This window comes from Phragmites australis, chromosome 6 (assembly GCF_958298935.1).
Source record: "Phragmites australis chromosome 6, lpPhrAust1.1, whole genome shotgun sequence".
Taxonomy (NCBI): Eukaryota; Viridiplantae; Streptophyta; class Magnoliopsida; order Poales; family Poaceae; genus Phragmites; species Phragmites australis.
The window spans coordinates 14539358-14609922 of record NC_084926.1 but is presented as its reverse complement, the minus strand read 5'-3'; the positions used below and the strand labels follow the sequence as shown (position 1 = coordinate 14609922).

Genomic DNA, 70565 nt, shown 5'->3' with positions numbered 1-70565 from the left:
GTCATCGTTTGCCTTGATTCCACCCAAGAGTCCAGAAGACTGTCAACTGATGAGGCCGCTCTGCGTAAGCACCTCAAGCTTACATGCTTAGGTCTAGCCTCCTTAGAGCGCACGATTGCGCGTAGTCGATCCAGGCTGGCATGGCTTCGTGCGGGCGATGCCAATTCGAGGCTTTTCCACTCGTTCACAAACTTCATTGCGCGCAAGAACATCATATCCTCGCTTCACACGCAAGAGGGTCCGGTTTCCTCCCATCAAGCCATGGAGGCGATGTTGTTCGGCCATTTCAAAGACGTCCTGGGCATCTCCTCTCCCAGATCGCTTTCGATGGACTTGCTTGGCCTCGTCATCAACCCCATCGACCTACACCAACTCGATGCCCCTTTCTGCGAGGAGGAGATCCTCGGGGCGATTAAGCGTCTTCCTCTCAATAAGGCCCCCGGGCCCGACGGCTTCACTGCTGAGTTTTACCGCTCCGCTTGGCCAGTTAACTAGGGTGATGTGTCGATTGCCATTTGTTCCTTTGGCCTTGGCGATCGGAGAGGTCTCAATAGGCTGAATAACGCCCTTATCACCCTTCTTCCTAAGTCCGAAGAGGTAGCCTCAACTACCGGCCGATTAGCCTAACCCACAGCATCGGGAAAATTATTACCAAGGATCTATCACTTCGGCTTGCTCCACGCCTTAGCTCTTTGGTTTCTAATAGCCAGAGTGCATTCATTGCCGGAAGATCAATCCACGATAATTTCAAGTTGGTCCACTCCACTGCCAGATTACTCAAGAAATCCAAGCAGCCGAAGATCCTTTTCAAGTTGGACATATCCAAAGCCTTCGATAGTGTCGGCTGGGCATTTCTGTTGGAGGTTCTTTGGGCATGGGGGTTCGGCCACCGTTGGTGTTCCTGGGTCGAGGCTATTCTTGCCTCCTCAACCACTCGGATTCTGCTGAACTCAGTCCCAGGACCTCAGCTCCACCATGCTTGTGGGCTTCATCAGGGGAATTCCATCTCCCCGTTCCTCTTCATCCTGGTGATGGATATCCTCGTCTGGTTGCTGAACAAGGCCAGCGCTGATGGCATAGTTGAGTCCATAGGCCATGGCTCTATAGTCCATTGTTGCTCTTTATACGCCGACGACGTCGTGATCTTTATGTCACCGTCCTCTCGTGACATCCGAGCCCACTTGGACATTCTCCATTTCTTCGGTGAGGTTTCTAGGCTCAGAACGAACTTAAGCAAATGTGTTGCAGTCCCAATTTGTTGCTCGGCTGAAGTCCTCAGCGTGTTCTGTGAAAACCTCCCCTGCAGAGTGTCTTCCTTCCCCATTCCATACCTTGGTGTTCCGCTCTCGACCGGGCGTCTGAGACGGAACCAGCTGCAACTTGTTGTCAATCGTCTCACCACCAAACTGCCGATCTGGCAAGCTAAACTCATCTCCAAGCCTGGTCGTGCCACGCTGGTCAAAGCTATGATGTCCTCAACTCCTCTGCACACCCTCATGTCTATTTCGGTCCCTCCTTGGGTGATCAAACAAACTGATAAGGCTCGCAAGGCTTTTCTCTGGGCTGGGGACAAGGCAGTTTTTCGATGGCCACTGCACCATTGCCTGGCAGAAAGTGTGCCGACCGTTCGAGCTCGGTGGTCTTGGCATTTCAGGCCTTCGGCTCGCTGGCATGGCCTTGCGCCTTCGTTGGCTTTGGTGGCAACGAACAGACCCTGCCGGGCCATGGTCTCGCCTTCCGCCCTCCCATGAACGTGATGTCGTGGCTCTATTTGATGCCTCTACAATGTTCCAAGTCGACAACGGCTAGTCCACTTTCTTTTGGACTGATAGTTGGTTGGAGGGATGCTCTATTCGTCGGTCGGCACCAGATCTCTTTCGATGCATCGCTCAATCGCACCTCAAGGCTAGGCTAGTTAAGGACGCCCTGATCAATCATTCTTGGGTTCAAGAAATTACTGGACCTCTCTCCATCCCTGCGATCGTGCAGTACCTTTGACTTTGGTCGCAATTGGACTCCATTGCTCTGAACGACGAGCCTGATTGCGTTATTTGGAAATGGAGCTCATATGGGAACTATTCAGCCAAATCCGCCTACTTCGCCATGTTCGAAGGGGCGGTTCGGTTCGATGGAGCTCACTTGTTGTGGACGGCGTGGGCGCCAATGAAGGTGAAGTTCTTCGCTTGGCTCAAGCTCCACGGCCGCCTATGGGCCGCAGAAAGAAGGAAGCGCCACGGCCTCCAACAAGACGACTCTTGTTCACACTGCTCACAGCTCCCGGAGTCGACCGATCACCTTTTTCTGCATTGTTGCCTAGCACGCGAGGTTTGGTGGCGCATCCTCAGCGTCCAAGTTTCGGTGGATGATATCGTCCTCCTTGATTGGTGGCTTGAACTCCGAATACATGTGGCCGTGGACATGCGTAAAGGTTTTGACTCCCTCTTCCTGCTGACTTGTTGGCGCATTTGGGTGTCTCGCAACGACATCGTTTTCAATCAGAATCGCATCTCCTCTGACGATTTGGTAGCTTTCATTTGGGAGGATGCAAATCAGTGGTGCGCTGCGGGGGCGAAGTCTTTGTCTGTTCTTTTACATCGGTTGCGTCTTTGGGGCACAGTACAGTAAAGTTAGAACCTCTTGGCTTCAGTTTATGCTTTCATGTTGTAATAGCGTTTGGCGCCTTTGTTAGGCCGCCTAGCCCTCTGGCCTTCTTTTTATTGTTCCTGACCTGTATTTGATCGTTGTGTAAGACTCTATGTCGTTTTCCCTCTTAATATTATGATGCACAACTCTCTTGCATATTCGAGAGAAAAAAACCATGTTTTTCACACTCGAGCGTTTGGATGGTGCATTCAACCCTCTCACATTCTAGCATAATAAATTGCAATTAGGCTGCGACATGATTCAGATATAGCACAACACAACACTCTGCATGATGATTCTTGGACTCGAATGAATGGATATAGTCTCTTGGCTAGCTGATGCTTGGCTGATGCGCCACATACAAAGCATCTCCTAGATGACCCCAACTATACCTAACAGGGTGGCAGCTAATTTGCGACACATAGCTGTACATGACACCAACTGAGGCACTGACTAAAACATGATGATGAAACAAAACAACTGGTTGCGGCATGGTAATCTTCAAGCCGCCGCAGGCATCTCCTCCGCCGTGGCCACCGGCACTATCTTCTTTGCCTTCTTGCCCTTCTTGTAGCTTCCTTTCTCCACCAGCACTGCAATCGCCTCCATTATCCCCTTGGTCAATGGCTTCTCAAAGCGCTGCAAATAGTTAGACATAAGATCATCATATTGTGATTTTTTCGGTGAAAGGTCACCCAGTTTTTTGGCAAGCACATCTTTGGCCATTTGCATAGGGCCCCTTCTAGGTGTTTCTTTAGCCTTGTTTGCAAGGCGTTCACTACGTCGTTGTGGGGTTGATTGGCTGTTTGTGGTGTTTGTGTTTACTGGCTGCTGAAGAGGTGCGCTGAGTGTAGGTTCTATGTTGATTAATGGTGGGTCGAGGGGCTTCGTGACATATTAAACAAATTGCTCAATCGAATGTACCTCTGCAGCGTTAGTGCCCGGCTGGGTGACGTCGACGCTCGCAGGCATGTTGTCTTCAGTCATTGCCGCCATCTCCAGCGGCTGCCTGCTCTCCTTTGTCCTGCGCTCTAGGCCCGCCATCATGTCTAGCTCCATCTTGCTCCGCCTGCAGCCACTGCAATGTTGTCGCCAGGGGGTGGTACTCCGGCGAGATGGCAACATAAGCTGCCTCACCAGGGCCCTCCAGTTGGTAGCTGTTGCAGCCTGTAAACTTGGGGTTAGTCGTTGCTTCATGAAGCATGGGGTCGAAGTGTCTTGTCAGGATTCGAATGACATCCTTGTTGCCACCCATGTCAGTTAATGGATCAGCAGTGATCTCTTTCTGAGGTTGCAGAACCACCAGCTCGGTAAATGTGACCCGCTTCTTCTTGCTGGTCGCTTGTCCCTTCGTCCCTGGGAAGCTTGGAGGAGTCTTCTTTTGCTCCATCTTTATAACATCATACGATGGAAAATTGGTTGAACGGTAAAATTGACAGAGAAAGTAATTTAGTATAATAATATTATGATAATGTTTATGAGTTGTTAAGATATTGTTTGGATATGCTTGGATATCATAAATGATTTGATGCGCTATCAGAAATTGGATATGCTTATATTAGCGTGATGGTATTGCTTGGAGTTTGTATGGTATTGCATGAACCGATCTTGAGTCAAGTCGGGAATGATTTGTGCTCGTACTCATTTATTATTTAATTTATGTGCAAGTCTTGCTCGAAGGCGAATGTGGTTGATGACGGATCGACGAACTAGGTTCAGGAAGGAACTAGGTCGTGGTGATCGATGATATCATGTGAGATGTTCAAGCTGAGAGAACAATGCATATGAAGACAAGGTTTCACAAAGGATGTAGGAGGCAATTTGATTGTGAGAGGACATGAAGACTAATTCATGTTCGAGTTGAAGCATGCACAAGGGAGTTATGCGGTGGCTGGACTTGATACAAGAGTTAGTGTTAGATATAGATTTTAAGTTGGTTATGTATGAGATGTTGTATACATGATTATGTGAGAGTTGTTAGCTAATTAGCTTAATTAGCGAAAATTGTTTATCCTCTTGTGATTAGAGGAGGATAAAGACCAGGTAGAATACTGTCAGGACCCGTTCAAATTAAATTTGAATTAATTACCAAGACGATCAATTGACAAGATATGAGCTAGCCCACGCATGTCTTTCGACGCCACGTGCTAACTCACATCTAATCACAAAGATCAAACCCGGTGATTAAAGCAAATTCAATTCTGATAGTCTCGGTATGTGTGCGTTGGTAACTCATAGGAAAATCTATTACCCACACATACCTTCAACAACATAAATATCACAACAACGAAGGATTTACAAGATTACAAGCTTTCAAGTTGAGACATAAAACAAGTGACAAGATTTCAACTAGCGTTAACTTACAAACATCGTAGCAGAAGAAAAAAAACAACCTAAGAAACAAAATCGATGGCGTCATCTGCCCACAAGGCAACCGACTAGGAGGTAGAGTAGCCGGCAGCTAACAGCCACCTAAAAAGAAAATAAGCAGCGTGCGTACGATGGTACTCGCAAGACTTAATCCATATTAGGCACATATAAATAGCCCGACTCCAAGAATTATGCATTTGAATGTTAGCAAGATAGTGGCCACATGGTTAAGTTACTTCATAAGCGAAAGCAAATTTTGATATAAACATGTGAGCATCTACACTAAAATAACTAAACTAAAATTATCCTGTAATCGACAACTTGAACATAAATATAATTGGAATTAATATAAACATAAGTGTAAGACAGAACCATATCCACCATGCCTCAACATGCCAAACCACCTCATATCATCCCATATTCGTGACTCTACGACCGATGCAAATGAACATAAGCATGCTCGATAACCGAGAATGTGGCAATTCAAATTGATTTTACACCTTGTAGGAGGGTACTCCTGGACCCACACGACTCGAGGACCATTCGGCTTGCGCTACCTGCTAAAGTCCACGTAAGGAGTACTCGTGTTAACTTTTTCCAATAAACCCTAACTGTTTGATCATGCGTCGATAGGTGCGAGGGTCATCTAGAACTACTCCCAGAGCAAACTGGATACCCTAACCATCCTCTCATGCCTGACACCATCGACTCGCATGCCAAAAAGCCATAGCTATAAAGGTATTCGGCTCATCCATCCCATATCCGGGTATGTGGCAAGTACGGAAAAGTGCTAAAGCCAACACCAACGGACGGTGCTTAAACGATACAAGCAGTTTACAGCATCCGGGCTCCTCTCTCGAACTACCACGAGGAACTCCTTCGGGGCAGATGATACCCCTAGCACTGCCCACATCTCACCTCATTCTTACAACTTATCCAAGCAACATCATCAATCTAATATTATGATCATTGTGAGAGTAATTAACACTTATGCTCGTGAACGATAAAATATTTCACCGCCCGACTTTTACGGTGACCTGTGAATTGCTAAGCATCACGAGCAACTTTTAAATTAGACAACATCATATTAAACCTAGGTTACAAGAATACAGAAAATCAACAATTTAAGGTGGAGAAAATAATGCATCAAAATATGCTCTACCCATGGAACCTGACATCGACTCACTAACATGCAAACATACATAAAGCATAATTTATCAATTGAGATGACACATCATCCAAAATAATAGGTGCAGTATGCTTATATGTTTACTTTATTGCATTTCTTCAATTTAGGATCAACGACGATCGCTAAAGAAAATAGTGCATCGCAATAAGCATGATAAAATGCTACAAAATATGCTTTATAATGCATGAAAATATCTTTCCTAGTTAGAACGAGTCATAAGAAAACTCCAATTTTGGACTCGTAAAGAATTAACGATGAATTAATGAAGTCTTTACCTAATTAATTTATCTCAGAATTTTAATTAATTATTTTATGGCCGGGGATATTTTTAATAGATAGAGTAGGTTATTATGAAACCAACCAAATTGGTTTCACAATTTTTGGAGCCACAAATAAATTTATTATGAATTTTACAAGTTTTAGTAAATAGTGAATTGCACTGAAACAGTTTTGCCTGAGTTGACCGTGGTCGAACCACCAACATAGGCGGTCGCATGATGATTTTTAATTTAACTACAGTAAATTAATCAAATCTATGGTTCAAAATCCATGTACGATATAGTGACCGGCCAAGAGTTCGATGAACTCGCGCTTGATGGTCACAATTATCCCATATGGAAAAAGGAGGCCAAGGTCAGTTTTGCATGTCGCAGAATAGTAGCAGCACTCCAACCTCCCTAAGAGAGAGATGTGCCGCTACCAGATCAAGTTAAATATGGAGTTTTATACATAATGAGGCACCATATCCATCCGGATTTCAAATATAAATATCTAATGGAAGAGAATCCGAGCCATTCTGCCCAATACAAATCATAAATAGACACATCTCTAACTTCAAGACTTTATGTCCGACAAAGATTACAATCACGCTATTCATAAAATCTGCTCAAAATTGCATTTTTGTGAAAAAAGAACCTACAAATGCGGAAAAGATAGAGAAAACTTTATCTACTTTGCTTCCCGCTAATAGGATCTTACAACAACAATACAGTGCAAGAAAATACTAAGATTATTCTGACTCAATACATGTATTACTTCATGTCGAAAATCATGATGAAGTCCTTCTAAGAAATTATCATTAGCGCCTAATAGACGTTGCCCCTTTACCTGTAATACATCATAATATTCGGAATAACAATAAGTTCAATGGCTCTATTAAACACCATCCAAAGAACTTCAATGGTAAATGTAAACGCAATAAGAAGCAGAAGCCATATGTACCGGATTAGGGTCAAGGCATTTCCAAAGTTGACAAATCTAATGGTCGCAAGTATGGATGCTATAAACACTCCAATAAAAAATGCCACAACCCAAGACATTAAGTTTATCTATAATTACAATCTTTGAGACACCGACCTGCTCAATGGCAAAGATTTGAAGCACACTTCAATCTTCATGCCGACTCCACCAAGGAGGCTAGTAGTTCACAACAAGTTCCACAAGAACTAAGTAACAAGTAGACTCTTCTGCAACCAGAAGATCCCATGAACACGAAAAATATGATTGTTGAATTTGCTTCGCACAACATGTTTGGAGACCTTATCTAGTCTCCAAATTCATTAGATATCATGTTATCTACATCCCATTAAATATTGTAATACAATATTGTATCATCACTTATGATACTAAATAAAGTTTGTGTGTATTCTATATGTCTGATAAAGAATTTCATATCAAGTTCTTCAATCCTATATATAAATTTTAACAGGAGTCAATCCAATGGAAGAGGAAGAAACATGCCTAGTGGACATATGCACCACAAATTCTATACTTAGGGAAACCAAATATTTTCAAACTCTTACAAAGAGACAAGGAAATATTTTGACAATCGTTGGACGCGGTGCAATTATTTTTGGCTCTAGTCGTGCCATAATTACTCTCCGTATGGGTACTCAAGTTATGATCGTTGACGCTCTATTGTATCTCGATTCAACATGTACCTTACTTAGTTATAGAAATATCCGTCAGAATGGTTTCCATATTGAAACCCACGATAAAAACAAAGAGGAATTTCTCCTCTTAATCAACGGATATAGCAAGCTTCCCTATATACCATCTAGATTCTACTATACATACATCAAATCCCGTACCACATATTGCGTGCAAAATAATTTTTCTATCTTGATCAAATCAAGACTTGTTATGATTGCCTTCGTCACTCTGACCTAGACATGTTGAGAAAAATTATTAATAATTCTATTGGTCATAGTATTCCTAAAATCTTCAGATTTATGTGCACCATATATGTCACAGAGAATTTAATTTTAAGGTCTTCTTACCTTAAAATTCAAAATGCGCCACCCAATTTCTTGAACACCTTCAAGAATATATATGTGGCTCTATTCAATAATATTATGGACCATCTAGGTACTCTATAATGTTGATTGATGTATCTACAAAATAGTCACACATGTATCATTATACATAAGGCACCACAGTTATGCCAAACTCATTGCTCATATAATTAAAATTAGAGCAAATTATCTTGGACGCAGGATCAAATCAATTCATACGGATAATGTTGTTCCTTAACGTGCATTCAATTATTTTTTAGTTTTGGGTATTATTATATTAACTACCCTATGTGCACATTCATAATAGTCTAGCTGAATATCTCATCAAGAGAATCAATTCATTTGCATGATCAACCATAGAATTACAATTTGCCAATATCTTGTGGGTGACATGCAGCTTTACACACCGTATCATTAAACCAAATTCATTCAACTGCAATCATATGGCTTCCTCCGTTGCAGTTAATACGTAAAATTTGGCCTCATCCAAGTATTTCTCATATGCGAATCGGTTACGTTCTGCACGTACTGTTATCACTACCGTACAGCATACATCAAAGGGTATTAGGGATCCGTATAAGGTATAATTATTTGTCAATCATATAATACCTCGAGTTCCTCACAAGGGACATATTCATTTCCCGTATGCTCCTAATATTTTGAGGACAATTCCAGGTATTAGGGAGAGATTAATACCACAAAGAATGCAGGAATCATAAGAGAACGTCGTACACATTCGCATTCAGTCCTCATATCCACGTACCTGATATCTGAATCCTTATTCATAACATATTGTATTTACAACATATTGCAAATAATCTGCCAAGATTCATTTACTGACGACAAAGGTGTCACAAAATCCTGTATTTCTACTAGGAATACGCCGAAAAGAGTGAAGGTACCAAACAAAACCACTCAACTCCCAAATCAAAATAAAAGAGGGAGAAGCACGGTCACAAAGGATAAAGCTTCTTACAAGCTACCGCGGAAATAAATCCCTCCTCCAAGACAGTAAAGCTACCGCATTGAGATTCAGCCAGGAGGATGATTCTGAATATGTTTGAGGGAGAAATAAATGGGTGCAAATACGATGGCAGGTGGGATGGAAGGATCGAATGCAGAATGCAGTAAATGCACTGGAGGGATTTTTAGACAGGTTCAGGCCGCACTAAGCGTAATACTCTACTCCTGTGTGGATGCTATAAATGCCCTGAGAACGTCTCTCAGGAATGTTGCTGGTTACAAGAATGTTTGTCTATCCTAGAGCTTCGGGCTCCTTGCTCTTCGGTGGTCTCAGCTTCTGTGCTTGTACTAAGGTGTTCTTCTGTCTAGGTGTCTGTGTTCCAGAGTTCCTCAATCTCTCAGAGTGCCGAACTGAGCACTGGAGAGCTGGATCCGACCTTTCTTGTCCATGCCCGCCAGCTATCTTAAATACCCACCGGCGGTAGCGTGCCCCGAAAGGGAGGGCACGAGTTCCAAGACGCCATAAATGGAAAAGCGGTCATTATGGGCTGCTGCGTGAAGTGATGGTGGGGTTGAAAACGCGCCCCCCGCCCGGTCTCGGTCGTCATGATGGCGCTGGCAAAGGGTGCCGTGGAGAGGGCCCACCGGGCAGCCACAAAGCAGCCCGGTGTGCCCGCCCGATCTTGTTCGTCTGACATAGCAGGGCGGCAGGCGGGGCGCCTCGAGCCTCGCGATGCTATCCAGAGGCGTGCCGGATGACGCGGGATGGGACCTGTGCATTAAATGTCCCCACATCCTTCTGCCAGAATGTGACAGGGACTGACACCGAGCGTGGCAGGAGTAGTTGAAGGTGACAGGCCACGCGTCCTCTTAAATGCGGAATTTCACAGGCTAACACCACACCGCTGGACCCCTGTGGGGGCCACCAACGAAGGACTTCTTTGGCCGTCGTGGAACCGAGTGCTCGGGGGTCACTGTTCATATCCCCGAGCACTCTCTCCCGAAAAACGTCCTCTCTTGGTCCTCATAGAACCGAGTGCTCGGGGGCCACTGTTCACGGCCCCGAGCACTCTCTCCCGGAATTGACTGTTCGGATCCTTGGGGAACCGAGTGCTCGGGGGCCGCCGTTCGCAGCCCCGAGCACTCTCTCCCAGAACTACCTTCCTTGGGTCCTCGGGGTACTCGGGTGCTCAGGGGCCACTGTTCGCAGCCCCGAGCACACCCTTCCCGGTACTCAGCTTTTCTGGTCGTCGGGGGACTTGGGTGCTCGGGGGTCACTGTTCATGACCCCGAGCACTCCCTTCCCGACACTTGGTCTTCGCAGATCATCGGGGAACTCAGGTACTCGGGGACCACTGTTCATGGCCCCGAGCGCCCTCTTCCGGGACTTAGTCTTTTCGTACCTCGCAGAGATGATCCCCGCGGGAGGGTGCCGCGTGGCAAACTGCTGGCTTAGCCTCGGGATTCGGGGACCCCCGGTTCCTGATTCACCGACAGACACCTTGTGGATATTCACTATCCAAACGCCTATGGATGTTCAACACCCAAATGCCTAGCACAAATGTGTACATCAATTTAGGCACTGGGTCATGGGAACACCCTAACTCCATTGTTTTGGAAAATACATGGAGTTAAATGGAATAATATTTTCATAAACTATATTGATTCTATAAAATCAATCAATACCAAAGACTACAAATTATCGACAAATAATTTCTCCTCAAAAATTGCAGAAGATCTTCAATTGGATCCAGGCCAAGGTCCATGGTCATGGCAGGGTGCCTCAAGCACTCAGACTGGACAAAATAAAAGGAAGCAATTGAGGTAGAATTGCACTCGCTCATAAAAACAGAGGTATTCTCAAAAAAGAGAGGTATTCACAAAAGTAATACCTACACCTCTAATATCTTCCCTACGGAAGTAAATGGATTTTTATTCCATAAGATGGTGAAATAGCGAGGCATGTAGCATAAGAGTTTACGCAGAGACCCAACATCAGTTACAATATTATATACCCTATGGTATGTGTGAAAATTATGTTCTTATATTCAATATTTTTGGTAAATCAAATGAATTGGATAGATTCAGACTTATAAGTCCCTAATGGACTTCGTATTCTGAATCTAAATACAAATTGCTATATATATTGTGTACAGCTTAAAGTTACTACACGACTTCAAGTAGTTAAGTTTATTGTGGTACAACTGACTAAATGGGTTCCTTACACAGAAGGATTACTCCAACCACAACGATTGCATATGTGTGTTCATAATGAAATCCTAATTAGATTTTATATCATCTCTGAACTACACACGACAAAGTGTGTAATCATCTTAAGATAGAATTTTAGAAGAATGATTTGGTTAAAATAAAATTTCGCTTAAGTCTACAACTTAAGTATATTCCTTCAAGAATATTTATCGATCAGTCCACCAATATCCAAATAATATTGGATAATCATATCATCAAAACACTTATGATCATTCAATCCCTAAATATGAATCAAGATCCATTCATATATTGGATTAACATTGAAAAGAAATTGAACCTAAAGTTCTATATCTTAGTGTCATCAAAGCGCTTATGTATCTTGCAAATCGCTACAGGCATGATATTGCATTTGCAGATAACTTGCTAGCTTAAATAGCGCAGCTCCAACAGCACCATTAAGTGGGATTCAAAGACGATATCCAAAGATATCTTTATGGCACAAAAGATCTAGATTTTTCTATCAGAAAAAACAAGATATATCCATAGTGAGATATCCAGATTTTGGCTATATAATTAATTCCCATAACGCCAGCTCATAGACTGATTTTATGGTAATATAGTCATCTCATAGGAATCATTAAAACAGATTTCAGTAGCTATTTTCACCTATCATTTTGAAACATAACATACATGTGTATAATTTCACAAAATAATAAACACATACATAATGTGGTATTGATTCTATTGAATCACCAACCATTATCTATGAAGATAATTCAGCATGCATTGCTCAAATACAAACAAGTTACATAAAGAGCAATATAACCAGACATATTACTCATAAATTATTTTATCCTCATAATGGGGAGATAGGCATCTTGCAAACTAAATCATGTGATAATCTCACTGATTAATTCACTAAATCATTACCAATTTTCATATTCTAAAATGTATTCATGGAATTGGTATGCGATGACTACGAGGTTTGCAAGGTTTAGGGAAGTTGATCTCTTAATAACAATATGTTCATATTATATTGCACTCTTTTTCTTTATAAGTTTTTCCTATACGGTTTCTCATATAAGGTTTTTAATAATGCAATATCTACAAAAGATCATATGTCATACCTCTTATTTTCCTCACCAGGGTTTTTAAAGGAGGTATCAAATACATATCTATTATTTTCTAAACTCGCTTATGAGTTTTTCCTTTTTTAAAGGTTTTTCTCATATGAGTTTACAAAGAGACAATAATTAATATATGATGTACTCTTTTCTCCTTATTTTCCCACTGAGTTTTAAAGGAGTTTTAACAGCATATCACTATTACTCCTCCTACTTTTTCAAGAGGTTTTCAGAGGTTTTAATATGGTCCATAGATCATAATTATTATTCTCTAAGCTCACCAAATGAATTTTTCCTATCTAGGTTTCTCATATGAGCTTACAATGAGACAATAACCAATATATGTCATATCATTTTCTCCTTACATTTTTCATTGGGTTTTAAAGAAGGTTTAATGACATATCAACATACTATTTTCTCCTCATATTTTTCCACAGGGTTTTAGAGGAGTTTTTCAACAAGACGTTTACATTACGGATAATTGATCAAGGAGGAGTATTATAATTTGGTTACAGTTAGTGATCAATTAGCAGCAATGTGTCTTTAACAAAAGAACATATCCTTTGGTTAAGAGACTTCATACCATTCCATTGTGTCCATTGGAGAGATACATGTCTCTCCAATGACACCCCTTCATCATGTATATATATAAACATTTCATTAAATCAATACAAGAGTTTCATTCTCTACTCTCTATACTCTCTTTACCTTCTATTCGCAATAGTTTCCACCTGGAGGAGAGGGTGAAAATCAGTAGGCACCACCACTTCAGTAGGAGCTAGTGACGTTGCTGGTACGTGCTGTTACCCGACGCGAAGCGGGCCCACCACTACTAATTCCCTCACTCTCAGCCTTCTCTTTACATGTGGGACCAGAGATGGCCAATTGGGTCGTTCGGGCCGACCTAGCAAGGGCCCAGCTACGGCACGGCTCGAACGGCTAGACTACTGTAACGGGTCATATCGTGTTGGCCCGCATGCCTCCCCCTCAGCCCACGGTACGACCTGTTGGTCACCGTGTCGTGCTGGGTCGGCCCGGGCACGATTGAGGCCCAGCGGCACAGCTAGCCCGACGGGCCCAAAGGCACGGGCGGCCCGACGAAGGCACAAGCAACCCGAACGGTACGGTTGGGCTACGCCGGCCCAACAGCACTTCGAAAATAGGAAAAAATAAAAAATAAAGAAAAATTATAAAAAAAAATTAGAAATAATAGGAAGATATAATTAATTCTAAAAATGAGCTTTATTGATAGGTTGTCTCGTTAAAAACCTTTTTAGCAAAGGAAAAAAGAGTACAACCTAGCTCAAAAAATTGGAAATTACACGTTCTCAAGTGTCAACAACATCTACATACAAATTTTCGAATGAAGCTTCAAGCTTAGTGTTCTCTGCAATGTATTGCATTCGCGCTTCAGCTTGTTCCCAATCTTTTACTATAGTGAATATTTTCACCATCTCACTTGTGAGATTTTTTCTTCTCTCTTAGATTATCTTTCTAGTAAGACTGAAGGCAGCCCCAGAAGAAACTGTAGATACTAGAACGGTTAACAAATCTTGTACTAGCAGTGAAAGCACTGGATAATTCGTCTTGTGCTCATACCACTATTGTAGTATATTGAAATTTTCTTGTTCATGGCTGATAACGTCGCTGTTGATAAAGGTAGTTAGCTCCCCTCCAGATGTTGGAATTCCAGCACTCATAGTCATAGACGATTGTGACGAAGATTCTGAACTTCTTGATGAAGAACATCCACCAAATATTTTTTCTCACGTTATCATCTTCTTACTGGTTGTGGGTGCTAGTGGAGGTCGTTGCAAGCAAACTCCGGCATACTTTGTTTCATATTTACTATAAATATCTAATAACTTAAAACGAACATTAGTATATTCACTATAAACTCCAGCATTTCTTTCCAATATTTTAAAATTTTAGATTTCATAGGAAAGATTGTTATTTTCATACATGCTTAAATGAGTAGTAATTTCAACAATATTTTGCACTACTAAACAAGATGTTGGATAATAATCTCCTAATAAACTTACAGTTGAATCATAAAAAAAATTCAAAAAACTCTAGTATCCTTTCGGCAACATACCAATACGCTTTTGCGAATAAAGTTTGACCCCCATGCTAATGACAGTGTGTATGAATAAACACACCAAATGTGCTCTTATATGGTACAATATTTTGAGCATCATGAAAGTAGAGTTCCATCTTATCGGCATGTCTACAGCAAACTTACGTGGATACACACCCATTGCTACATAATATTGCTTATATGCTGCAATTCGCTGGTTAGAGGAGTTTACAAAAAAATATTGTAGTACGAAAATCGTCTAGGTATTGCAACAACCACTTCAAACCGGATTTTACTATAAGATTGATAATATGACAAGCATATCGCTGATGTAACAAGAAAGATTCAGCATATATACTAAACAACGGAGTAAGAATATTCATGGCTCTAGAGTTTGCACCGGTATTATCTAAAGTGATAGAAAATATTTTATTTGTCAGACCAAAGTCTTCAACTACTTGAGATATTTTTCAACAATATTTTCACTGGTATGCATGTTATCAATCAACCTGAAACCTATTATTCTCTTTTCTAATTCCCAATCATTATTAAAGAAATGAGCAACAACACTAAGATAATTCTCTCTAGCCTTATCTACCCATATGTCTGAGGTCAAAGCAACTGAAAATGTACATGTTTGCAATATTTCTTTAAGCTTGCTACGACATACTTTGTAGTATTTTACCATATCCCTACTAGTTGTCTCTCTAGAATTATGCGTGAACCTAGGATTATGAGCTTGCTTAATGTAATTTTCAAATGCAGGAGACTCATCGATGTTGAGTGGGATCCGCTCTTGCAATGAAGTGGCATAACTCTTTTCGAGCATTGGCATAGTCATACTCCCAATGACGAACAGAGCCATCGGGGTTGTACTGCAGCACCGTCTGCTTCATGGTTGCTACTCTCTTTCGCTTGCAAGTTGTGGCATGCATCTTCAAATATCCCGTTCCATCTGAGGGCTTTGTAGATAATTCATGTTCGCAAATATAAAACCTAGAATACCTGACACTTACCCCATCTTCCTCTCTATAAAACCTTTCAAAATCTTGCTAAACTTCGAAAGTACCGGCTCTTGATCTTTTAGAGCCGGTGCTTGCTGATACATGTGCACTTGTAGAGCATGACGATGGAGGTGTTGCTGTATCACCTACATGTGAACCAACCGGAGGTTCACCGTCGTGTCCATCATCACCTGCAGCACTGGTATCAAAGGGGCTGTAATTCTCTGTGAGTCCTTGGAGAAAAAAATCGTGATCGTGGGATGTATTATGATCATGATCGCCGGCATCCATGATCAATGTCGAATGGCACTAAAAAAATTTGCAAATATTCAAAGTTAGAAATAATCAATTAATAAAACTAATAACAAAACATGAATGAACGTCAAGACAACAAAATGACGGTTTTGGAATTGCTCGGATTTTTTGCAATAATTCAAACTAATTTTACCAAATTATCGCTAATTCTCAAAAACTTTGAGACAAGAATGAGAGGATGAAACAAGAGAGCAAATGGTGTTGCTAGTGTGCAATAGAAGGGCACGATGATCCTCTATTTATAGGTGAAAAATAGTGATTTTTTGTAATTTTTTTCAAATTTTTTTGGATCTCAAACAGTCACAAAATAGCTATAAAATTCAAAAGTACCTGGTTAATGGGTTAAACGGGCCTACCCGGCCCACGCACAACGGCCCCGCGTGCTAGGCCCACGCACAACGACTACAGCCAGCCCAGGCGTGCCTGTTGGGCCGGTTGTGCCTCCTGGGCTGGCCGTGCCGGGCCGACCACGCCTCCTGGGCCGCCGTGTGCCTGCCCGAGCTAGGTCGTGCCCGTGCCGTGCCGACCCGGCCCGTCTAGACTCGGGTCGAGCCGTGCCTATAATGTCATGCTTCGGACTGGTCCAGTAGATATTACCCATTTAGACATCTTTATACGGGACTCATAGCAAACTCTCGGCCTTCTCTTTACACGCGGGGCTCACAGCAGTGTTAAAAGTTGAATGGTTATATAGATAGACTTTTGTGCTATCTTTATTTGCTCTAAGTGCATGCTATAGGGGCATTCTCATTAATTTAAAAAAGAATGATGTCTAACGGCGATGGTATACCATAAATAAAAATAATATATTCAGTGCGATAGAAGGAAATTGAAGTTATTCGATATTGAATCCTAAAACTAGGACTTGTAACCATAAAGCATGTGATTTAAAACCTATTAGTCCCTCAGTTTACAAAAAGCAGACACCTTTATTCAAATTGACTTACAATATTTTTTTAAAATATTCAGTTAAGTAAAATGAAAAATATATTGTTAATTTGCCATCAAAACTACTTCAAGATTATTCCATACATGTTACAATATGTACACTAATTGGTCAAAGTTTAAACAGTATAGTCAAAAGCATGAATTATTTGTACACACTTGAATAAATTAATCATTCAAAGTTTAAAAAGTATAATCACAAGTGTCAATTAATTGTAAGCGAAAGTAGTACTATTAAAAAATTTCGATCAGCCAACATGAATCAGTAAGGAACCATGCCCGAAATGTTTATAAATAGGTTGGACATGACATTTTAGTTGCCAACTCATCGTGCTCAGACCGAAATTTTCAGATCGTGGATAAGCTATGCACGAATCTAACTCAGCCCAGTATTTTGACTCAAATGCATCCATCGGATTTCCCTTCTAAACAAAGTATGATACAAACTTCATCAGTTGACATTATGTTTCAACTTTCAAACAAGATTGAAACAAATTCATTTCAGATCCTCTGTTTTTATGCACATACAGATGCTCTGTTACAAACAGACGGGAACGGATTCCAAGCTGTCAAAGACTATGAACACTGCACACGTTAGACAACACAGATGAGATATCATCCTACAAAGGTTGCAAGGCAATATCATCTTCGCTCGCTCACTCCTGTCAAGAATGGATGCGCCAGCGCCTCTTGTGCTGTTAGGCGGCTTGCTGGATCATACTTCAGCAGCCCTTGCAAAAGATCGATGAAATCCCCAGCAGACTGATCCACATTTTGCATAACCAGATTCTGTATACGGAAAACAGAAATAAGTTTGACATCACACAAATTAAGATGTATGTTTTGGCAGGTTGATTAAGACATACCTGAAGCCTGGGCAGTTTCATCACAGCTTTCATGCTCTCCCGCGAAGTGCAACCCTCAGGCCAGTTCAAACGGCATTTTCTGATGTATTTCTCAGCATGTCGACTACAAACAAGGAACAATGAGCACAAAATACTGACTAATCCTCACAACACTGAAGCTCAGTACACTGATATAGATCCAAGGGCATGAACATACTCTGCCCTCTTGAGCATATGGTATGGCAAAGGTCCGAACACCCTCTCCATCATAGCCAGATGTTCCAAGTTTTCATGGGTCTGAAATAATGCCTCTCCCTGCACAATTTTGGTAACTCAAACTGCCCATGGTTGTGATACATGGCAAATCAAAACAAGGCCTAACATACCGTGCAAAGCTCAACCAGAATACAACCAACACTCCAAATATCACATGGGTAACTCCATCCGAGTCCTAAACAGGAGAGAAATGCAACCATAAATATTCCAAACCAAATCAGGCCAAACAGAGCAGGCTTTCACTAGACAAAATAGATACCCAAGATCACTTCTGGAGCTCGATAATGCCTTGTCGACACCACATAAGTCTGGTCCTGTTGATCAAAGGTAGTGCTACCAAAATCAATCACCTTGAGAGCACTAGACTTCGGCAACCTCTTGTAATAGGAGCCCTCCTTTGGAGATCGGGAAGAAACCTAGCAAATACAAAAGGATCAGTACCATATATTTTATTTGAAATTCAGTAGTTCATACATCAGAAATAAAAGCACAACAAAATTTAAGTCATGACTAGAGAGGTCAAATAAGCAAAAGAACAAAGTATACTTTGTAATCAGGCACTTTAATGTACTCCGGAGAAACAAGAAGAATGTTCTCAGGCTTTAAATCAGTGTGTATGAGGCGCAATTCATGCATAACTGCAACACATTACAGAGAGGGGGTAAATATGTAAAGTCGTAAACATCCCAAAGATGTTAGATATTCCCAATAGAACCATGAAACAAAGATTAAGCAGAAGTGAAGGATTGATGACAAACTGCAATGCATCTAACTAATGCACGATACCACTACATGCATAATAGTGCTGGTAGAAGGGGCAATAGAAAGAACTGTGCACACACATGCTATACATTCCAACAGTTGTTTGGCAACCTCCCGAACTAGGGCAATTGGGAATGAGCGGTAATTGTTTTTCCGCAGAAAATCATATAAGCTTGGTCCAAGCCTCTCAAAGACCTGCTCACCATTAATCCAAATTCACCAATGTTTAAGCACCAGGGTTATCTCCTTGGATCAGTTCATAATTGTTGTAATCTAATAATGTACTTACAATACAGATATGGTTACGATAGTCAAACCAGTTCCGAATTTGAACACAACTGCAAAATAGACCAGCTTATATACAAGCAATCTTATGAAAGATAAGCATGCAAAGATAGGTGCTGACTGAACCAGAGGACTCACCTGGATCTACTTTTGTCATATTTACCAAGCTGTTCGAGCATGCCAATTTCTATCATTGCAGCATCCCTGTACTTTTTTATGCCCCTGATGATCTTGATAGCCACCATCTCTTTCCTTTCCCTATCCCAACATTCCAACACCTGACCAAAGGTACCTAAGTATTTCCAGAGACACATTCAGTCATGAACATAACCCTCTGCCATCAACAAAAGCAGCATGCCAGATACGCCTTAAGAACTGATTTGTATCAACGGTTGTAAAAGAGGCAGCAACCACAACTGACCTTCGCCCATTTTTGCATTAATCTTATCTGCAAACATGAAAAACAATCCATAAGAACAAACCAAAGAAACAAGTCCATAAGATGACAGGAAGGATGAGAACTAGTCAATTGCAAAAGGTAAAAGGAAGCTAAATTGGGATAAGGTAATTACAGCGAGATGTGAGGTTATCTCCCACCGCAAAAACATAATGGCCATCCTTGTCATCCTCTCTCAGTGGAGGGGAAGCCAAACGAGGGAGCTCTTGGTTCTCCTGAGAAGGAACAATACCACCCGAAGAGAGGCCCAACGCAACAGCTGTGATGGCATTCGCAACTTCTTGCCCACAAAATTCTATCTGAACCTACAAACAAGAACCGAGTTTAATTATCCATCCAATTGAGCGCATAAAAAAACCAAACCGATCTACACCTGCTAAGCCACTGCTCCATAAAAACGCGTTTTCTTTTAGTAATTTAAGGCCAATATCATACAATTAATTTACATTTTAAAGATACACAAACCTTCATGATTGATATACGAATTTACCATGAATAATAAATTAACATCCACAACAAATTAAATCGAGAGCAGAATATTAAACCGCAAAACGTATAAGGTATAACTATAAAAATCCAGGATGATTATACAAATTAACGGGACAGCAAAAATAGTAAATCGGCCCAGAAAGCACGCTAATCATCAATTCAGCAGCCTATGATATACCAACATATTAACCCCATCCGTGCCGAAACAAACCGCATATTCCCCCCTATCCAACACCGAACCCTAGAACGATAGCCCCAAATTCCGCGCGGTTACGATAGATCTAAACCAGAGCGAGTGAATCAACGACGATTGCTACCGCCGGTCGATAGATCCGCGTGGGGGAAAGGTAAACGCCGCGTAGGATCGAGGTTACATACCTGATGGAACTCCGCGGGGCCGACGTCCCAGCCCAACCGCTGCCGCTTGCGCGGGCGGCGGTCGAGCGGCGCGGGCGGCATCTCGGCGATGCACTCCATCGCAAAATCGATCTGGCCTCCCCCGAATCGAACCCTCGACTCGGCGGCGTCAACGGCGGCGGAGCCGGGGATTGTGCTGGTCTCTGGATGCGGGCGAGCGAGCAATTCCTATTCCGGGACGCTAACCCTAGCTCCCCCCGCTCTTTATTGTGAGACGGGAAGGGATCGGGTGGCGGTGGTTGGAAAGGGCACCGCCCTGTTGTCTACTCGGCTACAGGGTGTTCCACTGACGGTTCTGGTCCCGATGGGCCCGGAGCCCAGAGAGAAATGTGTGACCCACATGTCAGTGGGGGTTAGGGTGGCGTCGGGCGTGGTCTCGGCGAGAGCGGTAGACGCGTCCCTCGCGGGCTGTGGGCCGCTCGTTCCGCGTGCTTTTGCCAATCGCACTCGCGCACCCGGCTTCTGTACCTAACTTTCATGATGCCAATGACATGTGGGGCTAAATGTTCTGGGCCCGCCTGTCCGTCAAGCGCGGCTACTTTTCTTTTTTTTCGGTTGGTGGACCAGACCCGGAAGGCAAAAAAAGAGAGAGGAAAACAATGGGCTACACGCACGCATCCATTGGAAATTCGGGACAGGTCGCTGGGTTAGACTCAGACTCTCAGCGATGGCTATACCGAAGCGCTCGTGAGGATGGCCTGTGGGCCGGACGCCGTGGAGACCCACTTATCAGTGAGATGTGTAAGAAACAAGTGGATTGCTGGGGGTGTGCGACCGTGGTTTGGTTTGGGTGATGAACCATGGTTGGGACTTGGGTTTATGGTTAGTTGGCATTTGGTGCTTCACTACTGGAAGGCATATTCGCCATCGATCCTGGCTGGGATAGCATCGGATGCAAACCCAACACGAGCAGCACATTCTTCGGCGTTGACTTGCTGACTTCGTTTGGATGAACATGAGAGTTGAACTGAAAGTCATTTTTTGAATTTTGGTTCATGCCATTCGAATGGATTGTCGTACCCAAACAGGTCTTGAGGGCATGTTTCACATCTTTAGAGCAAAGGAATTTCGGGATACTTTAACAGGAATCGGTTTAGTGCACATTTGAATTGAATCTAACAGGTTTTAAATGGCAGATTTTGTGCTCGTTGTGTCTGCATTCTTGTTTCTGCCACCAAAAGATTATGCCTTTTTTTTGCCACGAAGAGTGCCAAAAACAAGAATGATTGCATGATCAGAGTAGTTGGTGCATGGCTTGGTACACCTGCAAGTACGAAAGAAAAAAGATTCACAAGTTTGGAGCTGGGAGGCTTGGCTTGCGTCTGATACATGTACAAAGTTGGCTTGTGATTCCTCGCGGAACAGAATTGCTAACACCTCAAGATGGACTGCCAGATGCCACATTATGCATCAATCCATGCGTTAACGAGACTGCAGTTCCTGAAGTAGAGGACCAATCCTTTGCGCGCCAAAAAATAAAGCATCCAGCAGCACGAGTGCTCCAACCTGTAGTTCCAGGAGAAAAATAGATAAATAAATAAATGCCCTTCCTTCACGAAACGATTCGTGTGATGAACTGTCCTCTATAAATTGGATTACCAAGCGGCCTGTGAAGAGCAACCGGTAGCCCAATCCCTCCTTTGCTGCCTGCATACGTTGCTGATCCGTCCAACTGAAGGGCAGCCATAGCAAAAGGTTTACGGCTTATGTCATAACTAATTGAACGCTGAAACATCTTTGTCATGATTTCAGAATGATTAGGAAACCATTATCATGCACCCACATGTGTAATGTGATGTAGTCTGATCGGTGAGGTTTCAAGTTGATGGCAAGCTCATAATATCTCACTACAGTGTTCTTTTGCACAAAGACTAATTTTATTCCAACAGAAGAGGTGGAAGTAAGCATTTTGGTCAAAGTACAACAAATGAAATAGTTCGGGTCGTGGAACTTACCCAAAAAATTCAGAAACACCACCAATACCAGCAAGCTTGAAAGGCTGGGGACCTTCCCTCTCAAAATCCTGAAGGAAAAGGGAAACGGATTTAATATAAGCCCAAAAAAAGATGCAAGACAAGAACATACCAAGGAATCAACAAGTGATTTCTTTTTGCGAAGTGCTACCTCCTCTTCAGCAGCTTCCAAACCTCCTTGTACCCAGAATAAATTTTCGAAACCAGCATTGTAAAGTTGTTCACAAGCTGCAAGTGATCTGCCCACATTTTTGAGGAAAACGAAAATTGAAACGATCACTAAAAATGGCACACAGAAGTTCTCATTTATTCTGCAATAGGTCTTAAATAGCACATGTTCCATGTTAGACAATAGAATATGCAGCACAGTTAGAACAGTGAAATGTTATCATAGATCAGTTGCATTGCATGTACTAGATATTCAGAGAAATATGGTATTTTTCAGTTTTAAGCCTCAGATAGCATGAAATATTATGCACAGCACTGACAGGAAGAGTGACAAAGTGTCTAAGATTTAGGTTGTACAGAAAGCATGTTAACTAGAACGCTGCCAACATTCACACAGCTCAAAGTTTAGGGTGTAGAAATGCATGAGCTAATGTAAAGGAAAACAATAAATGACTTTCTTTTCACATGATCCAAAAACATTGAAAACCAAAACAATATTCCAGAAAAAAAAAAAGGCAACTGAAGAGTGCATCGCTGAACGTGCTATTCAAAGGAAAGCAAGTGGAGAAATTATAGATATGTTCGGGCAGCTTCTCATGCATAAAAATCCAACTTCGGTTAGAGAGTTAGAAATCACCTCAGTCCTTTCTGGCACACTAGTATGAGATCTGTCTCTTTTGAAAATTTCTCTTCAACCTGTTGTACAAAGTTCCTAGCAATTTCATTTATGATCAGTCAAATCAGTTGATCCTGCTAGTATCAGAACAAGTTAGTTCTAAGTCCAGTTGATGTAAAGCATACTTATTAAATGACATTGTTGAGCTGCCACTCCACCAGCCACCTATGCAACAATCATACGTGAGTTCAGTCAACTGACGTGTTCAGTCAGTAATCTAAAAAAACAGGAATAACATCCAAAACAGAGAAAAGACATGTTTTGCATCAGTCATTGAGTTTCATGTACAACTAGCAAAGTTTATAATCATGTGAATCATGCTTTTAGCTGATATATCACAGAAAGAAAGAAAAAAAACAAGAGACATTAGTGGCTATTTCAGTCTAGAGCGTGAGCACCGAAAATCATCTCAATGTCGTAATCCAAATGGTAGCGGGAAATATCTTCAGCATACCCATTACAAAGTTAGTGACTTTCTTGCTAAGACCACCCAAATCAACCAATGCATCCACATCAAATACAGGAATCCAGGAAGAGCCTTTTACCCAGGCCTGCAACAGACCAGTTTTGATATGACCAGGGTTGAACAAGGTATGTGTTTCTTTAATAAAAACCGAATAGCATAGAGACAGACCTTTTGACGCTCATTTGAGGGCCTAACATCCAGAAGAACCTTGTCTGTCAGTTTGAATGTGTAACCAGCTTCCCTGGGTGTAAGGGTCTTAATTTTCTGCTCCCTAATCTTTAGGCAGAGCATTACCCAGTCATACAAACAGAAGCAGCTTAGCAGTTTGAAATTTTTAGAAATTAATAAATTATTATGTAGTTTCATGATGCTGAATTCAAGCACATATTGCATCTACACGAAAACAATAAAAGCAAGAACTCAATCCAGCAGCACTGCATTTTCAGACTGAGAGCAACTTCGGAAGAAATTTGCACCCTTTTCATTCTCAGTCGGCACAGGGTGTAAGGTACACAAAATGAGAAGCCTAGGTAACCATAAGAGAGGTGAAGGGACCTCACCAGTGCCTCCCACCGCCTCCTGGCGGCGGCCTGCTCCTTGGTCTGCCTCATCTCCTCATCCTCCTCCCCTTCCTGCCCCCCTCCGACCACCGCTCCCATCCTCACCACCCCGCTCCATCTCTGCACACACAAAGCCACCCGCAAATTAAATATAGCTCAGGAGGGAACAGAAGCACAGCAAACGGGGGAAGCTCAAATTTGCTCGCACCTTTGAAGGCAGGAGACGAGGACGGAGACGTCGGCGGCGGGAGCCGGAATGCTCCACGGGTGGGGAGGCGAAGACGCCGGCGACCCGGCTGGTGAGGCCCAGAGGTGGCGCTGCCATTTTTCTCGTCGTTGCTTCCAGAAAGGAACGTTTCGGGCTTGTTGCTGGAGTGTTATCCCCGAAGCGTTCGCAATTGGTTAAGGAGATTGCTACTGCAGACTGGCGGGCCTGGACTAGGACCGACTCCGAAAACCTGAAACTCCTGCATGGCTCAACACAGACAAGGTCCATCCGGCAATGCGATTCTGGGCACAAACAAGTGAGAGCAAAATAAAACATTTTATAAGTGCATATACGAGAGACTATCTAAAATTTATCTCATATATCTTTATATAGAGAGTATTTCTAATAATATTTTTTTTAAATCTTCTTCATCTTCAACAGACTTTTTTACTTAATCCCTATATTCCAACAGACTTCTCTCTCTTCCCTCTCACGTGTCGCCGACGTGTGGACCCCATTTTTTATCTCCCTCTTTTCTCACTTCCCTTTTTTCTCTCACTTTTGAGGCTAGGCTCCTCCAGAACTCATGCTCCACCCGCTCGTTCATGTGCGGCATCGACTCAGAGGCATTGGAGGTCACGACACGGTGGAGTGTCACCGAACTGCTTGGAGACGAGCACCGAGGGGACCGTGATGTTAGCGAGGAACGTCATGTCAGGGTCTCCTCCTTAGGGTTGTCTATCATCAGTAGTGGCTCATCGGCACTATCGGCCACGAGCACGACCGCCACGCTAGCTAGCTGCGCGTGCCATGTCTTGAGCGTGCAGTAGCAGCCACCGCGGTCGATGAGGAGGACCATGGGGTGCCCTGACAGGGCCTTGAACCTCGTGGAGCCGAACGGTTTGCAACCCGTGGCCAGCTTCGTGTCGGGGTACAGCATATGCGGCCACGCTGCAAGCTCGAAGACAACACCTTATGCTAACGATGAACCGTGCTGACGCCAAGCTCATCATGGACACAACGTGAGCTCGAGGCGGCAGGTGGGAGGAGGTAGATAGGTCCAGGTGGGATAAGGAGTCTGGTTGATTCTCAATATTTAACTAGGATGAAAAATGATATTGGAGACACATAAATATTGAGAACCATATAGAGTATCTATTGGAGAGAATTTTTAAGACAAAATTCTTAGATTTAATTATTGAAAGTGGGATTAAAAATCTCTCGGAGATACTCTATGAGCTTAACATCATCGTCCCTCTGTAAAACTTACGATATTACAGAACAATTCGGTGCGATCAGCTGCAAGCAAATCCCACATGACAACGAAACTCAAATGGTTACACAAGTCCATAATGTCCAGCACAAAATTCTTCGTAGAAACATAAGGCCAAATGGTACTCAATACAGGCGGAGGCAGAATTAACCTCAATACAGAGTACAGACATAAAACAAATCGTGGAACCTCAACCTATCCTATGTGTTTTTGGCGAGATACATGTCACGTAAACAAATCTGGGGAACTATCTATAAATATTGTTTGGGACGATTTGGTGCTGATATCCATGCAGGTCAGTTCCTCTACAAAGCCCGATCGCCTTTCTGAAACATGGAGGCCCACAACCGATGGAGCTAAGTACACACGATGAACTTGCCTGACGTACATCTTCTACAGCCCCATGCCGATCTGGTATTTTGATCTTCACATGAACACCTCTTTGGAGAGTAGTTGCTGGACGAGGTACTGCCCTTCTGGTTCCTCAAGGTAGATTTTGTCATTAAGATAGTTTTGTAGATTAATGACAGCCTCAGACTGCATCTTGTTGCCTTGTTCTTTCAAAGCTGGTAAAAAGCACCGTGACATTACATCCAGGATTTTCATGAACTGTGATCCGTATTTCTTTTGAAGAGCATAGCCAGCGATCTGAAAGAGCACAAAAATTCTGGTTAGCTACATGCACACTGTCAGGAGGGAAATCTTGAAGCGAATTTCTACCTTGAGGAAAGCATGAAGGGCACAAGCAGTGGCTGTGGTGGCTGGGAGAGCATTGAGGAACATGGCAAGCCATTTCCATCCCTCGGCTAAGCCATGAGGATGACGTACGCTTTTGATTTCCGTCTGTAAACAAAGTTAGGCAGTCATGTTTCTGTTCTACTGCAAAACAGCAATTTATTGGACACTGTTTTGACAAATGGCAGCACAAAAAAATATATTATTACCAAGAAACTTAGAATTATTCACCATCAAAGAGATGAAGGTACAAAGCATGCACGAAATAGTAACGTGAGAGAAGAGCTGTACACACCTGTATCATTGCACCATACAGTTTAATGTATGCAACGACATATGTTAAATAACTTTCAGTGCTCTCTGAGTTGTCCATTTCTTCTTGGTAACCTATCAGTCTGTAATAATCTCTATTTTGTGCTTGTGCCTAAACAATTACAGATATCATGAGAAAATCCAAAGCTTAAACATAATATCAGAATAGGACATAACACACAGTCAGGGCCATATGATCTGCTGCATTTATTAGTTTGAAAAAGCATCAGAATTAGTTCTGAGCATAAAATATATACATATAACTTTTCGAACACCAAAACTGAAATCATTCTGTGTTCTTTCATAACTGCTGGTATATAAGCCAGAAGATAAACAATGTTCAAAGGCATTGAGGAGTTCAGTACCATGCAGACTTACGTTTAAAGCATGCAAATGCTTTGGGACTGTGTATATGCAAACTCTGTGAAACTCAGCTAGAAGATAACCCATTGCATCTGGTACCTGGGCACACACATGACATATGTTGTCATACAATGAAGGATGTAAATTAGTCTTAGCAATTCTTATTACAACGCACCAAAAGATTTCAAAAGTCTTGCAGCAAAGATTGCAAACCATAAGAAATAAGTTATTCATATTGGTGGCTTTGTGTTCATTAAATTAGTATCACAGCAAAGATCACAAGTGTCCCAGGTCATAGGAAATAAGAAAAGCAGTGCCATTCTAGCACCACGATGATGCAAAATCTCAATCAGGGAAATGATGGCTGATGTTTATGATACAGCTGCCTTGTGTCATCAGCATCAAGTGGCATGTCTATATATGAGTTTCCCACGAATCACATGTAGAGCATGGCCATCATAGAGGTTTCAAACTTTCAATTTCCACTGTTCAATGACATTAAACATATTTAAGGTGACATAACACATACTTCCTCCCGCTGATATATTCCATGTAATTATCACACGATTGCATATAAGCAGTTTGTGATCTGAATATTTCATCTTTAGGTGAGATGGCACTATGGCAGAATCACTTTTTTCCTCACAATTCAAGCTCAGCTGCCACATAAGTAATGAACCATATTTCCCTACTAGCAGCAAACAATTTGCAACAAGAGCTCTTATGCCATCTATAATATGAAGGAGTTGTTAACATAGTATTTATTCAGAAAATTTAAGTTGACAGAATCTTGGTCAACTACATCACAATTTTTGCGAAAAATAAATTAAAACCAGCAAATGAACAATGTGGTAAGAGTAGTAAGACTTTAATAATGAGTAATGACAAACAATATGTTGAGGATAACAAAAAGAAACCTGGTTTGTGACTAATAGCATGACATATCCACAAGCAAAGGCCAAATTTTCAAAGGTTTTGTCCTTTGTATTTCTACTCTTGACAATTGAAACAATCTGCAAAGCAATACCAGGTCAGTTGTGTGGGTAGCAAATACTAGGAAGAATTTTATTATGTAATAAAAGGGGGACAAAGCATAGATTTCTAAAGTATAGTAGATAAGAAGGCTAAGAAATCCTAGCGAGTGGTTGAACGCCTTTATACCGACAATTTGGTAGCAAGATACACTTAATAGTAGAATATCATTTGAACTAACTGAAAGTTAGTACAAAATGCCTGGGCCCACATTATTAAAAATGTTCACTTTCTACAATATATGTCACAAGCAATACAGCAGAGGGTGTAACCATGTACCCAACATGGTTACTGCAAAATAGATATAAAGGTCACTACAAATAAACAGCACCTACCTTGTTTGTAAATAGATAATTTTAGTTAATGTCGAATATCTATTTTGTAGTAACCATGTCACAAGGTCACTACAAAATAGATAATTTTAGTTAATGGAGAAAGAATTATGGATATTCGACATTCCATATTATAGAACCCTGAACTTGCTTGGCATTCCACAGACATATACAGATATACTATGTTATTCACTTAAAGAGAAATGACAGAACAAATAAACAGCACCTACCTTGTTTGCGAATAGATGACAAGCAATCGGACGGGGACAATCCCGTCCATCTAAAGCTTTAATAAGCTCACTAGCCCTTGCTCTGCAAGAAATAATTTACAATTAAAAAATCAAGCTATGCTCAGATGAAATATTCACCTTGAAAAACAACTGTTATGAACAAAAGGTGGCCATTATTTATTTTTCTCAACATACATAACGACTATCGAATGGAAAAAAAAAGAGAGAGTATAAGTGAAAAAGTAAACATAATAAAAAGCCACTGGGGCATGCTCATGCAACTGATAGCAGTTTGCATCCAGATATTTGAGATTGCCTGTCTAGAATTTCGTATAGGCTAGAGGTGTGTCAGATAGACATTAAAGCGCCTTGCAAACATAATGATAAAAAAAATGATACATGACTAGATCATTCTGGCGGCATCGTGATCACATGGTGGTGTCTTTTCTAGCCATAAAAACAATGTAATCATAAGCTACAATCGTCACAATTTATGGCTATGTTCATGTCAATTCCCACAAAACATCTATTTACATTGACCTTTTAGAACACGAAAGCTAATATTCACATTATTCAGTTATAGCGACAGTAACATCCAACTCTTTTAACCAATAACAGCAATGAACCACATTTTGTCAACCAACAATGAACAGCACGGAGAGGCAATCATATTTCTTGAAGAAACGAATTCTTGTTGTATGAAGTAAACATTGCAGAACCAAGCAGGCAGCCAAAACATAATTTAGCTTATTGTTCCAAGAAAAGCCATTCGTCAAATCTAATCCAGATTGATCAGAAGATATTTGTAATAACAACCTACTTCATCAGCTACAAGGGCAAAACGTGCACATAACACAAAACCATGTTGTTTAGCAGGTTTATTTTAACAATATAAGCATCATGACATAATGCAGGATGATTAGAAGGAACAGAACATGTCATCCACTAAGCATTGAAAATAGTTTCAACCCTAGTTACTTACAAAGTTGTATTCTTAAACAGTTGTCTATCATGCTTAGAACAGGTGAGACTTAACTGGAGGTTCTTAAATCTATATTTTCCATTATCAACTCAGTTCACAGTTGTCACAATAGTGCAGCTTTTATGTAGTTTAAATAACCGTAACCAAGTTACGCTATAGTATTATACTCACTTGACACTTTCGGTAGTCGGCATTTTACTTATGGATTTCGCGGTTTGTCGGTTGTATTTGCTGAATTCCTGAATGATATATACGATGGCAGCCAAATACAGGTCAGCAACATTATCATCTATTATATGTTAGAGGGTAATAAGTGGCAGAAGAATGGACTACGGGAGCCAGAAACAGTCATTACTCAGAATTATCAATAAAAATATACAGCAAGTTGTTCAAAATTGCAACTGAGATTAGAGGTTCCAATAAAAAACCTTGCTGAGATGAATACTTTGTAGCACTTGATCATGTAATGCACGCCTACGCGATTCAGATTCTCATGCAGAATTATCAGCAAAAACTTTGATCCCTGGTGTGAATGAACCAGTTAATTATAATACCATAATCCTATAAATCAAGCTACAACGGGGCACCAGGGTAGTGAGGAAATAAACAACAAACAGAGATTGTAATACTTCATACAAAAAATAAACATGGAATCATTGGTGCATTGTGAATGTATTGATGTGCAAATTTAGCACCAGAGTTCTTTTCCTTCTATTTCTGGTTGCATGCTCTAAGCACATAAGGAGCGTTTGACATAAGCACTGCACAATTCTTAGCATGGCTCTTAGATCCCCAAAAACTCGGGCATACCCAATGCTGAAAGCTCCCACACATTATGGGATCTGGAGAAGGGAATTTCTAGGCAGCATTACCCTTGCTTCCTTTTTCTTTGGCAAGGAGGCTGATTCGAACACGGGACCTCCAGGGCATAGGTAGAGAGACTCTACCACTGTGCCAAATCCACCCATCAAATCCCCAAAAAATTGATTTCTAATAATACAAGCTTGGACTTTGCAAATTTCGTATCTTTTTGTTAGAACCTAGAACAGTACAAGATATGGCTTATGCCAGTACCACACCTCCGTCTTTAAGTAAATAAAAGAAGGTAAAGTTTGGTTAGTTCTTCAGTGGCAGAGGACGGGCTTTATATAATTAAAACATGCTATTAGATGAGCTACAATCAAATATATATAAGAAAAAACAGTAGGGTAATCCTTAAGTTTATTTTTGAAACTATTGTGCGCCATTTGATGAAAAGCTTGCATTATCAGATGTCCATAGATGTTGCACCATCTGATGTACAGTCCACACGCTTATCGAGTATGTACAAAAATCCAGATTATAAAACCAAGTTCAGAACCAACTTATTAAACTTCTTTTAATGAAAGGTACAAATGGTATTAGTTTTCTATTAAATGATTTTAACATGAAAGGCTGACTATATTGCAGATAAAGCCATCCTATTAATCACATCATTACCAGAGCATCAGAAGTTCAGAACAACTCATTCTAAAGCTGTAAAGAACTACAAATATTAAGTTCACAATTCAGTTCCGTAGAAGCGAAAAGAACCTGGTAATTCTGATTTAACTTCGTTCATGTTCGCCTTTGCTGCTGCTGCTTCCCTCAATTTAACAGCTACCTTTCTGCAGCTTCTTTTTTAGCAGCCTCAAATGTTATTTTCTGTGCTTCAGCTTCTAATTTTGCAGCTTGCTTCTGCCTGGCCTGCATCATATTGATGGACGTTTAACTGCAAAGGCACTTAAGTGATTACAGTGAAGTAAACCAAAATTGCTCTCTGAAATAACTAAATTGGTAGTAAAAGACCTGCAAAAAGAAAAGCAACAGGAACAAGTGAAGTAAAAAGCAAATGATAAATGAGATGCAATCACACCTTGGAACTCAATAGTTTACTCCGATCCACACCGAACTCACACAAACAATACAACAATGGACAAGCCTCCAAGATACTAAGGCCACAAATACCAAATCATGTGTGAAGAAACAGAACAAGTGAACAATGAATCTGGAAAAAGCGTAAAACGTACCTCTGCTTCTTGTCTAGCTCTTTTCTTCCTTGACAGCTTGCTCTTTTCTTTTAGCTTCTTCAAGAGCTGCATCATCTCTTATTCTACGTTCTACAGTCTGGGATTTCTGTTCGTGATCCCTTTGGACCATAGATAAGTGTTTATCGAGTACTTCTGCACTACAAGATAGCAATAGGTTTACATGATGCGGAAGCTAATAAAAGATTCTCAAAAATTGAAAGTACTACAAAGTTGCAGTGTACAACACAATACAACTGATTGCTTTTATAAGTCATTTTTAGAATTTTCACTTCTCAAAGTATAAGTAACTATAGAATTTCTAGGCACTTTTTCCTCCTATAGCCTAGCTATTAAATGGCATCATTCTCATGAATATATGAACCGTCTTTCCTAATGTGGGGATAACTAGAAGTCAACAAGGTCGTTTCTACTAATTCTTAAATCCATTCACAAGTCTAAAATAATTTATATTTAAATTGGTGAGAGCATACCCTGCGACACTAGCTACAAAATAAAAATATTTATCTACAAATCATAGCAAGCATAGTCTGAATTTAATTTAGAGTAAATTTCACAAAACTACAACTATTTGTACCATTGTAACACAGAACTACAACTTTTGAAGTCTATTTCACAAAACTACAACTATTTCGACCCTTGGTAACAAGAAACTACAACTTTTTAGCACATGTGTGGTTGACGGGTGGGACCAAACCATGTGGCACATGTGTGGCTGACGGGTGGGACCAAACCATGTGGCACATGTGTGGCTGACGGGTGAGACCAGGCCAAAAAATTATAGTTCCTTATTACCAAGGGTCGAAGTAGTTGTAGTTTTGTGAAATTTACTCTTTAATTTATTTAGGTATCTGATGAATGAGTTCGAATGTTAAGCTTTAAGTGATGCAATATGCAGAAATGCTATCGCCAATGGACAGAGATACAAAAATTTTAGAATCATATCATATCATACCACAGATAGTTTAACAGAAAATACTTCTAAAACAAGAACACACATGGTACAATGTACTTGAAAAAAAAAAGAAACTTTATCTTTATAAGTAGCGCGTGTAACCTAATTATGATTAGGTCTACAGTAAAGGAACAAGTATAGAGTGGAGTATTAAACTCATGAAAGTTTGAGTCCTTCAATCAATCTAATGAAGATAGTGGATAGGAGTTGTGCACGTAAATACGGTTTTTTTTTTCAGATTATGTAAAGTAGTTCATCTAATGTGATGCAGGCCAGGCAAGTTTCACTGGCCATTATAAGTACATACCTTTTCCACTTGGGAATCAAAATTAGATTGAAAAAGAAACAAAAATTGCATTGCAACCCATAAACCTTCTTTACCATGACATAGATTTACACGAAGTAAATGGAGGTAGAATAACTTTACAGAGCAATCACCATTTTAAGAAATGGACGTCTTTTTTGGTTGCGGAATCAGGGGAAAGAATAGGAAAGACATTTCACTATATTTCTTACCAGTAATGAACGTCTTTTTACTAAAGCAATGCAGTCTTGATAAACTAGTACGCAATTATAGCTTGTTTCTGCCAAAAACCAGTACTAACAAAAGAGAACCTGCTACTACGAAGCTTATTTTGGTTACAGACATTGGACTGGTACTTGAAATGCTTTGTATCTCAATTGTTGTTCACCAAAGATCCAGTAAGAACGAATACATTTTTCTATAATACTTGTAAAAATAAGATAATTGCAATGTAGGCTTTAAGAAATGAAAGAAAAACAATTAAACAGGTACATACATTCTTCTCTGGAAGTGGACGTCCAGCCTTCGATCTATCTCTTTTTTTCATTCTGCGTATTTCTGAAGCTGAGCAAATACAGAAATTGTTCTCTGGATTTCATTTTGGTAGCATACCTCCAACGTAGCTAGCTTACTTCTAACTTCTTCCTGAAGAACAATTATCATAAATGAGGGATAAAAACAACTATATAAAAAGATTAAAAGTGGGCGTACAAATAATTCATTGAAATCACATAACCAATGTTGTTCTATGAGCAAAAAAAGTGTCACCAGAGAAACATGTCCCGTGCACTGCCCTAGATAACTCAACCCTCCCTAACGTAAAAGCAGTTATGTATTTCAAAATTATGCTACAAAATTTAGAGGCGAGCTACTGCCCATCCATAAAGTATGAATTATACATATGCCAGATTAAAAAAAAAATCATGCGCAAGTATCCACATTACATTGTCTGGATCACTAAAAGGATATTGCAATACAAAACATTGCAGAAAAAATAATATTGATTGAACAGTATAACCTAATGAACCTTAAACTGCAATGAGGACATGACAAAAATCGGATGGTCGGCTACTAAAATATCCAGGTAAAAATATGTAGGATGTCCAATACACACTTGAACTTTAAGATGATGCTCGCGTTCCAGCTCAAGCAGAATGCTCTTCTCAAGGTTCCTTTTCTCCATGAGGTGGTATGGTGCAACCTGGCCATCCGATTCATCCTCTGATTCTTAGAATCACTGCAAAGAAACAAAAGAGAGATGACTAAGAAGTTATACTATGCATGATGTCATTAGGCAGACTTCTACAGTACTGTTGAGGATCAAACTCTATCTTGAAAGAGAAATTGAGAAAGCAGAAACACATGCTACAGACCATAGTTATGGCCCATTGGTATCCTTATGCTTCATAAATTGTTCTGACTCCTGAGACCATGTACATCGTGGGGCGCTTATCGGCAATAAATTAACCAAACAAAACAGGTATGCGACGGCAAATCTCAAAAGCCTAACGGCAACATCGCAAGCAAGTGAGAGAGACGTGAGGTACCAATCCGGCCGTTGCTTCAGGGGAGTGGGCGGCGCGGCGCGGCGAGTGGCGTCGAGCACGTCGAGCTCGTCGAGGACGTCGCCGAGCGTCCAGCTCGGGCGCGTGTCGAGGGCTCTGTGAAACCGCAGCTCCACGCGAGCGAAGCCCCTGCGGGAAGGAGAAACAGAGAGGGAGAGAGACAGGTCAGTCGCGACGCACACCAACCGAAGGGAAGCAGCGGAGTGCGGAAGCGGCGCTGCGGGATTACATGGCGGTCATCGCCGCGGCAGTCGCCGGCGATGTGGCGGTTCGGTGGCCGGCGTCCCCCGGCCTTCTAGAGTTCTAGTGTTCTCCTTGTACTCGTCGCGTGAGAAGTCCACGGCACGAACCAAAGCAGCACGAGCGGCGCAGGGTACATTCAAAAATAGAAAGGGATCCGAAACGAATTGGAACAGGCTGCCGCGAGGCCCCGCGCGCTGCGAGGTTGCGAGCGGTGATCAGTGGCGAGAACGAAACAAAAACTAGCCACGCTGCCCAGGGTCGTGAATTTGTAGCGACGATGGGGTGGGGAGACGGAGACTGGGGCTGGCCGCTGGGGCGTTCCCACGAGCCAATGCGTGAGCCGGCGGCGGCGTCAGCCGCGAGCGGGGTGGGGTGATGGATGCGAATCGACGGCGGGCGGCGAGAGATCGGATCGCCGGACTCAGCAAGGGGGAACCTCCGACCGGCTGAGCCGCAGAGAGCTGAGTGTTTCGGGAGGGTAGCGTGTGTTTTCCGCGGACGCGCCCCAGGCTGGGCGCAATTTCTGTTTCACGGAAAGTCGCGCGGTTTATTTGGGATTAGGGTTCGGGGTTTGGAAACAGCGGTTTTAGCTCTGCTTGTTTCAGCTACGGATTGTGGCTTTTATTTTTTACAATCCGAAGCTGAAATAAACAGACAGTTTTTTGTTATAGCTTTTTAAAATCTGCTGGTTGGATTATGGGAATCTGAGAAACTGTTTTTTCTCAGTTTTTGATAGATCGTGAAAGTCCATTTTACTAAACTGTCCATAAAATTTTTTTAGAATCTATAACCTAAAAGCTTTTCATAATCCAGCTTCTATAAGCTACTTTTCAGAATCTCTAGCTGAAACAAACAGACATTTAGTCGACGGGTCTAGAGGAGTTTTGGATGGTTGCAGTGAGGTGGCGGGGGCCTCACTAATCGAGGGATGGAGGATAGGCGGTATTGGTGACAAAGCATGAAAGCAATAGTCTGGTAACGCTAGATTAGCGTGGTGATAGATCGTGGTGACCAGTGCTATCGGATACGGTGGAGGAGGGTGGAGCTGGGCGAGCACACCGAGGGTCGCCGGAGGCGAGAAAGAATGAGGGACGGGTGGCGGGGAGCATGTCGAGGGAGCTGGAGCCGAAGTAGAAGGTGGGCACGTCGAGGGAGCCAGAGGCAAAGGCGGAGGGCGGAGGTTTGTCGTTTAACTGTCGGAATTCGCGCGCATGCTGGGATGTCACGTGCAAATTAGCAGGCCGGCATGCCTTTTAGGCATTTTCATATTTAATTTTAACAATTGAATTTAGATTTTTTTTTTTTGGCACAGCTTATAAACAAATCAGATTGCTCCTAGACGATTTTGGACCAGCTAAACCTGAATCTAACCCCACCGAATTCTCATATAACTTTTGTACGATAGAAGCATGCACAATGTGCGCTCAGTGTTCTTCCTCCCCAATTTATTCTTGGGGGTGTATAATTTTCAAGTGATTGTAATTTTTTTTGCTATTTAGTGTTAATTATTATATCCAACAACTCGCATAGTATTTAAATTTGTGGATCTTTTATATGATTGAGTGGTGAGAAAATATTTAGACGATTGAAAATTAGCAAACATGTCTCTTCTTTAGTGCACGTAATAATAATGTAACCGCTACAATATGCTTTTCTCCCCCTTAGCTCCAGTACTGGAGCAACACTAAACATGCTCTAAAAATCGGAGAAGTGTGCAAGAAGAGTACGTAGTAGGCAACATCGGTAATGTTCACTTCGTTCAGGAAAAAACATCGGTAATGTTCTTCAGTTCCCTCCAACGACACGTCACCAACTCCCGCTGGTATGTCCCACCGCCGTCGTGGTTACATTCCGATGCGCTCCAACTTGTCACCAACCTCTTCTCCGTTTTCTTTTCACCGCGCGCAGATGCGAAGTAGGAGCGCAGCACTACTGCTCTAATTAACACGCCTCGTCACCGGTGACAGTCACGTAGCAAGCAGAAATTTCAGCACGTACACCATGAAGCTGGCGCTGGCCTCACCGCGTGCCGCTCAGTTCATTCTGCTTGTCCTCCTCCTCGTCCACCGCGAGCGGGCGGCGGCCGTCACGCTGTCGACGTCGTCGCGGTGGATCGTCGACGAGGCCGGGCACCGGGTGAAGCTAGCCTGTGTCAACTGGCCATCGCACCTAGAGCCGGTGGTGACCGAGGGGCTCGGGAGGCAGCCCGTGGGCAACATCGCCACGACGATCACCGCCCTGGGATTCAACTGCGTCAGGCTCACGTACCCCATCACGCTGGCGACCAACGCCTCGCTGTCGTCGATCACCGTGCGGCAGTCCCTCCTGGCCCACGGCCTCGCCGAGACGATCGGCGGCGTCGAGGTCAACAACCCCGGCTTCCTCGACCTCACGCTGATCGAATCGTTCAAGGCAAAGTCCTAGCTCTTTCCCGCCGTTTCACCGAGAACGCACTGCTTTAATCTTTAAGACTTCTGGCCGCTTGCGATGGAATGCAGGCCGTGGTGAACAGCCTGGGGGAGAACAACGTCATGGTGATACTGGACAACCACGTGAGCAAGCCGGCGTGGTGCTGCGGCAACGACGACGGCAACGGCTTCTTCGGCGACAGGGACTTCGACCCCGACGTCTGGGTCGACGGGCTGGGCAACATGGCCACGATCTTCGCCGGCGTGCCCAACGTCGTCGGCATGAGCCTGCGGAACGAGCTCCGTGGCCCGAGGCAGAACTCCCAAGATTGGTACACGTAAGTTGTTCACGCGCGCGTGTCTCGCCGTTGCAATATCCATCCTCCAATGCCAACTTCACAGCTGATTCTTGAAGCCATTTGCAACTGCACCGACCGCTGGCAGGTACATGCAGAGGGGCGCGGAGGCGGTGCACGCGGCGAACCCAAGGGCGCTCGTGATCATGGGCGGCCTGAGCTACGACTACGACCTGTCCTTCCTCGACGCGATGGAGGTGAGTGTCAGCTTCGCGGCGGAGAACAAGCTAGTGTTCGAGCTGCACTGGTACAGCTTCTCGGACGCGCGCGCATGGGAGTTGGAGAACGCCAACGAGGTCTGCGGCCGCGCCGCGCTCGACTTCGCGCGGCGCGGCGGGTTCCTGCTCAGCCGGGGCTTCCCGCTCTTCCTCAGCGAGTTCGGCGCCGACTTCCGCGGCGGCGACCTCAAGGACAACCGGTACTACCCGTGCGCGGCCGCCGTGGCCGCGGAGCTCGACCTGGACTGGGCGTTCTGGGCGCTGCAGGGCAGCTACGCGCTGCGGCAGGGCGTCGCAGGGATGGACGAGGTGTACGGAGTCCTCGACTGGTCCTGGAGCAAACCCCGCAACGAGACCGTGCTCCCGAGGATCCAGGCGTTGCAGCGGCCACTCCAAGGTCAGCTGCACTACCGCCCCGAATTCCAATGACTTACTTGCATCACTGCATGGGCATGGCGCTTTGTGTCTCTGGCGCGGTTTTGAACCGATTGGCGCAGGGCCAGGCTACGCCGAGGCGCTGCCGTACACCGTGCTGTTCCACCCGCTCACGGGGCTCTGCGCGGTGCGGTGCGCGGCCACGGCGACGACGCTGGAGCTGGGCCCGTGCAACGAGACAGACGCGTGGGCGTACGCGCCGCCAGCGTCGAAGCTGGTGCTAAGGGACGCCGCGGCCGCGGGGCTGCCGTGCCTGCGGGCCGAGGGGCGCGGCCAGCCGGCACGGCTCAGCGCCGAGGCCTGCGGCGACGCCCTATCGACGTGGCGCCTCGCGTCGGACTCGGCGATGCACGTAGCCGTCGACGCTGCGCCGGGCCTGCGCGGCGGCGGCATGCTGTGCCTGGACGTGGGCGCGGACGGCAGGAGCATTGTGACCAACCCGTGCGCGTGCCTTCGCGGGGACGGGGGGTGCGACCCGGAGCGCCAGTGGTTCAAGCTGATCACGAGCACGAGGCGAGTAGCGCACAAGCCGGCAACGCTGGCCTAGATCGGACATTCGGACCGGAGGGCTTGCTGGGTCGGCTGCTTGGGTCCGGTCGGGTGGGCTATTCCGAGTTTCCGACCGACCGGTGGCTATTGGTTCGTGAGCTACAAGCCTACGAGGCCGTACGATGAGCACAGGGTCGAGGCATATGGCACTGTGGCAGCACTGACTCGTTTGACGAAGAGCATCTGACGTTGTTTGGTCGGCACAACCTCGGATAAGATGTCACGTCCATCCAAATAATTGTCCTGCCTGCCTGATGAGCGGTATAAAGATTGTGCGAGTGTGGTGAGCGCGCCAAAACAAAAGGACATGGAATTGCAATTAAGCTGCAATCAAAGAGCCTGTGACTTGAGTACTTTAATGTTACGTGCTATATTGCTGTTCAGAGAATCAATGGGGAACGCAAATTCGGTGGGTAGAGAATCTCTCGATCTTCTTCCTTTTTCACTTTCATCTCCTCTTCCTTCTTTTCTTCTCCTTCATCCTCCTTGATCTTTAATCTTCAATAAAGTTTCAACGTGATTCGTAGGTTTGTTCCACAATAAACAAGAGTGCTTAGCCACTCGCCATGTCAACAATATCCCACGAGCATCCATGCACGTACTTGGAGTCGTTGCGTTCGCAACAACGTAAACGTACGGCGGCACTATCCACATCGATCTACGCCCGGAATCAAGCTGTGTTGATTCCTTCTTCCGCCGGCATTTTAGATGAACATACTCATCAATTACCCAAAGACATGAAGTATAACTAGTTGATTGCACACAGTCACACACATATTTGCTGAAAAACAGTCAAAGTTATTTTACCAAGAGCGCGTAAACACAGTAAAACATTACACAAGTACATAGAGAACATAAAGTATGGACAATTATGACTGTAAATTTTATGGACTTATATCACCTTAGTCACCGTAATTTGCATGGATTCGACCTTGAGTTGCTTCCTTGATCATTCCTTCCCAGTACTGTACGTAGTGCTTCAGCTCAAAAGGGTTCTGAACTTGTCGTCAATCTTCGCTGTTCCACAAGAAATCGATTGATCCCCGAGTTTCTGACTACATATGAAATACTAAGGACATACACAATACAAGGTGCTTAGGTACGAGCGCTTAAGGAAAGAGAATATTGCCATGTCATTAAGCACTTGTAGAAGAATTCTTCTTCGCTCCAATGCCGTGGACATGGTGCTGCTGCTCCCTGGTCGTGAAGCGCACCATGAGTCCGTTCTTCATGTAGAGAGTGGTGTTGAGCTTGGGCTTCACCTCCTGCCCGGGCACCACCTCCACCCTGAACCTCGCCAGCACTGCCGCCGCCACGGTCTTCATCTGTGTGTACGCGAATCGCTTCCCGATGCACAGACTCGGCCCGGCGTTGAACACCACGTACTTGAACGGGCTCTCGCCGCCGCCGGCGAACGCACCGCCCTTATTCATCCACCGCTCCGGGCGGAACTCCAGGCAGTCGGGGCCCCAGGACGCCTTGTCGCGCCCCATGGCGTACATGCAGTAGATCACCCGCTGCCGCGCGCGGATCACCGTGCCGTCGGGGAGCACGTCGTCTGCGAGGCCCTCCTTGAAGTCGACGGGAACCGGCGGGTAGAGGCGCATCGCCTCCGTGAGCGCCGCGTGGAGGTAGTCCATCCTCCTGACGTCGCCGCCGGGGGCGGCTCGGACGTCATCGAGGACGCGGGACTCGACGTCCGGGTGGGCTGCGAGGAGCCAGAAGAACCAGGCGAGCGCGACGGAGCTGGTGTCGCGGCCCGCGAGGATGAAGCTGATGCAGAAGTCCCGCAGGAACTCGTCGGAGTACCCGGCCGATCCCGGAGGCGGCGACGATATTAGCCGCGAGAGGAGGTCGCACCGGGCGCTCAGGGTCCCGATCTTGCGCAGCTCGGTGAGGCGCTCGGCGACGATCCGCTCGGTGAACTCCCTCACGGCGCGCGCGGCCTCCACGAGCGCGCGCTCGCTGCCGACCCGGAGGATCCGCTTGGCCTTCCAGATGAAGGGTGAAGGGCGGCGTGACGAATCGCCCCAGCGCGAGCTCCGTGGCGCGCTCGAACGCGCGCGCGAACATTGTTGGTTAATTCAGTTTCATTCAGTCATTCAGTTTCTATTCTTAGCAAATAAACGTTGAACCCGGATAGGTGCGTCCTGTATTGCCAGACTCGCGCTCTGTCCGCGACGCGGCGTTCACGAAGTTATCTTCTCCGTCTTTCTTGTTTTGAGTCGTAGTGGAAGCTGGACGCACCGCTCGTTCGATCGTGGGATGGCACGATCTTGTAGGAGGGAGTGGCACGTATGGCGCTGTGTTCTCTGTGGCCGAGAGCCACTCATTGCTTTGTATAAATTGAGAACAATAGAGTCAGAAAAGCAGCGCTGTGGCTGCACCAAAATTCTTCACTGTGATCGCGTGAGTTTGTGTTCGTGTTCACCGTTTTCCGGTCATCTTCCTCGTCTCCGGCGACACGGGCGCCGGCAAGCGGGAGACCACAACTGGTATCAGAGCCATCCGGTTCCGGTGGTGGACGCGTGATCGTGCGATCGCAGCGGCCTTCATGGATCGCCGACACCGATCATCGTCGCCCCAACGCGGAGGTCACGGCGGCGGTAGCACAAGTGGAGGTGGCGATGGCGAGCGCGGCCTGGTCATACACCGGGTCGTGAGGGAGGGCGGCACCGGGCAGTACCCGATGTTGTCTAGAACCAACTACTACTCATGGGCTGCGCTCATGAAGTTGAAGCTGGCAAGCTGCAGGCGAGGAGCCTGTGGACGGCGGTGAATGTCGGGACCACCGATTTCGCCGACGACCGGAACGCCTTGGAAGCCATCGCGCTGGGCGTTCCCCCGGAGCTGCAGGGCAGCATTGCCAGCAAGCCCAATGCCAAGATCGCGTGGGACTCGCTGAAGAAAACTCATCTCGGTGTGGACCGCGTGCGCCAAGCGAGGGCGAATACGTTGCGTCGCGAATTCGACACGCTGAGATTCAAGGACGGGGAGACGGTGGATGATTCCGGCGTCCGCATCACCGACCTCTCCAACCAGCTCGAGGTCCTCGACGCCGGCTACACGGAGCCGGAGATCGTGCGCAAGTTTCTTCAGGCCACGCCACCGAGGTACTCGCAAATCGTGATGAAAATTGAAACTCTTCTGGATCTTGATAACCTGTCGGTGGAGGTGCTGGTCGGAAGACTCAAGGCCGCGGAGGAACGTCACGATCTCGGCAGTGGTGTGGGTTCCTCCACGACGCGGCTCAATCTCACGGAGGAGGAGCTGGTGGCGCGGATGGTGTCCCGGTTGCAACTCTCTGGCGAGGGCGCGTCCAGAGGCGGGCGGCCTCCATTCCCCAACCAGAGACGCGGTCGCGGCGGTGGCTCGTCCCAAGGTGGAGGGAGCAGCAGTGGCTCCAAGTCATCCGCCGGCGGCAGCGGCAAGAAGAAGAAGGTGATCGCCAGTGACGAGTGCAAATACTGCAGGAAGACGGGGCACTGGGCACATGAGTGCCGCAAGAAGAAGCGTGACGAGCAGGCTCACGCGGCGGAGACGGAGGGCGCGCTGTTGATGGGGATCACATCGATCTCTGTTGATTCTGCGCCCGCTCCGATGGAAGACGTGGTGGCACGTGTCCAGATCGGAGATGGACGCGCCAGCGCACGCTGGGTCTTCACCGACGAGGCGGCGAACTCGGTGAACTCCACGGCCCTCGTGGCGCTGGCAACACCCAGCGTCGCGTCCGCATCATCTACGCCAAGCAAGGAGGTGCACATCCGGGAGGACAAGCTCTTCATCCAGCTCGGGGAGAAGAGCAGCGACGGGCGCACCCGGTGGATCCTCGACACGGGAGCAACGAACCACATGACCGGGGAGCGGTCTGCTTTCTCCGACCTCGACACGGGCGTTCGTGGCACCGTCAGGTTCGGCGATGGCTCGGTCGTCGACATTGAAGGGCGGGGAACAATTTTGTTCAGCTGCAAGACTGGGGAGCACCAGAAGCTGGCCAGTGTGTACCTCATCCCCAAGCTGACGGCCAACATCATAAGCCTCGGGCAGCTGGATGAGGATCGGTACAAGATCCTGATCGAGGAGGGCGTCCTGCGCATCTGGGATCAGCGGTGGCGCCTCCTGGCGAAAGTGCAGCGTTCGACGAACCGGCTGTACACTCTCGATCTCAACATCAGCGCGCCGGTGTGTCTCGTGGCGCACGGCGACGACGTCGCCTGGAGGTGGCACACGAGGTACGGCCATCTCGGTTTCCATGGGTTGAAGCTGCTGTCGAAGAAGGCGATGGTGCGTGGCCTCCCGGCGATCGATCACGTGGAGCAGGTGTGCGAGAGCTGTCTCGCCGAGAAGCGGCGTCGACAATCGTTCCCGGCGGTGAGCAGGTTCCGTGCGTCTCGTTCACTAGAGCTCGTGCACGCGGATCTTTGCGGTCCGATCACGCCGGAGACACCGGGCGGCAAGCGCCTGTTCCTGCTCGTCGTGGACGACAGGAGCCAGTATATGTGGCTGATCCTGTTGGTGTCCAAGGATCAAGCAGCGGCGGCGGTCATCCAGCTTCAAGCTCGTCTGGAGGCGGAGGCTGGAGAGAAGATGGGCACGCTGCGCACCGATCGCGGTGGTGAGTTCACGGCGCAGGCGTTCGCCGACCACTGCGCAAATCAAGGAGTCCAGCGCCACCTCACCGCACCGTACACGCCCCAGCAGAACGGCGTGGTGGAACGACGCAACCAGACGGTATTGGGGATGGCATGAAGCATGATGAAGGGGATGAACACGCCCGGATGGCTCTGGGGTGAGGCAGTGAGCACTGCCATCTTCGTCCTGAATCGGTCACCGACGCGTAGCGTGGATGGGAAGACGCCCTACGAGGTCTGGTATGGCTCTAAACCGGCTGTGCACTTCTTTCGCACCTTCGGTTGCGTTGCCCATGTGAAGGTTGTCAGCGGGCATCAGCGTAAACTGGATGACCGCAGCACTCCGATGGTGTTCATCGGTTATAAGCCCGGCTCAAAGGCGTACAGGTTCTATAATCCGAACACGGAGCGTGTTAACATATCGCGGTGTCACGTCCCGAAATCCATAATTGTGTGTTTTAATCCTAAAACATGCAATTTCAGCTTCATGTTCCAGTTTGGGTCACTGGAGCACTTCACTTTGAGTCAATGAGGTGGGAGAAGGAAAAACTAAGAGAAATAAAGGAGCTGGAAGCAAGTCTGGACTTTCCTCTAGGTAAATGGGGTCCACTTGGGTGGAAAATATCTCTCTATAAGTGGGCAACAGCTCTCTCTCCCCTCAAACTTGCCCATACGTACTACTCACCCACTCCACCAGATAAGGCTTTTTGAAGAAGCAAGTTGGAGTTGACTGTCTCTCACTCTCTCTCTTAGGCTCCCTTTTTCCCCTTTTGGATCCCTACCTCTGGGAGCAAGATCAAGGTACGTATGTGGTACTCACGTGACCACCAGCTCAAGGATTACTCGTCCATCCAATTCATTTTCAGTTTCCCCGAAAGAATTCGAGCTGGTTCTGAACTTGTTTGGTGTTCTTTGGGAGAAGCAAGGAAGCAGCAGTTTTTCCTCTCTTCTCCAAACCATTTTCCGTCGTTTCCTCCTTCAACTGGCGGTCACCAACCTCAGCAAGGGACCTTGGGTGAGTCTGCTAGGCTCCCATGGCAAGTATGCTCATTTTTGGTTGGATAGATCTTGAATCTGGAACTAGGGTTGCAAAGTTCTTAAAGTTCTGCAGTCTGGGAACAAATGAGGATTTATGTGGATTTGAGTTAGGAATCATGTTGCTAGGCGGTTGAGCAAAGTCTAGACCATGTACACTCTTCTAGGCATTTTTTTACTTTTGATTTAGAGAGACTCCCAGGTTAGTTTAGCCCAGTTTTTCCCTTCGTAATGGCTGCTGTTTTGGAGCTGCGCGAGGATGATTTTACTGTAGCGCCGAGTACTGTTCACCGAGCACCCTGATACTGTTCTATTCTTAGCAAATAAACGTTGAACCCGGATGGGTGCGTCCTGTATTGCCAGACTCGCGCTTTATCCGCGACACGGCATTCACGAAGTTATCTTCTCCGTCTTTCTCGTTTTGAGTCGTAGTGGAAGCTGGGCGCACCGCTCGTTCGATCGTGGGATGGCGCGATCTTGTAGGAGGGAGTGGCGCGTATGGCGCTGTGTTCTCTGTGGCCGAGAGCCACTCATTGCTTTGTATAAATTGAGAACAATAGAGTCAGAAAAGCAGCGCTGTGGCTGCACCAAAATTCTTCACTGTGATCGCGTGAGTTTGTGTTCGTGTTCACCGTTTTCCGGTCATCTTTCTCATCTCCGGCGACACGGGCGCCGGCAAGCGGGAGACCACAAACGGCACATCGGGGAGCCCGTCGGCCAGGCACCCGGCGTCCGCCCCGAACGCAGCGGCGCTGATGTTGTCGAACGTGAACCGGAGGAGCACCTCCTGCAGGTCCACCGTGTCCCCGCGATCCCTCATCCTCCCCAGCAGCGGCACCAGCCGGTCGATGGTGCTCGACGAGAACTCGAGGAACCGCGCTGAGTGCATCTCCGCCGTGGCGGCCCTACGCTGCGCGCGCCACGCCTCCCCGTCGGCATTGAAGATCCCGTCCCCGAGCAGCTCCACAAACCGCTCCCGGTAGTATGGCCCTTTCGGGTAGTTGGCGAAGTTGGCCCTGAGGACGTGCTCGACGTTGGCTGGCACGGACGTGACAACACCCAAGGAGCCCCAGCCCCACATGCCGCGGTACGGGAACGTGCCCCCGGAGCTGGCCAGCGCGGCGGCGGCCCAGTTGTAGATGTCGTCGAGGTGCGCGAAGAGGGTCAGGATGACGCCGAGCACGGGCCACAGCATGGGCGCGCCCGGCCGAGAGACCAGCCGGCTCGTGGCCGCGCTGCAGGCGAAGAGCACCGCCGCGGCCACGGCCAGGTCGAACGCCCGCGCGTACTCCCGGAGGCAGCGCAGCGCCAAGGCCAAGAGCACGCGCCATCTCTCACTAGCAACTGAGTGTTCGCGACGGATCGACGTGCCAACAACTGTTTGCAGGTAGGCAGAGGCAGTGAACTCTCCCGTACACTTATATGATATGTGGACCTAATTCTCTAAACCCTAATATGATCTTTCTTAGTATCTATTACCTAGCCGTCAACCCGCTGTAGAGACTAATGTTCTATTTATTTTAGTTTACAGATAAGCTGAAACAAATAAATTATATTGTACAATCCAATTTTTTTACCAATTCAGTAATTTACTTTCCAATAATTTTTATAGAATATAGTCAATATACTATTCAATTTTTACCGTCTAATTTTTTATCATTTATAATTTATAAATAAATAGTAGCTCAGTCAGACTCAGAGCATGACCATTTCCCGTGACTCCGTGGGCCGTAAGACCGTGCCCGCGTACAATATGCTGTCGGGGCTGGGATTGATGGAAACGACTCACTGGCATCATCTACTAGAAGCCTTTGCATGGTTGATGCGAGAGTCTCACTTGATAAATTTTTTTAATATTACTTTTTTAGACGGCAATTTCAAAAATATTACATAAATTCAAAAAATAAAAAACAATAATCCACTGTCGCACATTCATTAGCGAAATCTACGATCTTCCCCATCCGCGAAAAATTGAATTTTCACTAATTAAAATATAGAAAATATTTTCTACTATTGAAAGTGCGAAAATTTAAACTTTTGCATTCCAGTATGTGAAAAACTTATTTTCACATATTGGTTGTGCGAAAATATTTTCGAACAATGAAAATAGAAAATTTTAATTTTTTGCTAACTGGTGAGGCGAAAATATGTTTTTTCAGTGATTTTTGTCTTGGTACCGAAAATACGAAAATTAGTTCAGCAAAAAATATTTGTTGTGCAAATAGTTATCCAAACAGTATCACGGGGTGATTCATTTTTTCCTTATTTTTTGGTTCGATTTATTTTGTCAATATTTATTTATTTAGCAGTCCAAGAAGAAGAAAACTAAGAAATAGAAGGAGTGGGATTGTGCAATTACAACCACCGATGCCTCTGTCTCTTAGTGAGGACTGCAGATTAGTGGATGAGAGGTGTCTTCACTGTGTCGATCCACGCGCACCCGTTAGGCAACTGGGTTGGGTTCGACTCCGTCCGGCTAGAAGAGGGCTCGATAGGAGCCTCAACCAGAGTTAGAGGAGGAGCAGACAGAGCAGTCACAAACCTTAGGGGAAGATCCATCTATTGGACTTGACCACTTACGAGTCTATGAGGATCAAGAAACACCATTTTGTGCCTATTGGAGAGTGGTTCACCCCTTAGAGGGAGAGGGGGTCTGCCCCAGGTTCTGGACGATCCTCCAGGAGAACTTTCACGCTTCTTATTTCAGGAGAAGAGTCAGCTTGAGCATTCATAAGAAGCTCAACTGGTATTACTTAGAGCTAGCAGCTGGTGGAGTTGATATGAGAGCCCACTTTCAGGCCATTCTAGGACTTGTAGAGTTGTTGTCAAGAGTGAGTTGTTACGTGAAGGATTAGGTTAGAGTCTAGGTAGCACCCGAGAGGAACTTCATACAATTCATGTTATAGGGAGAGAGTTGGAGACTCTACAGGAACAATATTCTAGAGGTGTTGGGTCTTCAGGCTAGCTCTCGATCTTTGCACGCAATTGTTCACCCTCACGCTCAGCCACCCCATCATCCTCTCGTTGGTGGAGTGTTCCTGATAGACGATGAGATCCAACCGATCTTCACGCAGCCTTTCATTCCAGGATCATCCCGAGCGCTAGACATGCTAATTCCTAAGGCAAAGACGTTACACATGACTTTGAGACATAGCCTACTCCCTAGGATTGGATATGGAGACATGATTACCATCGTACAGTGGTTGATTCTATCTATAGTCACTCACCAGCACTTTGACGTAGTTGACCTGATTATGTGTGAGATTGAGGATGTGATTGCAGAGGGGATAACCATGGCCAGACAACAGTCGTACGCTCATTTCATATCTTATTTTCTTGCACATTCAGTCAAGTTCCTAGAGATTTCTTGTACCTGTGATGAGGTGGATAGAAGGAGTGCGATCGGTATATATAGGGGACCGGAGTGCATGCTACATGGATCAGGCTAGGTCCATCGCTAGGTTGGGGAGGGCACGTGGCCACAGCTCGATCGGCCTATGCGCTGCGGTGCTGCTCTTCTCAGCACACCAAGTGCTATTTTTATAATCTGTTTCGCAAATATAAATATTTTTAAATATATATTAATATAACTTAATTAATTAACTGGTTATTTTAACTATTGATACTCTAAGTCCATTCTAAGTATTTCAAGTGATGTTGTTGCAGTATGCTTGGAGTGTTGCTTTTGCAGTCTAGTGACACTAGAGTAGGAGCAGCAGCGTTCCTTCTCTTCTCTTCTCGAGGCCGTGGTACTGTAGCAGGTGTACCATGCTAGGTTTTGCTACAAGGAACAGTTCTCGCTGTATCGTTACATGTTTTAGGCTGGCAGGAACTGTAGAGAGGAGAGGGGAAGCTAAATTGTGCAGTGCATGGCATAAACAAAACAACGCCGGCCTTGTGCTTTGTTTTAGCTAGCTTACGTAGGACTCACGAGCTTCTCGGTTTTATTTGTCCCGACTCCTGCGTATATAAAAGCTCACCACTACGTGCGATCGGTCCAAAAGAAAAGAGAGTTTTTTTTTATCGACCAATTAAAGATAAAAATAAAAAGACTATCTTTCGTTCTTTCAACTAGCGACAGCTTTAAAAATAAAAAATATTAGATTTGAATGCTTAAAACATTATCAAAGTAGTCAGAATTTTTTTTAAAAAATATGTGATATAGAAGATGCTATCATCTAGTTTTAAAAATTAGATAAACATATGATTTATAAAATAAAAAATAAAAAAGATAAATTTTAGGGATGTATAAGTAATTGTTTGAGCTAAAAAATTTTAAGAGCTAGATGATAACATACTTATAACACGTTGATAACATACTCTATACTACATATTTTTTAATGATTATTTCGATAGTATTTTGATTTTTGATAGTATTGGAGCCCACTTTTATTTTTAAACCTGATGTTTGTTGGAAGGACGATAAATAGCATGTCGCCTTTACAACGGGTGATAGAAATCTAGATTTGCAATTTTTTTGAAATAGACACGTATATTTATATTTTTCAGATTTAAAAAAATCCAAAAAATTAGGGAAGTTTGCCAAACGCGTGACGCGGCTTTCGGATCGTTCAAAACCGATCCATCCCTCTCGCATGGGTTACGGATCGACATCACTCGAAGGCGCATACTAACCATGGCGCTGGTTCGATCGGCACCGTTCATCGCAGGTTTCCGCAAATCGCCCGGGAAGCATCCGATCGCGTTGCAAGGGCTCGTGTCACCGCTCCAGATAAACGAAGGAGAACGCCGTGGTCGCCTGCCTGCACGGTGTCGCACGACGCAACGCTAGCTTCGCTACTCGCCCAACAGGCAACACGTTCCGTGTGCAGTATAGGATCACTGTCACTCTCGATGATAGATAAAAAAAAAGAAATACTGTAACTCAAACGTACGAACCTATCGGATGGGACGGTCCGCTCAGCTCACAACTTATTACGAGGCTGAGGCCGGTCAAAAATAATATCTATTTGAGTTTATTTTTATGTCCTAACTCACATATTTAATGTTTCAGATTTTTAAATTTAATATTTTAAACGTTATAAATTTTTGTTAAAATAATTATTTTTATATGTTGCATCCCGAAATCTCTTGCGTGCAGATTTAGAATAAAAAATTATCCATTTGAGTTAATTCCTATATTTTTGTATCTCTAATATTTTATACGTTCAAATTTAATGTTTCAGATGTTATAAAATTTATTATCATAGTTATTTTCGTATGTTGCATCCTAGAATCTCTTGCGTACAGATTCGGACTCGAAAAAATTATCCATTTGAGTTATTTTATATATTTTCACACATCTAATGTTTCAGATGTTCAAATTTAATATTTCAGATGTTATAAAATTTCTTTGTCATAGTTATTTTCGTACGTTGCACACATAGGGTTTCATTCGAAAATGTTACGTGCAACATGAAGTTATGTTGCGGTAGAATTTTTTTTCTAAAATTGAATGCATATAACGAACTATTTGGTGCATATTTTTCAATATTACAGACAGTTCTCTCAGATATTGCAAAACGCTAGCAGGACCGATAAAAAAAATATTTAATCCGCTTTTGAGAAAGTGAAGTGTCTGGGAATCGAGAATCTGCTGGAGTTTCATGGGAATCGTAGGTCCTGTCCTGCATCGAGCGATTTATGCTTTGGAGGTATGGAAAGAGTGCATACAAGGGAGTTCAGCAGCTGCTGGGATTTTTTTTTATTTTAGTTCTTTTAAAATTAATACTTTAAAAATAGTATGTGAGATAATAAATTTTTAGAAAATAGCTTATTTTGTCATGCTAAAATGTATAACGTGACTTACAATATGGTCACGTCAATGCATATGATGTTACTAAAGTATAAACCATGTCACATGATGTATTTTGACGTGATAAAAAGAAACAATGTGGTAAGGCACCGAAGTAGGATGTGAGCGTGGTCACCTTGATTACTTCACATATGCTGTGCGTGATTAAATTGTGAGTCATATTATATATTTTAGTGTGACAAAAAGTAATATAGTAATTTAGTCACACATATTGTTGTTAAAATACTAGTTTAAAAATAATTAAAATAAAAAATCTCGCTAGCCTGCCGGGACAGAGGGGCAGGGGAGTAGTTGGTGAGCAGGTAGACGAAGAACCCGGCTGGTGAAAGTGAAGCTGCGTGGCAAGAAGTGGTAACCGGCTTTGATCAGCGGTCAAAGGCCTTGGTTGCACAACGAATTTCTCAGCTGCGTTTCGGCAATACTTGCCGGTTTCTCCCAGCTGGACGGCTCCGTTCCAAATGTCGCAGCAGATTGCCAGAAGGGTTGCTCGAATGGAAACGACAATTAAAACGAACGGTTCGTCCATCTACTCCCAAACGTTAGCATGGCGTAGAGTGCGCTCTTTTCTCCACTGCGTCGTGTTCAAAGTGGTTTTTGGTTGAGATCAAGAATGATGCAAGAAAAACTATGACACCAATCAGTGCAAGCAATGAAATGATTTGGGGTTGTCTATTGTAAGTTGGATAGTTTTTCTTAAGCACAAGTCACATGGTCGATCGTTAGATCAACACCCAATCAAAATGACAAATCATTCTCCAAAGAAGCCCAACATCCGTTAGATGAAACATCCAATCAAAATGACAAAGCGATCTCCACAGAAGTCCAACACTCGCAAAATTCGAAGAGCAAACCATAGACATCATCAGCCTTGGAATGCTATTTGGCTTCATCTAATAGTTTCTTTCTCAGAATGAATTTGGAAACAAATTGCCGTACCAATGTCATAAATCTGTTTGGGTGGTAGACTCAGGGGAACACATACTTAACAAACAAGAGTGAGTAATAAGTTGAGGTAATGATGATGCGCAACTATACCTTATCTAGTCAATCAGCCATTAACATGAAAGACGATGGAACAATATTAGGTGTGTGGTTTGCATTTTGCCTCAGAATTTTTCATACCAGTTCGTCATCCGAATTCTAGTTTCAATCCATAAACACCAGGAATTGTTTGGTACAGAATGTTCACGGTTGAAGCACTGCGACCAGAAAAATTACTGGAGCATATATTATATACAACTAAAATATTGATAAAACATTCCTGAACACAATTAATCCATGTGACAAAGGAAATAAGTGTTGATGACTTGCATATCTAGTGCAAACCACAGTTTGGAGCAAGTGCACACCAAGATGCATCTTGTATTTCTCAACACTTACATATTGTCCTGACGAGAGAAAAACTGCAAAAAACTAGAACCTGAAATAGGCAATTCAACGTACTAGCTTTGATCGAGTGCCTGAACCCCACACATTTTGCTTGGATGGAACAAATGTCTGTTGTTACATGTTTGGATATAATACATGCTGCACCAATTAAGATCAGGCTACAAGTGGCACTAAAGAAAGTCATATATTTTACAGCTTTGAACAGAACCATCTTCTTACGGAAAAAAAGACATGCTTGAAAACCTCTGCATTTCTGACTTCAAAGAAATGCATTGAAAATATTATGATTTACCTGGTAGGATTGGACTATAATTGGACAACGAGCAATCCAACTTGGCAACAACTGATAGTCGAGAACAACATATTTTGATGCTGTACACATAAAATTCTGAGATGGCCAAAAATGAGGTAGTACAATGAAATGGTGGATATGTTATAACTCCTGCAAACCGAGAGTGCCCCTATTGATCTCAGCTCCATCCACTATGCAGGTAGTGGCTCTTCCAAAACTGTCGATACACGATATATCATCAACGCACAATAAAAAATGTACCTAATAAAAAAATGGACTAATGAAAGTATTGAGTCTGATAATAACATGAGATCAAAACCTTTCGTTTTTTCTGGAGCTTCTGGCCTCTCTGGCGCTTTAGTAGGCACATCAGGCAGCTCAATAACCTCATCGACGTCCTCAGGTGCAGCTTCTGTGTCAGCTGGTGCTTTCATTTTCTTTTCAGGTCGTACTTCAGTAACAGGAGTGTCTGGCAAAGACTCGACAGCAAGCTGCAAAGAAAGGTGATGTTAGACTTGAAGACAGATTTAAAACTAGCAAGATAGAACCATAACTGTCAGTTCAGAATCTGAAGCATTTTAGAGTTATTGCTCAAAATGGATGATGTCATGGCATGAAAAGAGGCCAGACAAAAACACTTTTGGGCCTTTCAAGAAGTGCTCATGTTAATAGAAAAGAAGAATTAGAATAGCTGGGAATGATGGAAGAGACTAATCAAAGTTTAAGCCCTGTAATTGCTACTGTGACTGTGATGCAGTTCACTAGGGAATTAAGTGGTTACACAACTTATTATGGGGGCTTCTTTCTTGTGCGTCAGCCCATTTCTGATTTGGCCTGAGCAGGGACCATATAAACTTTAAATATATGAGAGAGGAGGATGATTTATTGACCACGAGCAATACAGTTTAAATCTGGCCCAAAGCTGAATTTTCAGGCTCCGTTGTATAACTTGTAGAACTTTGTGTTGCTTTCCAACAGATAAGGACTCTAGAAGGTTTTTCGGACAAACCTGAGCTTCCAAATTTTCAAATTCAGCCATAACAGCTTCTTCATCCTCGGCGGAAAGCTGATCACTCAGAACAGCATTTATTTCCTGCAATCAACAGTGTTTGGACAAAGTCAGCAAAAGGATAAATAGGTCCGCTCAATTGCAGTTGGGGCAACACCACAACAAAAGGTAAGCTTTTTATGAGGCCCCAAAAAGGAAATGAGAAAATATAACTCCTTGTGTATACAACCTCTGTTTTCAAATAGATGTCGTTTTAGAATACGTGCAGTCAAACTTCAAAAACTTTAAGCATTAATACACACAAAATTGCTAGGATTCAACACATGCAAATGATATGAGGGGATTCGCCATTTAAAATACTTTCATATAATTATATATAACAAATTCCATTGAGAAATAATTATAAAAAGTGCTGTTAAAACATGTGCATTGATGACAGTGTCGATGTCCTAAACGACAAGTAAAAAAGAACAGAGGTAGTAGGTCACAATTTCACTGGGTTGATACATAGTAGATTCAATCATCTTTTAGGGTCTGTTTGGTTGGCGCCTAACTTTGCCACAACTATTAGGGTGTGGCTGCCAAAAAAAAAGGTTGTTTACTAACTAAATCAACGCTCTTATATATAATATAACCATGTTGATGAAAATCTGAAAATAGGTAGACAATCAAAGGTTCATCTAAAGAATGGATTGAAACAGATCAATACTTCTATATTCTAACAGGATATGGATCCACTCTGTAATGTCACTTTTACATGTCACTATCACAACACCTATACAGTTTAACTGGTTGCACACAAATGAATCAAAGTGGATCTTCACAACATCTGATCTGAGGTGCCATTGTATGTATTTTAACTACAGATACTGCAAATAAATGAAGTTGCTAGGGAGAGACAACGACTCCCAAAAAATCGACAGAGGGTGAATTCCAAGTGCATAGCACCCCTATAGAAATTAATGTACAGGTAGAGTAAACTGAACTTACATCTTGGTAAGCCTTAGCCTCAGCTGTGTCATCCATCAGCTTTTGGACATCATCAATGTTTATCTCATTCTGTATAGACTTAAGGGCAGAATTTCCAGCTTTCAGGCTTTCAAATACAGCCTTTTGTTTACTTGCTAGTTCAATGTCTGCCAGCTACGGCAAGCAAATAAAATATTCTGTCAGATAATACATCAAATTAAGAAACTAAATGCAAGTTAATCCAATTAATTTCAAGAAGAAATGATGAACTACAGCCATACACAGCAGTGTTTAATTCATAATGAGCCAGCATTTTTTTAATGAACTACAAACCTGTTGTTCAACATTCATTTGCCATGTGTCAACTTGTTTCAGTAGCTCTTCCTGGGCTTTCTTCTTCTTCAGAGCAATCAAAGCTCTGTCTCTTTTCTTCTGTTGAACCAACTGTCGTGCAACTTCCTTTTCCGCTTCAATCACCTTCTCAAGCTGGAAAAGAGAGAAAAAAACATACATAAACAAAGTCATCAGAACCTTCTAAACTGTTAGCAGAGAGAACATTGAAATGATTTAATGTGATGATCGTGATTGTCCAATCAAAATAATCAACACTTGACTGCAACACCACAGTTACATTAAGATAGAATCAAAAGACAAAACATAACAATATTTCATTGTATAACATTCTAGTCTATAAATTAAACTATTTGTACTACAAAGCAACATCCACACAGCCAACGCTGAGGGAAAAGAATGATTGTAATGCACCGTAACCTCTGTTTTATTTGGAACACTCTCCAAAAAATGATGCCTTTCTTTCTTTGAAAGTAGTATGATTTCTTATTGTTCCAAAAAAAAAACTGAATTGGCGGTTTTTACATCCACCGTGAGTCCTGGACTGTAGCACAGAACTGCAAGCAGTCAATTTTATCAAATTCTTCACTCCCGATTACGTAGGCAGATATGTCAACCTGGATCGGTGTTATGCACTAATCCATGAAAGAAACAACAGCGAAACCAAACTAATAAACTCAGGAGACGGGATAATCGAACCCTGGCAAACTAGCAACTCGGCGCAAGTTCCTCCGATTCGTCCACCGACGCTGCCCAGATCCCAAATCCGACCTACACCAGCACCCGCGCGACGAGCGATACGGACACCAAATCTGATACGATCTCACGGCGTGGGAGGCGCAACCGGGATTCGAGCTGGAATACGAGCGCAGGAGATGACCATCCCTAGTTCAGGACAGGGCAGGGTGCGGGGGAAGAGGAGGGGACGGGGAGGCGGACCTGCTGCTGGAACTGAGCGAGCTTGCGGCGCTGCGTCTTGAGGGTGAGGATGGCCTTGTCCACGTCCGTGATCTTGGGCTTCTTCACGAAGATGTTCCCCATCTCTGCCCCCCTCCCTCTCGTCGCGGCCGCGGTTCCGCCGCCGGCGAGGTGGCTTGACGGCCGTGGAGTATAGGAGGGGAAGAGGAAAAGGTGGAAGACTGGACGGGGAGACCGGGCGGGAGACGGTTACGGCACCGCAGTTGTTGAGGGCCTGTCTGTTGGACTAATGTTTTTGTTTCTTTTTGAAAAGTTGGTATGTGGTTTTTAGTTTTTGGTTGATGTCTTTTTGTCATTAGTTTTTAAAATAAAATTTTAATTTCTCAGCATATTAAAATTCAGAAAAACTCTTCTCAACTTGTTTTTAGCTTTTATTTTATTCTCTCAAAAACTAGCTTTTCAGTTTTTTAAAAACCAACTCAAAAACTAGCTTTTTAGCTTTTTAAAAACCAGCTCAACAGCCAGCTATTTGATTAGACTTCTAACATATGATAAATAGAAATCCAACTAAACACAATCTAAGTCTACGAGGGCCAGCTCGGATCAGATCCTATTTGCTTCGTTGGGACCCGTTACCGTTATAGCCGTTACTTCTTTTGAGAGTAAGAGGATGTTGGATTATAACCGTAATTTCTTGTTTTTTTTTATGGCAGGAGTTTTGGACAAATACTATTACATCATACTTTGGTTTTAGAAAATCTGAAGGTGTTTTGATGTAACAGATCTGGTAGTTTTGAAAATCGGTAAAAAGTGTGCTCCTTTTTTTACTTTTTGAAACTCAATCTATGTTTTTTTTCCTAAACGATGGCATTGAGTGACTCTGTTGTAGCTTCTGGATATCATGATTTTTACTATTTGCGTTTACTTGTTACCAGCTTTTTTTACTGTAGTAAATTTAACTTTGTATTTTTTCCATGAAAAATTTATAAATATGTAAAAGTATATAATACTAATAAAGTATATTTTATGATGAATCTAATAATATAAATTTTTTAGATATCTATAAATTTTTCATAGAAAAAATAAAATATTAAAATTGTTATAGTTAAAAACTAGTGACAAATAAAAAAAAATATAGTACAAACTACAACATATAAAAAGGCCTTGCTCTGTAACTATGCGCTGGATCTGGGCATATGGAAATCAGCGGGCCAAGCTGGGTTTGCAAAAAGAGCGTAAATAAAGAGCTCGGCTGGCCGAAAGGGCCGGTCCTCGTTTGGCCCAAAGACGGGAAACTAGGTGTTTGTTTTGTGTGTAAAAAACAGTTTGGGCCTAGAATCGAGCTAGCACTTTTGTGCAAAATTTTTGTTTCATTTTATTCAGTAAGACAAGTTATCTCACTAATTGCATCGTACTCAATCAATCACCCATTTTGTAATAAAAAAATAAAGCTGTTCATGCTTGATAGCGTAGAGCCATGGGTTTTAGAAAGCACGGTGTGTTCATATCACTAGTCCTATATGCAGTAGCTGATTAAGATCTGTTTGTTTCTCCTATTGGATTCTGGATCGTGGATTATAGAAATTTATTTTGAATGAATTGTAAATTATAACATAATTCAGATATATATTTGTAGAATACACTTTCAGAATCTAAATGTTTGTTTACAAAATCTACAATTCAAAGGAAAACAAATAGGATCTCAGCAGGGGGCTCAAGCCTCCCCTACCCGTCTGGCACTCTGTAGAGAGAATGAGGAAGAAGTAGAAGAGAGAGCGGAAGAAGAAGGTGGACTTGAGAAGTAAGGAGGAGATGAGCCCTCCTAGCACTCCATCCTGTGTCCTCCACTGCCCATGTGCGGATGCGCTGATGTTCTGGTTCCTCAACGTTTTTTCAGTCCTGTGAGAAGTTTCTGGTTCCTCAACCGTTTGTTCAGTTTTTCGAGAAGAAGCCTCACAGCAGGTCGACGCGGACGGTGACCACCAGATCGGTCTGATGTACGCCCGCGGTCCCGTCGCGTTGCTGACGCGGACGAATAGAGTCGTAGAGTGAGGCGAGGGCCACGCACTGTGCGTATCAGACCTCACGCCCCATCACACGGTACGCGCGCGCCACCGTGCCGTGCGTGCGCGGCCGATCGTGGCGAGAAGAGAAGCGACGTGCCCGCGACGGTCGCACGCGACCGATGAGCACGCGTCGGCGTGGCGCTTCGATCCAGCACCCAGCTGGAGTGACCACCGGCTCGCCGTACGCGTCGGAGGCCTAACGGTGGATGGCGAGTGATGGGCTCGACTGTACGTACTTGCTACTGCGTCGTGGCCAATACCTTGCATTTCGGCTGTTGGCCCACTGTGTTGTATACCACTATACGTGGATCAGCTTAGGGGGCAGATCCAGTACAAAATTTTAGGGGGTTAGCCGACCCACGCCGGGCGCGCTGCCGATTGCCTGCGTGGCTGCACGCGTGCGCACCCCACGCCACCCGCCGAGCGCAGCAACATCAGGCCGCCATGAACAGCCGGTAGCCCTCGAGGAAGTCCACTATCGAGATGCGCCTCACCATGAACGACTGTTACAGCCCGCGAGCCGCGCCTCTAGCCCCTCTGCAAAGCAATGCGCCAAACTTTGTGCGGCGTCCCCCTTGGCGAGGAGTGCTACTTGATCTGCATCAGCAACTCGTATCGTGTGCGCCACGACGGTCATCCGTCATCTTGTCGCAACAGTGTGTGCAAGTCCATCATCTTGTTGTTGTCACTCAGCCGCACCTTTCGGTTGGTCTCACTGCCCGTGGAGACGCTCAGGTGCTGCACCTGCATCCCCTTCATGCAAAAGTCCTGTTCGTGGAGCATCATTTCGTCGGACATCTCGCATGCGGCAGCTTCATCTATCTCTGGAAACATCAGCTTGGTGACCCTGCTCTCCTCCACTTCCAACTCTTCAGGGGTGCTGGGGGTTCTAGGTGCACCGACTACTTAGTAGAGGGGTTTCAGCCCCATTAAGATCCGCCGCTGATCAGCTCATAATCCTTTTGGTATGCCCTTATCCTGCATGCACTGCTTATTCTTCTTTCTCATCTTCTTCTTTGGTGGTCCATCACTTCTAGTCGAACCTGAGGGAGGCTAGCTACCCCATGTCCATGGGCTTTGGTGGTTGGCAAGCTGGTACCACCTCCCCAAAGAACACAAGGATCAATACTATCAAATTAGCCACGTTTTGCCCGTTCTGTCCCGCCCTGTCCTCTTCGATCCCTTTCCATGTCTCTGTATCCATGTGATCCTCGAGTCCTCGACTAATATCGTACGGACTAAATTAGCAATCAGTTCATAGCCCGTCCTGCCTATCGAATGCAAACCCAACCACCGACTCTCCATCATACCCGCTTGGCTCGCTGTAGCTGAGGCTCTTCTCTTTTCTTTTTTTTTAGAAAGAATCGTAGCAACAGTTCAAATTATGAGAGGCACGAGTGGCATCACCGCACAACGCACAAACATAATTACAGGTCGTGCGATCCATGAATCAACAGCGAGGAGGATTTTCGTTTGGAAAGCGAGAACTTCTCTTGATTTCATCTGAAAACCGAACTGTTTTCGCAAACATTACTTCTAAACATATCCAGGTGTTGTTTTTATTTTTTTTATGATTTACGAAGAGTGTTGTTTATAATTTGTAGAATAATTACACGTCTTGCACGTATGACTGGACGCATAGTCAGATACTTTATCTTGTGTAGTTAGCTTCTACAAAGAGGAGACGCTGAGAACCTGAGATAGATAAGAGGAATATAATGTAACTAAAATTCCTTGAAATGAAAAGAGACAGGATAGGAAATTTTGGATCACCAACAAGGGCGGTAATACAAGTTTCTGCTGACATTTTTAATCAAATGTAGAGGAAACAAATGCAACCCATTCCGGGCTTCCGGCATCCTTATCCCTCCCCATCTCTCTCTCACACGGGCCTTACTATGAAACACTCCATTGACCACACAGAAAAGCATTAGATTTGTCTCATAAAATAGTTTCATAATATATATAGTACAATTACTATAATATAATGATTAAATATGATATTCAAAGCTTTGCATCTAAGGCTGCAAAGAGAAAAGAGGGAAATCCCATTCGTCACTAAAATAAGTCACCAAATTCACTTCTCGCAGCTCCAATTGACCAATTGCACGCTTTGATAATTGTGGTATTCGTAAACCTTATATGCCGGTATAAATAAATGCAATTGTGTATTAAAATATAATTTTACGATCTAAATATGACACTTCCAATATTCATAGTCTACAGCTTTTACACGTACTAATTGTAAAAAATTCAAGTGTTTGACCTATGTTTCGTGACAAAGGAAGCAACATAATTTGTCATTCTCCATCACCAAGGAAAACTTGGTTTCCTTTCCAATTGATCTTTCCTTCACCTACCGATATCCAACAAAATGAAAACATCAAATACGTGGATCCAAGTCAGCCATCTCGTACCACGAAATCCAAGCTTTTTTCCTTAATAACGAAACTAAAAAGTTAACTTTGTTCACATTGCTTCCTGATCTGTTGCTGACGCAGCAACCCCAACCACCTCATTTGCCAATTCCAAATTCCAACCATGGTTAAACTATCACCAAATCCCAAACTAACCCGTCCGGTCATCCTTCATTAACAAATTTGATGTATTCTTATTATACATGACTTACATTTCTCGTGGACACGGTTTGGAGCCCGCTAATACTGTTTGTGTGTTGTGTAGCTTGAAAAGTTGGATAGACATCAAGCTGGGACAAAAAGTGTATGCGAGTTCAATGTGTCATCTTGGAAAGATTTTTCACGTACTCACGACCACGCACTGTATCTCTTAGAGTAAAGGGATCGGACCGACGGGGCTACTACTTTCATGTTCACACTCTTCATCGCTCCTTCCGATCTAGGGTTTCATGTTCTTCCACATTGCCTCTTCTTGTTCTCCCTCGCTTGCGATGTTTTTTTAGAAACCTCAATACAACACACGCACACACTCAAACTATTATACGAACGCACTCAAATAATGCCTGTTACTGCTCTTCGTTGTTTTCCTCGATTGAAGTAGCGAAGTTCTTAGTTGTGGGGATGTTTTTTATTGAATTTGGCTAGGAGCTCTAGCATTCACCGTAAGAAAAAGGAGGTAGCCGCCTGGGTTCATGCCATGGTGAGTGGGAGGTGCTCGACAGCAGCTCCGGCCAACTGACCAACGCTTAGCTCCTTGGAAGTAATGAAATTTTAGAACTGAAAGTCCCAAATAGGATCTCTTTACTTATTTATTTTTCACATTAAAAAGTTTGGGAATTTTCGAACTGGAGGGCCTGTGTCCGTTGGCAGTCGTCCGTGGAATGCCCCTTGGTCGCTTCAAAATCTTCCGGTCGCTTTCCGACTTGCGTGTAGCCTGTATATATGAAAGGTCGTCCAAGCTGTGCTTGAGCTCTCCCGTATTCCTTGGCCACATAGTCATAGAATCCCAATTCTTTCGTTCTTTCGCATTTCTATTCATTCTTTGTAGCACAGTTTTTGTCAGGAATCCTTCCAGGTCTTATAGATCACGGTGCTCTTGAATCTTGCTGTATCCTAAGATCAGTGGCACAGGGATCGTAGAGCAAGTTCTTGATATCCCAGGAGGAGCAAGATCCTGGAAATGTCATTCTGCGCGGATCTCGGCGCGCTCCGGCCGTCGCCGACCGACGTGCGGATCGTCACGTCCGACGGGATCAGCATCGCTGCGCATTCCTCCGTTCTTGTAAGCAAGGTTTCTTTGTTTGTTTTCGTGTGTGAATGGATGAGTTGCCCGTCGCTAATTGAATTTTGCGTTTGCTCTTGGAAATTCGATGGCGGATCAAGGCTGCGGCGTCGCCGGTGCTGGAGCGGATGATCGTGCGCGCGCGGCGAGGGTGGGACGCCGACTGCACCGTCCGCATCCTCGGCGCCCCCTCCGACGCCGTCGTCGCCTTCCTCCGCTTCCTCTACTCCCAGCCCAGGTAATAACAACAACCAGCAGCAGCACGTAAAGGCGCCGCCTTTCCCCTTCCTCGTTGCTGATCGAGGTGAGCGCGTCGCGCGCGAGTGATGCAGGGAGGCGGCGGAGGAGTGGGCGGAGGATGCGGTGGGCGCGCATGGGGCGGCGCTGCTGGCGCTGGCGCACGTGTACCGTGTGCCGTGGCTGAAGCGGCGCGCGGAGGCGGGCGTGGCGGCGCGGCTGACCGCGGAGCGCGCGGTGGACGCGCTGAAGCTGGCGGGCCTCTGCGACGCGCCGCGGCTGTACCAGGCGTGCGCGCGCCTCGCCGCCAAGGACCTGGACGCCGTGGAGCGGTCTGAGGGATGGCGGTTCGCGGGCCGCCACGACGCCGCGCTCCAGCTCGACCTGCTCCGGCTCCTCCACGACGCCGACCAGGTGCGCCTTGCCTCGTCTTGCATAGCTATTACGAGCAGGGATTTCAATTTCGTCTTATAATTTTTTTCATTCAACTGTGAAAAGAACGAAATTCATGAAATTTCATCGAAAGTTTGGTCATTTTCGTACTCTTCACTATGGGTCTTAAATATCAATGAAATAAAATTCTGAAATAAAATATTTCGTTTTCTTCTAAAATTTACGAAATTTCGACTAAATTTTAATCCTAATTACGAGTTCGTACGACATTGTTTTATTTTTTATAAAAAGGCAGTCTAATCATTGCATTGTGATGGCACTGGTCGCCGATGAATGCAAACAATTTCATGATACACAAGATGCATGCTTCTGTATAATATGTCACACATGACCTTCTATTGGAGATAGCCACTGCCCACCTAAATAAAATCTATAAAATTTGTATATCATCAGACATTGATATCTCATTATCTGCCAGGAAGAAAGATACTTATCAAAGGTGCACACACTGACGCACGCCACACGGCCACAGATCACTAGCTTATCATTTATCAATCTCCAAACATCTAGTCCTGAATTCGATTCAATTTGACACAAGAGTTTGGCCCCATTCTCTGGTACAGATGTGAGATGTACAGTACAAATGTATGCTACACTCCAAACAATCATCAAAATCCAAATCGACCACGAGTTCCACGATTCCACCGAAACTCCTCTCATTCCCTGACACGGATGCGTCAGTCTCAACCATTTTTTTTCCCCGATAACTTGACAGAGAAAGGAGAGGTGGGAGAGGGAGCGCGCGTCCCAGCACGTGTACCGGCAGCTCAGCGACGCCATGGCCTTCCTGGACCGCTTCTCCACTGGCGGATCGTCGTGCGTCGGCGAAGGACGAGAAGCAGAAGCTTCTTCATGTGACAGCGCAGCCAGCGTGCGCCGGGGGCTCGAGCAGCTCATGAGGCACTTCGCCGCGTGCGGCAGGACCAGGAAGGCCGCCTCCTGCCCGCGCTGCAGGCGCGCCGTCCAGCTCCTCCGGCTCCACGCCTCCGTCTGCGACAGCGCCGGCGAGCCTTGCAGAGTTCCCTTGTGCAGGTAACGCAGATGAACTGCCACAGAACAATGTCGTGCGAAAAGATAGTTCTTTTTGTGTGTCAACAAGCAAGACTTTAGTACGAGTAGCAATTGGGACGAACAGTTTTGTGGTCGCAACTCGCAAGTGCTTTGTCCCTACTAAAGGTGCAGTTTTCAGTCACGTTTGGTACAGTTGCACATGAATGGCATGAAAGAGAATGAGATCTGAAGCACCATCCGACTATTCCTGAAAGCATATTTCCCAGAAGATGCATCTGTCAGTAGATATTCACCATGATTGTATATATAGTTTGCGATATGTGTGCTTTTTTCAAGACCATTTGCTCGGAATCTTAAGTGAACCTTTTGTTTTCTCCCTCCAGCAACCTCAAGGCCAAGATGCAAGAAGAGGGAGTGGACAATACTTGGAAGCTTCTGGTGAAGAAGGTGATCAGGGCTAGGGTGATGTCTGCTTTGGCCAACAGAGAGGTGCCAGAGATTGTGAAGAAATCATGGGCAAAACACAGCAGCAGAAAAGTTGCAAGATTCGGATAGAAAAAACAAGTGATACAGGTACCGGAAAACATAGTATAATAGCTCTGTAGAAGGCCAACTCAACCTGTTTGTATGCCTTGGCTGTGTGAATTTGCACCCAGCAATTGTGTGTCCAAAGCCAGCATAATGCCTGCACATTATGTAGCAACGTCAAATAATAGTAGGATGGAGCCAAAGTTCCATTCATATTCATTCTGTCATTCATGCATTTCAATAGAAAATGAATTCATGGGTTGTATACTTAGGATATATTTGTTTTATCTTTTACAATGTAAAGTTAAAACAAACAGATAATTTTGTGTTATAGTTTTTTACAATCCGTTTATTGAATTGTGGGAATTCAAGAAACTAGTTTTTCTCAGTTTTTTCACATTTTACTGAATTATTCATCAAAGTTTTTTAAATTTATAATTTAGAAGCTTTTCACAATCTAACTTTTTACCATCTATAATCTATAAACTGCTTTTCAAATCTTCAACTAAAACAAATCTACGCTTGTAATGCGTTCATACGTGGCTTGCACTCCCACACTGCTCTTCTCAAGCCAACGCAAGCACAGTAGCTACCTTGTTTAACTTAGAAACATTGTGTACTACCGACTACCAGGGCCATGAAGTAAATTAAAGGCAGCATCTCTTTAGGGGTTAAATGACGGTTGGTGAGCAAAACCCGATCATGGCGGATGCAAATGTGGGTTCATAATGCTCTAGGTTCTTTCTACAGAGTAGTCTCTAGGGTAGGACATCAAATGATCAAATGCATGTTCATATGTTGGGTTCATGATGCATGTGAGTTTCCTCCTTCGTCTTATCATGATGCAGCAACATCCGTAAACACAACTAGTAGGTTCCTAAAAGCAACCTACGTAAAAGTAATATGTTCTGCTTTATCTAACACCCTGTCATTTCGATATTGTCAAATAGACCACTATATTGCTGCCACCTCAATCAAAATACTTTTCTTGTGATCTATCCCATACCCGATACCCCATGCCGATCGCCAAACATATGCGATATGCTATTACGTGGATATACTCCAGTAGGCAGTAGCTATCTACACTAATCGCCAAATCGATCTAACATAGGATACTTATCAGATGTGACATTTCCATATTAGTACACTTAAACAAGTAATTGTACTGAACTTACAACTTACAAGAGACGACAGACAGTGCAGCGAACCGCGCCGTACCCTACCATCCGTATGAGTATCGATCAAGTCTTGCAATTATGTTAATTGTAACGATCAGTGATGCTTAAGAAAGGATGGGTTAGGATTATTTAAAATTAAACTTAAATTTATAAGATAAATTTATCTTAATTTCTATTTGAATGTATTTAAGGTTTATCCAATGTTTCTGTCACACCCGGTTTTTCAAAAGATAACCAATTGCATTTCACATGTATGCAAGTATCAGTTTCATCATATATACAGTGATATAATAAATGATATATAGTTCTATATTGAACAAAACAACTTTATTAAAATAGATACCAGAGTTTTCAAGACAGCAGCGAAAGAACACAAGAGGACTCTTAAGGATCTTCTGGGCACACCACAGGTAATCGACTGGGGGCAACGTGACCCGGAACGCTCCATCTTCATATAGCTTTCAGCTTCCTTGATCTTGATGAGGTCTTCCCTAACTGAGCATCATTTATTATTGGAAATAGCAAGTGTGAATATATATCGTACTCCGCAAGTGTAGAAAAGTATGACATGAGGTTTAAGTTAAGAAAGGGTTAGACACCGGTTTACTGCACTAAGCAATCTTAACCTATAACTCCCAGAATCAGGCATCCTATTTACTAAGTGTAAAGACACAAATTAAATAAGAAGAACAGCTCATCGGATTCCATCCGACTACCAAACTCACCAGATATTCCATATCCGGCTACCATAACTCACCAGGTAATCCCATTACCTGGCTACCCGACCATCCATACCAGAACCCTGATCCCAACTAATCAAGAAGAAGTCCAAGTCGCTCTTGACCATGAGCACGGCTGATCAATCAGTTTTATACTCTACAGAGTTTGCCCATCTTTCTCCACGAGTCGTGATTTCATCACCCGCATTACCAGGTGACAGTCTCCATGTTGCCGTACCAGTCAAGCACCTACACACTTCCGAGGTGTGCGCCAGGAGATCACTACAAGACCTTTACAAAGCTCCCACCGACCTACAAGCACCCACTAAGGTTTCACCGCTAACAGGCAATTACATCACTGCAGAAGCCCCCTCTTGTGCCACTCAACCGTCCAATGATGCTCGCAGAACAGGAGGGGTGGCTAATTAATTGGCTAAGCCATACCCATATAGGCCCCATGGATGGTTACGGTTTAGCTTGGTTACATGCTCCAAGAACCAGTCCTTAGGATCCCACACAGAAACAACCACAAACCTGCTGTGCAACACCACCTCAACCAACCATCTAGTTAGGATCCCTATACCATGTTACTACAAGATTACCATACCCAATTCTTGTTGTATAAACATTAGTCAAGATTAATATTTACCCCAACCATGACAGCAACTAACATATCTATCATTCATTTCCCATGACTCATCAACGACGACAAGGATAATCATACAAAATCTAGTAAACTCTAATCATGGGATTTCAAATTAGACAAGCATGCAAGAAGGATAAACAACTAATATAAAAGTCCTAAAATAGGTGCAAGATGTTCAAGGACACTTGCCTGGCTGCTGCTCAGTGATATTCGTAAACTCGGTTCTGGCATATCTCGAAGTCTTGACTTTGTAGATCAACAATTTTTGAACTGTTGCTATTGGAGATCCTTGTATTACTTCGGAATGTAGTCGTCTACTCGCAGGAACAACCGACAAAAGAGAAAACACAAATAACTAAGAACAGTACATCAAACAGAGGCATCACATCATAAAAAAACTCTATGGTTGGATAGGATACTAGATTTAGGCAAATTCATAGAGTGTTGCTTGGATTTGAATGAAATTCGCTGAATAAGATTTGAATAGATGATTCTATTTGAATAATAAGGGCTGGAACATAATTAACTATATAAGGTAGGGGCTAATGTGTAAACATCATAAACAGGAAAGTAAAGATAGAAATAAAGGATCTTTGGAGGGGTTATTTGGGATTCTCACCAAGAGAGCGAGATCAGAGAGTAGAGTAGGGGAGTTTGGCATGGAGGAGTCGACCGACGGTGGGCTCTTGGTGTCATCGGTGAGGGAAAAGGCTCGGGGTTAACGGAGATGGTTCAGACGGGGTCACATCATAGCCATGAACTCATGAAGGGCTCAGTTTGACCTGAGGTATAGAAGGACACGCACACCGGCGAGCTGAAGGCGGCGAAGTGCACGATTAGATGGCGATAGCAACGGCGATCACTGATGTTGATATTGGGCAACAATGGTGTTTCGACAAATCAAGGAGGGCACGGGCGTAGAATGCGAGAAGACAAGCTCGGTTTTATAGTTGGTCTTGTCAGAGAAGTTCTGAGGTAGTGGCAAAAGAGAGACGAACGATACCAGGGTTGGAGGTGACCGTGCACAGACACAACGAAGAAGACGTGCATGTTCTCGGAGATTGGTTATGATATTCAATAAACGGTTTGAATAGAAATATTCATATTTTCTGGAACACGATTCTACAGTGATGGTTTGGATAGGGCTTCACCTGAGAAGGAGATCAATCGGTTGGAACTTTGGCAAGATTGCGCGACGACGTTGGAAGTTAGGATCGCGTTCTTGGTGGTGTCGCTGCAGATGCGAGGGAACCTTCATGTGGCCGCACAGAAGATGTGATGGGACACAATGTGACACAGTTGGTGTATCCAAACGGCTCCTAGATTGACAGGGAACGCGAATGCATTTTGGGTGCATGCACAGAACACTCACAGACATGGGGGCAACGGCGTAGTGACCACAAAATCGTTGGCGTCGGTGCTCTTCTAGCTGAACTACTTTTAGGGATTGTTGAGGATAACCAAGGACACGTCTCTATCAAAGGGATCGATGATTGGAGCTCCGGTTCGCCGGGAACGTGGCTGACATTCTAGGTACGCAGAACGTATACGGGACTAGGCAGCAGGGATTGCGACGTCGAGAACGGGGGCTCTGTTGCAGCTTTGGATAAACTGATTTTGGGTGGATGTAGAGGACTAGTAAGGGCATGTCTCGGCCAAAGGACTCGTGGATTGGAGTGATAGTTCACCTGGGAACGCGATTTGAACCCACGCTGCACGCGCAGAATTCCAGACTGGGCAGCGGGCACGGCGATCATGATCCCGGTGGCGTCGGGGCTCTAATGGACAAACGGTTTGGTGAGGGTGTGTGGGACATCCAGGGGTATGTGCTGGTTCAAGGGCGTGGCGATCCGACCTCTGATCGGCCAGGGAACGGAGATGACTTTTGGCTATTGCGCGGTTGTTTGCTACGGCGACGGCCGTGGCCGCGTAGCGAGGGATTTGGCTAGGCCAGGGGTTTGATTAAGGCTCACAAATGGCATCCATACAGAGGAAAAGAGGAAGGGAAGGGGCTGGTTCAGTCCTCACCTTGCTGCGACGATCGGTGATGAAGAATTCGTGGAGACGACGATGGCACCGGTGGCGGCGACACCGGCGGCACGATAGCGAACGACGGCGGTGGCGACGGAGATCCCGGCTACTTCTTTGTTTCTCTGGCCAAAAGGTTTTGAGAAATGGTGAGGAATGACCTGGGTCACATCTTGACAAAAGATGAAGTCATTTGGATGGACGGATCATCGGGAACGCGGATGCCAACCGGCGACGACATGGCTATCCGCAACGGCGAACGGTGCCTGGCAGGTTGGGGGCAGCGGCTAGGGTTTGGTTGACGTGGGAAAAGGGCAGGGGAGGGTGTGCTGGTCCCTTTTTATGGGGCTAGGGACATCGGGCTGGTGAGCCAAGGTGGGATACAAGCCGGCCATGGCCCAGGCCCAAGTTATGATCTGATTGCGCGACGCTAATTCGCAGGCCTGTGTTCCGAGGATAATATCTCTATCGTCCGGACTCCAAACTAGACGTTTCTAGACTCTAAATTGTAGTACTCGAAAAGATCTACAACTTTGGTATTCATTAGAACTTCTGAAACACCATCTTGATTTTCAAAAATGCACCATAAGATAAACTATTTGAACTCAGACTTATCTGCGCAGCACTGATTTCAGGGGCCATAGATCCTAGGTCCATTATCCAAAAGGGGACTTCCATAGGTTCAAATCGAAGCTCTCGACGATGCCTACAACTTCGGTATTGTCAAGATTTGCATTTGAGGCCGTATTGAACTCTGAACCCGCGTGATAAGATGAGACTGACAACGAGGAGTAACTGGTAGCCAGCTTCCATTGCCATTATGACCATTTAAGCGGCGGTTTCCACTATGAATTACTAGGAATTAAAAGAGGATAAATGGATGTCAATGCGTCTTGATTGAGCACTAACTCGAGCTTCGTTGGCCGGCCTTGGCTGCAAGGTGAAAGGATGACATCATTTGGAAGTGGTTGAAACGATCAGGTACATGCACATGCAAGAGAGCTGGTTTGGGCTGGCTTTAGCGCACATGTGTGCCGTCATGCTAGCAATCCAATGTGATGCTGATTTGGAGCTACATGCTAGAGAGAAAAATATTGAGGAAAAGCAGTGCACGCTGGGTTGGATCAAAATGATGCGAGATGAGATTGTCCACGGAGGATTTTTGGATAATGTGGGAAAAACGGAACAAGGATTTATCCAACCTTGAAATTCCTTAACCTATTCTAATATTTTATAAATACATTTTTCATCACACAAAACAAATTCTTTTTAAACTCTAAACAAAATTTTGGAAAAGCTTTCAAATTTCAGAAAAAATGTTATTTTATTGTTTTAAAATGCTGACAACCCAAAATAGGAATTTTAGGGTGTGACAATTTCTATTCAGCTGTAATAAAATTTTACATCCTAGAAACTAATCCTACAAACTACGTAGGGCAATTCTAAGAAAGTCAAATACAAAATAGTAAATGCAATAAATAAGTGTGGAATGTAAAGGGTAGAGAGAATGTAAACACTCGGTAAGACGACTTTTTCCCGTGGTATCGGTGGATTGTCGTCCAATCCTAATCCACGTTGGAACCTCTCACAGAGGCCAAGCTCATCGGTCAGATAAATTCGTGGATAGTTGTTAGAGCTTCCCACTCATAAATGGATCTGCTATTAGGCCTCTCCCGATGCTCACCATCATCTTCACCATGGTAGTGCTTCGCCATTTCGGCATGGGCCACTTCTCCCGCTCACAAAGCTTGTGGCCGCTCTATAACCTTCTTGGAGTATCTTGCAAGACATGAAAGCCATCAAGATATTTAGGTGCTGACAAGCACCAAGAGTAATAAATATGGATCACTCATTTGATCTAAATCTAAATTAATCACCTAGCTAAATGCACATTAGACATATAGTAGCACTAATCAAATCCTTAATCTTATACTAATTACCTTGACCTTTAATGTGCTCAACTTTGATGGCAATAACTCATCTCAAATGTATGTGTACGCTCCTAAGCTCTAGCTTCCTCAAATGGCCGAGTGTGGGTCTATTTATAGCTCCAACCCTCAAAACTAGCTATTGCCCCTTGGGCTCAGAAAAATATGAACACCAGATGATCTGGTGAGCACAACTCTTCCAAGCACTAGAACATCTGGTGAGTACAACAGAAAATAACCATTGAAACTCCAGGCCACATCATTAGATCATCCGATGATCTTCAATCTTCATCACCGGATGACATTCGGTGAGTGTATCTCGCCAACTTCAAGACGAACATCCTCTCTGCATAATTACTTCAGTGAATCTCCAGGTATATTTATCGGATCATTTGATGAGTGTATCTTCTTGCTTCTTCAATCTGCAACCTCTTCGTATAAATGCTTTGGTGCAATGCCCCGTTGAACATTGGATCATCTGGTGCATGTATTCTCTGTGACTTCTTCATTGTATTTCCTTCTGCAATGTTGCTCTAATGTAACCTTCTCGTGATCATTGGATAATCCAATGAATACTCCGTTCTTCAC

The 70565-nt window shown here is 44.2% G+C and overlaps 5 protein-coding genes and 2 pseudogenes across 7 annotated transcripts; 2 read left to right on the top strand and 5 right to left on the bottom strand.

Annotated features, from left to right (window-relative positions):
• Positions 1-17572: 17572 nt before the first annotated feature.
• On the bottom strand, positions 17573-20861 carry LOC133921839 (serine/threonine-protein kinase AFC2-like). Of its 2 annotated transcripts, none has more exons than XM_062366887.1 (12): positions 20628-20861; positions 19876-20059; positions 19725-19751; positions 19442-19595; positions 19308-19356; positions 19099-19213; positions 18803-18894; positions 18516-18672; positions 18367-18431; positions 18198-18295; positions 18002-18104; positions 17573-17924 (listed from the first exon to the last, which is right to left on the bottom strand). In XM_062366887.1, exons 1-12 carry the CDS (start codon positions 20724-20726, stop codon positions 17778-17780), a joined length of 1290 nt encoding a protein of 429 aa, XP_062222871.1. In that variant the 5' UTR covers positions 20727-20861; the 3' UTR covers positions 17573-17777. The 2 variants fall into 2 exon arrangements, with proteins under 2 accessions (XP_062222871.1, XP_062222870.1); XM_062366886.1 differs by having other exon boundaries at positions 19876-20065; positions 20628-20860.
• A 1013-nt stretch (positions 20862-21874) lies between these two features.
• Positions 21875-25017, bottom strand: LOC133921840 (rhodanese-like domain-containing protein 11, chloroplastic). Of its 2 annotated transcripts, XM_062366889.1 has the most exons (11): positions 24718-25017; positions 24510-24629; positions 24118-24225; positions 23938-24034; positions 23609-23648; positions 23445-23519; positions 22791-22878; positions 22622-22689; positions 22266-22338; positions 22044-22172; positions 21875-21930 (listed from the first exon to the last, which is right to left on the bottom strand). In XM_062366889.1, the coding sequence occupies exons 1-10, from the start codon at positions 25003-25005 to the stop codon at positions 22089-22091; spliced, it is 1041 nt and encodes a 346-aa protein (XP_062222873.1). In that variant the 5' UTR covers positions 25006-25017; the 3' UTR covers positions 21875-21930; positions 22044-22088. The 2 variants fall into 2 exon arrangements, with proteins under 2 accessions (XP_062222873.1, XP_062222872.1); XM_062366888.1 differs by having other exon boundaries at positions 21875-22172.
• Positions 25018-26030: 1013 nt separating this feature from the next.
• On the bottom strand, positions 26031-34690 carry LOC133922993 (mRNA export factor GLE1-like; annotated as a pseudogene).
• A 2420-nt stretch (positions 34691-37110) lies between these two features.
• On the top strand, positions 37111-39073 carry LOC133922992 (glycosyl hydrolase 5 family protein-like). The gene is made up of 4 exons (XM_062368478.1): positions 37111-37521; positions 37608-37855; positions 37962-38488; positions 38589-39073. Exons 1-4 carry the CDS (start codon positions 37111-37113, stop codon positions 39071-39073), a joined length of 1671 nt encoding a protein of 556 aa, XP_062224462.1.
• Positions 39074-40211: 1138 nt separating this feature from the next.
• On the bottom strand, positions 40212-46702 carry LOC133922991 (cytochrome P450 86B1-like; annotated as a pseudogene).
• Positions 46703-52017: 5315 nt separating this feature from the next.
• LOC133921838 (vacuolar protein sorting-associated protein 20 homolog 2-like) lies at positions 52018-55762 on the bottom strand. Its single transcript, XM_062366885.1, has 6 exons — positions 55506-55762; positions 54549-54701; positions 54237-54389; positions 53247-53330; positions 52557-52728; positions 52018-52454 (listed from the first exon to the last, which is right to left on the bottom strand). The coding sequence occupies exons 1-6, from the start codon at positions 55605-55607 to the stop codon at positions 52429-52431; spliced, it is 690 nt and encodes a 229-aa protein (XP_062222869.1). The 5' UTR covers positions 55608-55762; the 3' UTR covers positions 52018-52428.
• Positions 55763-60368: 4606 nt separating this feature from the next.
• On the top strand, positions 60369-63824 carry LOC133921837 (BTB/POZ and TAZ domain-containing protein 1-like). Its single transcript, XM_062366883.1, has 5 exons — positions 60369-61249; positions 61351-61487; positions 61582-61900; positions 62655-62971; positions 63334-63824. The coding sequence occupies exons 1-5, from the start codon at positions 61148-61150 to the stop codon at positions 63503-63505; spliced, it is 1047 nt and encodes a 348-aa protein (XP_062222867.1). The 5' UTR covers positions 60369-61147; the 3' UTR covers positions 63506-63824.
• Positions 63825-70565: the final 6741 nt, after the last annotated feature.

Bases quoted from the DNA above. Each gene is read 5' to 3' on its own strand.
- LOC133921840 (XM_062366888.1), bottom strand. From the start codon at position 25,005: ATGGACCTTGTCTGTGTTGAGCCATGCAGGAGTTTCAGGTTTTCGGAG. The intron at 24,630-24,717 runs GTGCGAGCAAAT...TTGTGTGTGCAG, and splicing joins CTCGTCTCCTGCCTTCAAAG to AGATGGAGCGGGGTGGTGAG. The intron at 23,520-23,608 runs GTATGCTTTACA...TGAAATTGCTAG, and splicing joins TCAACAATGTCATTTAATAA to GAACTTTGTACAACAGGTTG.
- LOC133921838 (XM_062366885.1), bottom strand. From the start codon at position 55,607: ATGGGGAACATCTTCGTGAAGAAGCCCAAGATCACGGACGTGGACAAG. The intron at 54,390-54,548 runs GTTTGTAGTTCA...TGCTTGCCGTAG, and splicing joins AAATGAATGTTGAACAACAG to CTGGCAGACATTGAACTAGC. The intron at 52,455-52,556 runs GTTTTGATCTCA...GTGTATCGACAG, and splicing joins AGCTCCAGAAAAAACGAAAG to TTTTGGAAGAGCCACTACCT.
- LOC133922992 (XM_062368478.1), top strand. From the start codon at position 37,111: ATGAAGCTGGCGCTGGCCTCACCGCGTGCCGCTCAGTTCATTCTGCTT. The intron at 37,522-37,607 runs GCAAAGTCCTAG...GATGGAATGCAG, and splicing joins CGCTGATCGAATCGTTCAAG to GCCGTGGTGAACAGCCTGGG. The intron at 37,856-37,961 runs GTAAGTTGTTCA...GACCGCTGGCAG, and splicing joins AACTCCCAAGATTGGTACAC to GTACATGCAGAGGGGCGCGG.
- LOC133921839 (XM_062366886.1), bottom strand. From the start codon at position 20,726: ATGGAGTGCATCGCCGAGATGCCGCCCGCGCCGCTCGACCGCCGCCCG. The intron at 20,066-20,627 runs GTATGTAACCTC...TCTTGTTTGTAG, and splicing joins GCCCCGCGGAGTTCCATCAG to GTTCAGATAGAATTTTGTGG. The intron at 19,357-19,441 runs GTGAGTCCTCTG...TCTATTTTGCAG, and splicing joins TATGACAAAAGTAGATCCAG to TTGTGTTCAAATTCGGAACT.
- LOC133921837 (XM_062366883.1), top strand. From the start codon at position 61,148: ATGTCATTCTGCGCGGATCTCGGCGCGCTCCGGCCGTCGCCGACCGAC. The intron at 61,250-61,350 runs GTAAGCAAGGTT...TGGCGGATCAAG, and splicing joins CTGCGCATTCCTCCGTTCTT to GCTGCGGCGTCGCCGGTGCT. The intron at 61,488-61,581 runs GTAATAACAACA...CGAGTGATGCAG, and splicing joins TTCCTCTACTCCCAGCCCAG to GGAGGCGGCGGAGGAGTGGG.